At 51.2% G+C, this 70,811-nt stretch overlaps 5 protein-coding genes and 1 long non-coding RNA gene across 8 annotated transcripts in view; 3 read left to right on the forward strand and 3 right to left on the reverse strand.

Moving 5' to 3' along the window:
• The first annotated feature begins 3,784 nt into the window (after positions 1-3,784).
• On the forward strand, positions 3,785-15,403 carry LOC144949270 (uncharacterized). 3 transcript variants are annotated; one of them, XR_013640261.1, is made up of 10 exons: positions 3,786-4,179; positions 5,089-5,160; positions 6,403-6,528; positions 8,703-8,936; positions 10,431-10,595; positions 10,990-11,049; positions 12,320-12,436; positions 12,944-13,007; positions 14,192-14,542; positions 14,601-15,403. XR_013640261.1 is itself a non-coding variant. In XM_078879189.1 (10 exons), exons 1-8 carry the CDS (start codon positions 4,138-4,140, stop codon positions 12,998-13,000), a joined length of 873 nt encoding a protein of 290 aa, XP_078735315.1. In that variant the 5' UTR covers positions 3,786-4,137; the 3' UTR covers positions 13,001-13,007; positions 14,192-14,226; positions 14,834-15,403. The 3 variants fall into 3 exon arrangements, 2 of the variants coding, with proteins under 2 accessions (XP_078735316.1, XP_078735315.1); XM_078879189.1 differs by having other exon boundaries at positions 14,192-14,226; positions 14,834-15,403; XM_078879190.1 differs by lacking the exon at positions 14,192-14,542 and having other exon boundaries at positions 3,785-4,179; positions 14,834-15,403.
• A 315-nt stretch (positions 15,404-15,718) lies between these two features.
• On the reverse strand, positions 15,719-32,034 carry LOC144949268 (general transcription factor IIH subunit 2-like). The gene is made up of 15 exons (XM_078879187.1): positions 31,863-32,034; positions 30,501-30,578; positions 29,458-29,494; positions 28,081-28,167; positions 27,435-27,485; positions 27,267-27,321; positions 26,098-26,203; positions 25,505-25,595; positions 24,779-24,866; positions 23,969-24,076; positions 22,835-22,898; positions 21,460-21,569; positions 20,505-20,607; positions 19,740-19,779; positions 15,719-18,832 (listed from the first exon to the last, which is right to left on the reverse strand). The coding sequence occupies exons 1-15, from the start codon at positions 31,916-31,918 to the stop codon at positions 18,719-18,721; spliced, it is 1,188 nt and encodes a 395-aa protein (XP_078735313.1). The 5' UTR covers positions 31,919-32,034; the 3' UTR covers positions 15,719-18,718.
• A 13,361-nt stretch (positions 32,035-45,395) lies between these two features.
• On the forward strand, positions 45,396-47,451 carry LOC144949202 (uncharacterized). Its single transcript, XM_078879091.1, has 3 exons — positions 45,396-45,471; positions 46,602-46,786; positions 47,298-47,451. The coding sequence occupies exons 1-3, from the start codon at positions 45,396-45,398 to the stop codon at positions 47,412-47,414; spliced, it is 378 nt and encodes a 125-aa protein (XP_078735217.1). The 3' UTR covers positions 47,415-47,451.
• A 1,942-nt stretch (positions 47,452-49,393) lies between these two features.
• Positions 49,394-53,368, reverse strand: LOC144949272 (uncharacterized). The gene is made up of 3 exons (XR_013640262.1): positions 53,305-53,368; positions 50,847-50,929; positions 49,394-49,557 (listed from the first exon to the last, which is right to left on the reverse strand). It is a non-coding gene; the product is annotated as an uncharacterized LOC144949272 (long non-coding RNA).
• Positions 53,369-55,666: 2,298 nt separating this feature from the next.
• LOC144949271 (uncharacterized) lies at positions 55,667-60,599 on the forward strand. Its single transcript, XM_078879191.1, has 5 exons — positions 55,667-55,784; positions 56,471-56,704; positions 57,899-57,994; positions 59,089-59,177; positions 60,468-60,599. Exons 1-5 carry the CDS (start codon positions 55,677-55,679, stop codon positions 60,592-60,594), a joined length of 654 nt encoding a protein of 217 aa, XP_078735317.1. The 5' UTR covers positions 55,667-55,676; the 3' UTR covers positions 60,595-60,599.
• A 4,915-nt stretch (positions 60,600-65,514) lies between these two features.
• LOC144949273 (DNA-binding protein RFX7-like) overlaps positions 65,515-70,811 on the reverse strand; it is a 107,255-nt gene continuing 101,958 nt past the window's right edge. The window contains 1 exon segment of the mRNA XM_078879193.1: positions 65,515-70,811. This exon segment is cut by the window's right edge and continues 1,698 nt beyond it. Coding sequence (XP_078735319.1) covers positions 70,362-70,811 — 450 coding nt within the window. The 3' untranslated portion in view covers positions 65,515-70,361.

Genomic DNA, 70,811 nt, shown 5'->3' on the forward strand with positions numbered 1-70,811 from the left:
ACAACGAGCGGAGCGCCGGGTGGCTAAAGCACAGCAAGTTGGCACAGTAGGGGGCACAGGTGGTGCATCAGCCAGTCATCTCGGTCATCTCAGTCGACCCGTGACCTCTCCTGGGTCTGCCCCGTGACCTCCTGCCAGCGGGCGTTCGATACTTCACGTGGCCTCAAGGTGCACATGGCCTGGCACAAGCGTCGTTGTGACGTCACCGCCACTTAGTGGCGAATGGCGGTTGCGGTTGTTGTGTTTGTGCAGCTTCTAGCGGCGGCTCGTGACATGTCCACGAGGTGGGGCTGTTGTGAGTGACGTCTGTCACGGTGGCGTTCTCATGAAGAAAACCTCGTCGTGTTATTGGCCTTGCCGTGAAAGTGATATAACTGTCCTGTCCCCCAACGGTGGGCATTTATAAACAATACGAAACAAAACAACAAAGCACTCAAATGCTGTCCCCATGACCCTCAAGTCCACACTACACAACCCCTTTGACACTGTCAAAAGCCGTGACCTGCTGCTATATTTGCACAGTGCAACCAAGTGTTGTGACATCGTCTCATTGCACTGATTACAGCCACGGGCGTCTTTTTCACCGCCCTGAATGGGTGTCAAACGGAGTGGCTAAAATAAGAAGTGAATGGCAACGACTGAAGGGAAATCTCTCACTCGGACGCCTTCACAGCCGCCCCGACACCTCCCCGAGGCACAAATCACACTGTGGTGTTGCAGCGGTTTCAAATGCGAACAACTTAAAATGTTATCTTCACTAAGCACGTTGAAAGAATCATATTTTTAAACACAACAAAAGGATTTATATAAAAGTATTTTTTATTTCAGAAATAATTTTATCTTCTCCAGCTAGTTGGTGGGGCAGCGCCCCAACGCCCCTAGGGGACGAACCGCGCCTGGCAGCTCCGTGTCTGTGTGTCTCTGTCGAAATGTCTCACTTCGTGTATCTGTACCTCCTGGCCAAAGCAAGTGCACGGGTGGCTGAACCTACAGGGTTACCACGAAGAGTTGTGGCATTGCCATCACTCTGCCCACCAAAAGAAATTACCTGCCTGGCCATTATATAGTGGCTGTTGTTGTCGTATACAGGCAGTCCCCAAATTACGAACACCCGACTTACGAACCTCCACATTTACGACCGTTTCCATAAGATATTTATCTTTCAACCATCGACTTGCGATCGTGCACTCGCAAGTGAGAACCAAACCACGGAACTATTTGGTTTGGTGCAGCGATCCTTGGAGAGATGGAATGAGTCGCAGCATCCCGCGTAATGCACGACAGTCAACTGGTCGGCGAGATTTTGCTTGCTTAACATCGTGTGCTGTTTATTCTACGGAGTAAGTTTAGATACCGTAGTGAACCTCACCATGTCTGAGAAACGGAAGACTGAATTTATTTAATCTTCGTGCGTCGAGGAAAAGCTGCAGCATTACTATGGAGATGAAGCTGGACATAATCAAGCAGTCTGAGAAAGGTGAAACTCCTACGACCATACGACGTACATTCGGCCTTCACCAGTCAACGATAGGAACAATAATACAAGACAAAGATCGAATTGTCGAACATGAGAAGGGATTGGTGCCTATGAAGTCAACCACAATTACAAATAAAAGGGGTGCCGTGATTTGCAAATTGGAAACCAAAAAATGCTTTTATGGCTTGAGGTCCAGAATCAGCGTCATGTGCCACGAAGCCGTATGTTGATCCAGGATGAAGCAAAATGTTCCTCCGAAAATTTAAAGGCGAAGCTAGAAAAGTTTCCTGAAAGGTGCCCTTCACCACACTCGCTTGCGTCACTATCTTTTAATGAACCATTCAATTCGCCTACACAACCAAGTCAGCATCAGGACTCAAGGTAACGAAAACAAAACGGATTTATTTCTTTATGTTTCTTTTTTAAAGTTGTATTTACTATACAGAGTGTTACATGCAAATGTACAATAATTCTTATTTATAAGCTGAACAATACTGCCCTTTTCAACGGGTTTAATTAACTTGATTCCTCAATTTGTCATGGTCAAATCTTGTAATCAAAATTTCTTCCACTTCCCGTTGTCCAATCAATTTCACATTTTGCACACGTACTCAGATCCGGTGACTCTGCATGCTAGTATCAAAATCGGCATCAATTAATTCGCTAATTTAAATTAATGAACATTTTGTATGGACGCCTTATTATTTATATATATATATTTGTGTAGGTACAAACGCCGCGGTCCCTAAACTGTGGAATCGGCTCGCACACAAAGCAGGCGCCGCGTGTCTCAGGCGCCATTGACGTACACTTTTTTAAACGAGTTTATTTGTTTAACCATAACACATTTTATAACACTGATGGGTATGTGCATTTAAATACAGTTCACTATTGTATCCCGACTTACGAACCATTCGACTTACGAAGGGTCCTCAGGAACGGAGACCTTTAGGAAGTCAGGCACTTGCGTGAGTGTGCGTCCATTTGTGTGTGCATGTGTGTGTGAGGAGCGTTCGTGTAGGTCATACGTCCTTGCTAACAGCCCTTGTCCAAACAGTCTGTTAAGGATATACAGGGGTTCTTTGTCTTTTGCCTTTTTGTATGTGACGTTTTATTTCGGGTTCTTTAACTTTTAAAATTAAATCGTTTTATGAAAGTGGTTTTTGAGTCGTAAAAATGTCCGTTTTTTCGTCTTGGTGGTGGCATTAGTGGCGGCGGTGTTGGCATCGTGTAAGCGGCGGTGGTGGCGGTCACGTCGTTATCGTTGGCATTCGCAGCGTTGGGAGCATCGGTGACATTAGTGGAGCTGCTGACATTGGCAGCTGCAGCACGAATCAGCTTCTCGTTCTCGTGACGCAGCCGTTGATTATCCTTCTCTACGAGGCGGATCTCCTCATGCAGCATCTGTGGATGCAGCACCATCGCCCTCTCATGAAGCAGCATCTCTCGACGCAACGCATCATTGTCCTGACGCGTCGCTGCCTCCCTCACCCTCAGGACTGCGTTGTCGTCTTCCACCGAGCTTTTTATTTGACGCAGCTTCACGTTTTCCTCGCACAGCATGGCGTTGTAACGCTCGGCGTCGGATAGGTCACAGCTCCAATGACGCCACAGGTTTATCTGGATCACAGCCATCATCACTATCGCAATGCCCATCAGCCGTGACACAACGCATGGTAAGGGGTCTATGTTGGGCTTTGTGCACAATAGAGTCGGGATCGGGTAGTTGGCACCGTCTCCTTTATAAACGACCAATCCGGTCGCGTGAATCAAGGGGAACATGACAAACGCCTTGACCCCAAGCAGGAGCAACATCTTGACACGGATGTTGCCAACGAGAAGCCAGTTCGAGTGTGAGCGTCACGTGCGAGCGTCACGTGTATTTAGCCTGTGACGATCTGTGACGTCATCGCCGGATGCGACGCGCTTAGAATCCGATACCTGCCGGTGACGTCAGCTGACACCGCCCCCAACAAATTTTTTTGATACGTCACACAAGGTCTGTGACGTAACGAGATGCGCCCTCATTAATTATTAATTTATTTCTCAGGCGGCGTCTCGCGCAGCGCCCCCAGCGGTAGCGGGGAGGATGACGGCGGGGGGGGGGAGAGACGGGGGGGGGAGACGGGGAGGGGGCGTGGTCTGTAGCGCTGCCGCGGTGTACGCGTTCCTGTCGGCCATCTTACACAGGGAAAACTTTCCTGCTTTGGCCAATCCCCGCGTCCCGTTTCGGCGTGGGGGGGGAGGGGGGAGGTGTGAAGTGGTGACGTGTTGATGACGCCATCGCCGGCTTGCCCATTCACAGCAGCGGGCGACGCTTTCCTTGCGTAAGATGGCCGCCGGCGGCGGCGATTCGCGGGTTGCGGTGGCGGCGGCGGCGTTCAGGGCGCACATGGGGCGCGCGTTCCCTTCTCTCCGAGGCAGCGAGAGAGGCGGCCTTCGATAAGCTCCGATAAACAACACCCTGCTAACCAGCGTGTCTCCTTGCTGCTGCTGCTGCTGTTGTTGTGTTTGTTACGTAAGGGAACCGGCCGGCTTGGCTTCACAACCACCACCACCGCCAACAACCACCACCACAACCACCACCTTCCCCTACGAGGTTTCAGCTCTGCGGGGACCTCTTTGCGGGCTCTCTCGCTCGCTCGCTCGCCCCATCGTTCATGGCCGTGTCGCGGGGAGACGTCGTCTACCAGAAGGGGCAGGTGATGGAGAAGCCTCGCCCGCACCTCATCTCCCATACCCCCCCTCCTCCTCCTTTGTGTTACACGCGCGCCACGCATCCACTCTGGATGAGGGCCTCTGCACACGCCGTGGGGTTTATTCACTTGACCATACTTCACCTCGCCTGGTCTGTGCGGGTTGGTGGGAGTGGTGGGGGGTAGAAAGTCAGTCGAGTGGTGGCTTGCGGATGTACTTCTGTTTGCTGTGCACCGCGAAGCAGAATTAACCCGTTACTTTACTATCGTTACTTTAGCGACGTTACTTTACTATCGTTACTTTATTCATGTTACTTTATTGACGAATCAACAGCGGTGGTCATATGCGAGTCACCCACTCGCCGCCCTAGAAATGAGGAATTCCCACCACTGGCTCGGTATATAATGTCCCCTTGCTGGCATGACCATGCAATCAGTTTTCGACGCGTACTACATTCAATTAGCCTGCAAATTGCGTGTGTCAGCACTGTATGGAACTCGAGCTTTCACTCGCCCGCATTCACAGACCCGCTCTGACCAGCGTGGTGAAGTATGGTCAAAACACGCGCCGCAATGCGCCGCCCCCTGGTCCAGCAGTGGACGTCGTCACCTCTCTCACACAGCGCTCCGGGGACGCCGTGGGTCTCTGTGCGTGGCACGTGCGGCCGATGTCGACTCAAAGGGGTCGTGGTGAGGGTCGTGGTGATGGTGGTGGTGGTGATGGTGGTAATGGTGGTGGTGGTGATGGTCGTGGTGATGGTGATGGTGGTGGTCGTGGTGATGGTGGTGGTGATGGTGGTGATGGTGGTGGTGATGTTCGTGGTGATGATGGTGATGGTCGTGGTGATGGTCGTGGTGGTGATGATGGTGGTGGTGATGGTGGTGGTGATGGTGGTGGTTGTGTGCCCTTTGTAGAGTGACGATTCTGACATTTGGGACGACACGGCGCTCATCAAGGCGTATGACAAAGCCGTCACGTCCTTCAAGGTGAGCGAGTGTCTCCGACTGGCTGCGAGCTCAACTTTCTGTATTTGCGCGGTCAGGATTACCCTGAAGTGGTGACGGTAGTTTTTGTATTAAAGTATCACTCGTGGGGAGCGGTAGTGCAGCGGTTAGCGCACTGCGTGACGAACCTGGCTACACGGGTTCGATTCCCGCTCGCGGCCAACACCGGTGACGATGATCTGAATTGGTTGTGGGCCTCCCCTAGGTCGACTCAGCCAAAGTGGGTACCTGGTGTGGTGTGTAAACATGGCCACTGGGGAGACAAAGGCGGCCGGGCGTGGTGCTGGCCACCCACCCCCTCGTGTGCTGTGCCGGCCTTTATAGGTGCTCGCTAACAGCACTTGCCCCATATGCGGGGGGTCTTTGTCTTTGTATCGCTTGTCTGCGTATACTTGTACGCTTCGTATCTCTGTGTGCGTGTACATTATTATATTTACACCTTGAGACACAGCACACCCTGTTGCAAGGGATACTCGGGAAAGCCCGACAACATGACACACTTCGTGTGTCACGTGCACCACCAGTGGTTAGAAAACTAATTTCTTTAGAACTACATTCTAGTTCTCCTTCCCCCGCACCTCTGATGAGCACGGTTGGCTACGTACGATGCGAAAGAAATTCAACATACGTACACCTTCGAGTACTGTGTTATCATTCGATGGTAAGCGCCTTGCTCAAGCTGATATGACTGTTTTTGTCTAAACGAACTTTCTTACCAGTGGGCAGTAAACGTGCACAGTGATGCGGCCACAAATATGAATGGGGAAAATGGGCACAGTGGTTTGACAGTTTTGTTGCTAACTCAATAAGTCGGGATATGCCTAGACTAGTTATAAGAAATGACACTGGACGTTGTGCCATAGCAAAGTGACATAGGATTTCTAAGAAACGCTTTTTGAGTCTATGAACCATTTAAATGTCATGTAAATACGTACATTCATACGCAGCTGGAATTGCTTCTAAATCCTCAAAATTAACCTAGAAAGTCACTCAAATTTGACCGCTTGGGAAACCCCCAAAAATGCCTCTAAATCGAGCAACAAAATTGCCGAGTTGGCAACACTCTTCGATCCGTTCCAAAGTAGTACGTGTATGTACAGACGCAGATCAAGACACCGTATTAGAGCAGGGGTGGGTTACCTACAGCCCGTGACTTCATCACTGTATATGGCCGTGGCCACACGAAGCCCAACCAACCTCAACTCACCGACCGTGCTCTTTCAGACGGCGCTCAAAAATGGCACGGCCACTTGCGAGAGCCCCAAGATCTGCCGGGAGACGAAGTCTGTGAACAAGCGGGCGAAGACACGGAGACGGCACAAGAGGAACAGCGTGTCGCCCTCCGACAAGGTAAATATCCTGAAGCAGAAGATTAGTGGTGCTCTGGATGTGGCTGTCACGTGTATTTGCAAATGTGATTTATAACTTTGATCATTACCTACGTGATGTTAATAGTTGTCTTCTTTGTCGTGTCTGCTGTCAAACCTATTTTGGTCTTTTCCCAATCTTCTCCACAGGCCACTGCTTCTGGTATTTAGCATTGTCAAATCTTTGTAGAGCTGCAGGGCAATCTCAGGGAGAAGATCCATGAGGTTTGCTTCTCCTGACAAGCATTCCACAAGTAGTGACTAATCCCATATCTGCATTTCCCATAAATATGCTAAATTCCTCTTGATATGCAAATTCCTTTGTCAAGGCGCCCCTTCCCCCGCCAACCCAGCTTAAATATACGCTCCCAAGCCTGGTGGTGCCCATTCAGACGCTGTCTTTCCGACAGACCTGTTCTTCACCTGAGGACGGCTGCTTGCGTTGTGGCCGAAACATCGTGAGAATTATTGTATTATATTGTATTTTTATTATTTTATTATTTCCCTTCTACATGAATTTACCGAAAGAACCAAGAAGAAAAACATTTGAGACCTGCTTTGCCAATATTAAATTATGATAATCGGGTTTTCCCCTTTCTGGTTTATTGCCTGAAAGGGGAAAGCCCTATTATCATAAGCAAATTATTATTTTGTGCAGAAGCCCCCCCATGATTTCGTGAGAGAGTTGCTTCTGCCAAAATCCACTCTCAGTCTGTTTAGGCTCCACCGTGTGAGCCATTTGGAGTTGTAGCCAGATGCGAGCTCCGTGTTAATGTGCCATTTTATTGAGGGACTACTGTGCGGTGTTATCTCCGTGTGGTCTGGGACTGTTTTGTTGTTTTTGCTGCCTTGCCCAAGCTTGATAAATCGGACTCCCGTAATTAATAAATTCCTTATTTATATTTAGTGACTTGCTAACCATTTTCTCTATTTTTCACTGCTATCGTTTCATTTGTATTGTTTGCTGTTGTACCTTGCTGACCTCCCCATTCTGGACCATCTGTGAAAAGGAGCTTCATAGCTCATCGAATTCCTCCAGTCTAAATAAAGATTCTCATGTATTTTTTTATAATTCAGTGGGGTCATATGACATTGATTTCTCCAAGACAGAGGTTCTTTGCAAGCCATCTGGCTACCATGAGAGGTTAGTTCATGAGGCTATTCACATATACAAACACAGAGACAATTTCAACCGAGAAGATGGATTCTGGCTTAGCAATCATTGGAAGGATTTGATAAACCATTTCGGGTCTTAATTGATTGTGTTCACGCTTACGGTGACTTTCAGACCGCATTCTATTTTCTTCTCCCCCCTCCTCTTTTCCGAACATAGATGGACTCGTCCATGTGGCCAACTGCCAAATCGCTGTCTGTGGTGCTGACGTCAGGACAAACCGCCACTTTTTTCAAATTTTCTTGCCGTTGATTTCACACCTGATGACGATTGCTTGTGTTGCAGTCGAAACGTCATGAGAATTTTTCTTGTTTTATATTTATATTATTTTATTATTTCCCTTCTACGTGACTTTACCGAAAGAACCAGGAATATTCTCATGCATGTTTGTTGAACTGCTTTCGCACTGTACATAGCCAACCGCGCTAGTCAGAGGTGCGGAGGAAGTACAATAAACTAAACACAAAAAGCAGTTCTAAAGAACTTAGTTTTCACTCTAGATGTAAAAGTGCAGTTCCAGTGGCTTCCTAATATCGGAAAGGAAGAGCGTTCCAGATGGCCGCAGAAGCGCATCTGAAAGTGCACGGTGAAAAATCTAGCCAAAAGTTTGATGGTTAGCCAAACGGTCCCTTTCAGTGTTCCCTGCTGCGATGACACTGAGAACAAGGAACACAAATGATACGTAAGCATACACAGTCCTGCGGATTGCAATTTTCCTCAGCTAAATGCCAATGTCGAGGTCTTCCCGCCACGAGAGCGCTTCAGGAGAGAGTTCATGTAGTTTTTTTTCTTCCGTTGGTGGAGCGCAGACTACAGCGGTTTACTACGTGGAGACTTAAGGCAGCCAGGCGTGGTGCTGGCCGCATCGCCGCCTTGTGCGCCATGCCGTCCTTCATAGGTGCCAACAGCGCTTGCTCCAGTGGCACGCGTCGGCTGCACGGGGGAATCGTTGCCCGTCTTTGTGCCAACCTCTCGTTTGCCAGTGGAGGCCGGGCGACCTGTGCCAGGCTGTCTGGTCCGAGGACGGCGTAGTCTACGACGCCACCATCAAGTCGGTGGACGCCGGCGCCGGCACGTGCGTCGTGGTCTTCACGGGCTACGGCAACGAGGATGAGATGGAGCTCGCCGATCTCCTGCCGCCAGCAGCGGAGTCCGCCGGCGGGGAGAGCGACACGGCCGCGAGCTGCGACGCCGACGCGGCGTCCCGGGGCGGCAAGGTGAGCCGGGGCGGCGGCGGTGCTGTGATGGATTCGGATTAATAGATTCGTTGAGAGTTGAGCTGCCTTTACCGCTCAAAACATGCAATGCGGCAAATGTTCATTTGCTCTGAGCCAGTGGTGGAAAAACCCGACCCCCCCCTCCCCCAAGGCTTAAACTTGTAACTTTTCAAGAACAGTCCTGGGACCACATTGACCATCTTGCACAAACCAAAATGGCGATGTATGGTCAAACAACTCCCATGACCCAATACGGCATGGTGAGACCTTCATCTGTCAATAGGGTTGTAAATGATAGCATAATTCATTCATTGTGGTGGAAAGGAAGTTTTTGATACATTTGGGAAGAAAAGCAGCCTAACCCCTAAACGTTGGCAGCGACGTGGTTCTCGCCAGGACGTGGACTCAGCCCTACGTTTTATACAGCCGTGTTACCGAGGGTGGAGGTGAGGAGGTGCCTTTCTGTCGGAGCGTAACAATACGAGTCGGTTGATCGGCAAGACGAAGATTTGTTTTCTGCGTGGGGAATTAAAGTTGTGGAGCGTCGTTGAACCAAATGCATTGCATTTCAAGAGAAGTAAAAACATAAAGAAAACCCGCTCCATGAAGGCAATTTTGATCGATTTTTAAGTCAGATTACAAACTCGTCTGCCACATGGTTTAGCATTCTAGCAGATCTTTGTATTTTACGTGTGCCAGTGGAAGTACAGTGGTGGTGTGGTTGCGTGCACTACGCCCCGAAGCCGGCGACTTGAGTTCCACCAATACAAGTGGCTAATATTTAATCCTTTCCTGTGCCTCCCCTAGGTTGCCTCAGACTTAAATAATCACCTGGTGCGGTGTGTAAATATCCACATTTGGGGAAACAAGGGCAGCATTGTGCTGGCCAACCATCTCCATCGCGTGCCGTGCCGGCCTTAATAGATGCTCTCAAACAGCATTTGCCCCAACAGTCTGTTAAAGGCTATGCGGGGGATCTCTGTTATTGTGGAAGTACATGCCGTATCAACAATGCAGTGCGTTGTTTCAAGGCCCATATGTAATGTTATGTAAATACAGATATTACCTCTTCATAAGGAACCACTTGCGAACCTGGAATGAACTTAAACTGGACCTTGAGGAAACGCGTGACAACGTTAATGTATCGCTGTGTATATATCATGGTTTATTTGAACAGGCATCCTAATCAAATGCTAATTTAATACATGACGTACAGGCAGGTACATGTGTACATTATTAATAGAATACAAGAGAAAAACCCATCAATGATTGGATATTTGTCAGCGAGCACGATCGTTATATATGTAGGGTGGTTAAGGTAACCCGAACGCTGCGTGGAAGTATATACGCTACTGCAGCTATGCTCGTAATAAACGGGCTGTCGTTATGAGCATGGTCCGTTACAGGAGCTGAAGCCGCAGTCATTTAAGCAATGCAGAATCGCGCGAAAGCGCCTCTCTGATGTGCGTCCCCGTGTGTGCGCCGACTCCGCAGGAAAGTGCCCCCTCCGCCGACGACTACGAGATGCCAGGCAGACCCAAGGGTGGGCACGGAGCACGGAAGAAGGGGGGGCACAAGCAGAAGCACAGCGTCCCACCGTGGGACTACCCGTCGCCACCCTTATCCCATCCTCCCCCCTTCCCTGGCTTTCCACCTTACGTGAGCACCTTCACCCGGTGGGACACTTGAGCTTTGCCGCGCGTGTCGTACGGAGACGCGAGTGTTGTTAGACGAAGAATTAAAAGTGATTGTTACATGCCGACGAGAGCGGTTAATCGATCGGCAGGTCGCATATCGTGGGGGAAAGCGTGTAGACTCCCACTTTTTTTTCCCGTCTGGCCAGCGTGAAAGAGTAGGCCAAATACCCCCTAAAGGGGCTCTCTAGAGAGCTCCTTCTCGTGGAGACCCGGATGCCAGCAGTGGCTTGGCAAAACATTGCAGGGGCTGCATCTTTGCCCGAGTAGAGCTCCCGCTCAGCAGTTCGTATTAATTCAATCTGCTGGTGCCTCGTTTTGTTGCGTTTGATTTGACATTTTTTCATTTTGTTTTTCAGTCGAACGCGTGGGGAGGATTCCCACCGCCTCCTCCACATCTCTCTGCAGCAGCTCTTCCGGTAGTTGACACACACATGGTCGCTCCAGTCTATACGCTGAGAATACGCACAAGTGTGGAAATGTTGTTACTTGGCTACATCACGAGAAAGCCCTTACACCAGGAAGGCCATCAGACTCTCATTCAGAAAGTTTGCGACGTTGGGGTGTTTGTCGCTCATTGAGTGTTTTTGTGTGTAGGGGAATCCCAAAGGCCCCATGGAGAAAACTATTTTTACGAGACGAAAGCACCACAAAGTTTTTCTCAGATTGATTCAACAATTAATTTTCTGTACTGCCATTCCCCGAGTATCTCACAGCCCACTGGATTTGGGAGTTGTCGTGAATTTCGTGTCACCCACCAACCAATCCAGTCAGTGCTGGATTAGATGCGTGCCCAATAATTAATATTGCGAGATTATTTGGCCGGTATAAATACCCACGTAAGCCACTTCGTTTGAGTGGGAAATCAAGAGGAGGACCTCAATCCAGATTGTTGGATACTGTGGAAGCAGACCTCGGAGGTAATTTGTCAATTTGTAACAACTGTAGAATCTTTCGATTTAAAGCTTTCGTGACTGCAGGGATTCATCTTCTTGGTTCTTTCGGTAAAGTCACGTAGAAGGGAAGTAATAAAATAATAAAACATAATAAAATCATTGTCACGACGTTTCGGCCACAACGCAAGCAGCCGTCCTCAGGTGAAACCAGGTCTGTCATTCAGACGCTGTCGCCTCGACAGACCTGGTTTCACCTGAGGACAGCTGCTTGCGTTGTGGCCGAAACGTCGTGAGAATTATTTTATTGTTTTATTTGTATTATTTTATTACTTCCCTTCTACGTGACTTTACCGAAAGAACCAAGAAGATGAACTGTAGAATCAAAGGGAAGTGGCGATGAGGCATGACGGCATCAGCCGTGCTGGTTGTGACGAAGTCCGACTTGACTCTGGCCGTGTGGATTTGTCTTCACGGGACGGCACCGACCGATCTTGGGTTTATACTTTTAGTTTTTTTCGGTAAAGTCACGTAGGTAAAAAATAAAATAAATAAAAAATAAATTAAATCACGACGTTTCGGAAGCAACACAAGCCTCCGTCTTCAGGTGGAACTGCCACAGCGAAATTACACCTGAAGACGGAGGCTTGTGTTGCTTCCGAAACGTCGTGATTTAATTTGTTTTAATTTTATTTTATACCTACGTGACTTTACCGAAAAACACAAAAAGTATGGATCCTTGCAGTCACGAAAACTTCAAATCTTGGATCTTGGGTTTGTTTCTGCCGGCTCCCAGATGATTCCACCTCCCCCTCTGCCTCCGAGTGCCGCCTTCCCGGATGACGATGACGAGGCTCTGGGCAGCATGCTGATGGCGTGGTACATGAGTGGATACCACACCGGATACTACCAGGTAAACACTGCACGGCATTTCAATACCGCATCGCACCACTCGGTGTCCTTTATTCCATCGTGGGCGGGCGCAAAAGAACGACCAACCGTGAGAAACTTCAACAATCGGCTCGCTAATGAAGTGGTGGGTACGACCTGTAATTGGGGCATGGCGCTTATTGAAAATGTGAAGATTGTTTCATTTAACAGCTTGTTTGATTTTACACTGCCACTCAATCAATTGGGGATAAGATGTCAACGATTCCCTTCTAAAATGAGTGCAGGACTTGGCTCCGTCTTCATTGGTGGCCCTGATCCATTCATCACGATTACACGGAACAAACACCCGTTCAGTTACACGGTGCTTCAGACGGAGAAACGTAATTCTCGCGTATCTCTCCCGTGGCCTCTCAGCTGGTTATTAAAGCGTGTACGTGCGCCGTGCCGCACTTGATAGAAAGTCAAATTAAATACTTCTCAGACACCGCTACACAAGTGTTGATGGTCGATCGTGTGGCTTTGGTTCTAGGGTCTGAAACAGGGAAAGAAGGATGCGATGGCCGGGCGGGGCCCACGCTACAAGTAACAGCAAGGTGAGCTCTCCTCAACTCAGTGGTGGCTCAGTGCTGATTTTGGTGGCGAAATGTTAACACCTTCGCGTGGTGTGCAGGAGGTTGTGGGCTCCATCCCGATGCCTAAATATTTGGAGTTTGCATGTTCTCCCCGTGGTCACGTGGATTTTTTTTCCCGCGTCCCTCCACATTTAGAAACACGCCCTTAAGAGTGTTTGGCTGCTATAAATGTCCACGTGATGAGCCGCGTCGTTGAGCTATCATTAGTGGCCAGGTCGCTTCTGAAAAAGAGCTACGTAGCTCAGTGGGCCTTGCCCGGTAAAATATAAAAAGTTGATAGTTTTATGGGTCTGTACTTAATGTAGGACATGAGTTTAAAGCTCTGCACGATTTTTTCCAGACTCGTTAACAGAGCTTATACATAAATTATTTTTACTCGTTGTAGTAAAGCACAGCACGTCGTCTTACAGCGGTGATGTCACCGTAGCGCTTGGTCAGTCGGTGTGCCTGAAAGTCACTTGAAAGTCTCTTAATGCACTCCAATTACGGTTGAAAGCATGAATGGTTTGTCTCTATCCATCTGTAAAGGATGGGGGGGGGGGGCACGGTAAGTCGCGTAATGATGATCCAATATGAACGAAAAGTTATCCAAGTTGTGATGTTATTGGGGACTAACCCTTTAGACAACCGCAAAACATCATTAAAGTGTTGGCCAAATCTTGGTGAATAGGATCTCGGGATAGAGATTTTCAAGATTTTCCTTGTCTGCCTTCCATAATTGCCCTATGTTTACATCCTCTGTTATGTTTGGCAGTTGTATTCAGTATATACGATAAAACACAGTATCACTAAGGACGGAGTCATTCATGAATAATACCTTGTACACTTAAAACGAAATGATCCCGATGACAAACGCGTGTTGCAAAAACACGTGTCGGAATCCGTGGGTTTGAATGATTTTACTTTTTTCCCCTTCCCATAATGCTTGGTGAACATATTTCACCGCCTTGGACACACGATCGTGTTTTTATTGTTGTTGTTATGTTCTTACCCGCCCTACTGGACATATGTGAGAAAGAGCTTTATAGCTCACCGGATTCTGAGGAATATATCTACGAAGGAAAGTTGTTTTAGAGCAGCATCTTGTATTGTTTCCTAAAAGCATAAACAGCTTCCCGCCTAAGTGATTGTGTTTTGTGTTGTAGGGTCACGGAGCTGGGATCACGATATTTACACGACGGTGAGAGCACTGGGTGCAAGGCCCCATTAGAAAATACGATTTCTACTCTTTTGTGCACAATAAAAGTCTCGATCATCTGCGAGTGGCAATCGTTAATTCCAAACGGCACCGCACGGAGATCAGCTGGGGTGCATGGCTGTCTTGATCAGCTCAAGCCGATTGTAAACCCACGTGACTTTTGTGTGACCCCCACCCCGTCAAAACACTCTGCTCCGTCTACCCGGCTTTTGCTCGCAACTTCCTCCTCTCCCATTGGTGTTTGTTTAGTTTGTTGTCCTTCACCGACACCTCCGATTAGCGTGGTTGGCTACGTAAGGTGCGAAAGAAGTTAAACGTACCCTACATACTCTCATTAGCGTGGTTGGCTACGTAAGGTGCGAAAGAAGTTAAACGTACCCTACATACTCTCATCATCTCCGACATATTTGCCCAAGTCATTCCCCGCCCCCCCTCCTCCTCTTCCCCCTCCCGCCCGGCGCTCCTTCCTGCTGCTCATTGAGAGCCGTGCCCTCTTTGTCCGTCTTGGGGACTTGCGTCTGAACATCCCTTCCCGGGCGTCTTGCCCCCGTCTGCCTATCGCGCAACTGACTCGACACCCCTTCCCCAGTGTGCCGATGCGTAAAGAGTCTTCATCTGAAGAAACTTCATGCAGTGAAGAAACTTCCCATTTTCCTTCAAGCGGAGCCATTGCACCGTCATGGAACTGCCCTGGGAGATGACATCACTGAGCTGCCTTTGTGTCTTTTCACTCGATGGTTTAATGCCGTTAATGAGCGGTTCAGATATGCGAATGTTATAATTACACACTTTATTGCTCAGAGGTTGGCTGAATCCAATGAAACAAAGCATCTATTTCACACACGGGTGTTGTTTTACTGTTCATTGATGGCCTTTGCCGAGGTCACGTATTCTATATATATTTGAACCTCGTTGACTTGTGGGTTGGCTGTGCCTGTTCAAAAGCAGCATCGCGGCAGTGCTGGCTCAAGGCTCGGCCAAGCCCAAAAGCCACGGGGCGTCCCCCCCCCCCCCCGTGGTCCCCCCCCCCCCCCTCTCCTTTAGTCGGGCCGAGTGGTGGTCAAAATGTCACGTTCCTATCGTGGGGGAGTTATTGACGACATGAGGCATGTAACAATTCCTTGATTCATTAAAGTGAACTCATGCGCACAACACATGCGAAGACATAATTGACTTTTCCTTGTTTGCTTTTACCCATAATGCTCTGCAGCAACGCACGAGTTTGTTGTGGCTGTCGTTGCTTTTTTTCCCTTGAACAGGTTCCCATAATTTACATGGGGTGCTCTTGCCAAAACCACGTCGTAATCCAGCACCATTTCATTCAACAAGCCGAACTTCTGGTGAGACCCAGGTTGAAATTACTTCAAATTTGTGCATGTTGAACTTACACAAATATGTTGAACTCATTTTGCACCGTACGTAACCAACCGTGCTTATCAGAGGGGTCCCGGTTTTGCTTTGCTAAAAAGCTGTTTGACTGGTGGACGCAAGTTATTTTTGCTATTTATTTGTGGAGATAAGAGCTGTTTATTTGCTTTTATCATACATGTATTACGTTTGCGCTTATAGGAATTGCGGTTTATGGAAATTACGTTGTTACATTTAGGTAAATGGATCATACAAAAACTGTCCGAATGTTAAACTTCTTTCACACAGTACGTAGCCAACCAAACGAGAACAAAAGGAGAAAATAATACACGAGTTGGTACACGCGCCTATATTCTAGAATGACTCAATCTTAATTATTAAATCTGGGGCGTGGTGTTCTGTAATTAAGAGGCCTCGCGTGAAGCAAGCACTGCCTGTTGCGATGACGATGGCAGACTGATGATTATATCACCGATCTGCACCGTACAAGCACGTTTTTTCCCGGTTGAGGTTTCGGCCGTGCACGAGTGCAAAATTTTACGCGACGTGGAAGCAACGTAGGCAAACCTCAGTCCTTATAAAACACCAGCGCACTCCCGAGCAGATAAAACCACACGCTTATTAAAATGAGCAGTCACTACCCAACCCCACTCGGGGGTTGTTATATAAAACATTTATTGTATATAAAGTGAAGATTTGGCAGCTTGAAGCAACGTTTTCCTGTTCACCGCACGAGGCTACGCGGACATGACGCCGCATGTTTGAGAAAATGCCCACGCGTGCAAATCGTGCGTTAGGAACACTGTTAGCCAATGTACAAAACGGCAGTTGTACTGCCCCCTCCCCAATAACAAGAACCTCTGCTACGTTGTGCACTTCCGCTTTACGAGGTAAACGACCGTTGAGAGACAAAGTCCCTTTGGTGTGGAAGACTTGGGACACGTGACCATTATTGCAGAGAATTTTTCAAATTGGGGTTTGGGCTACAAACGTTGAGGAATTCCAAAATAAGAAATTGGTAAATGTACATAATAATAATAATAGTTCAATTTGTAACGCGCGCAAATTTGCAGACGTAGTGGCCGCAACTCAGAGGCGTGGAGCCAAGCTCAGTCGCTCAAAAGCATGATTGTAGAGGTGAGTTTTTAAGTCTCTCTTGAAGGAGGCGATTGAGGTGATGCTGCGAATGTGCAGAGGGATATTGTTCCAGACTGTTGGGGCTGCCACCGAGAAGCAGTGCATAGACACGACGACCTTCCTGGATCTTGGTATCAAGAGGAGGTCGTGAGTCGCGCTGCGCAGGCATCTGCCGTGTGCTGAGCTGCAAGTTGTCAATAATGAAGAAAGGTACGGCGGGCAGGCGGATATGAAGGCATTGTGACAGAGGCAGGCGGTCTTGTATGTGACCCTACTGGCGATGGGGAGCCAGTTGAGAGCACGGAGACAAGCGAGTGAGTCGAGACGGGGATGAGTGTGGGCAATGACGACGCGTGCTAGGTTATTTTGTAGTCTTTGAAGTTTCTTTAGGTTGCCAGCGGAGGTCCGGACTAGGACGGAGTTGCAATAGTCAAGGCGAGACCCAACTATGCAACATGCCAACGTGTTGGCAATTTCAGTAGAGATGAGAGGATGTATGTGTCTAAGAGCCCTCAGGTGAAAGTTACATGAGCTGATGATATGGTTGGTTTGACGGCCGAAGGATAAAGTTGAATCTAGGACGACACCGAGGTAGCTGAAGTGGTCGGTGAACTTGATGCTGTGACCGAAGATGTGTCTGTGTGTGGGGAGTGCTGCTGAATTGAGACGTTGCTTGGTACCTAACATGATGGCCACTGACTTTCGGATTAAGGGCTAGGTTGTGTGCAGTGAACCATTGTTGCACGGCGGTGGTACATTCCAAGAGCCTCTCGAATCCAGATGCATTGCTAGAATCGATGGCGGTGAATAGAATCGTGTCATCCGCGTATGAGTGATGCTTAACACCAAAGCTTGCGATGAGCCGGCCGATCGGGGAAGTGTAGGCTGTGAAGAGCAGGGGACCTAGTACAGAGCCCTGGGGAACCCCGCATAATGCTGTTGTCTCAGGCGATGTGGACATGCCCACCCTGACTGAAGATTGCCGGTCAGAAAGGTACGAAACTATCCACTTGAGTGCTGAGCCGCATATACCGAAGTCGGATTTCAGGAGGGAAGTAAGGAGCGAGTGGTTGATGGTGTCGAAGGCTGACGAAATGTCCAGACTTACAAGTGCAACAGTTGAGCCGGAATCAATGATCGTTAAAATGTCATCAAGCACTCTAGTGAGTGCTGTTTCTGTGGAATAGTTTTGACGGTAAGCTGACTGGAAGCAGCAGTAGTTTGCGCAGGAGGTGATGTGTGGTTTTAGCTGGGCGAGGGCTAGTCGTTCAAGGAGTTTAGAGAGGTTCGAGAGGTTAGTGATAGGACGATAACTAGATGGGCCATCCGGATCTAGACTTGGAATTTTCTTGCAGCAGTTTGGCACTGGCAATTTTTTGTTTTCTTCCTATGCCTCGTTGCAAAAAGAGCCGTATTACCCGTAAGCATTCCGTAAGGGTTCCTTGCCATCATTTTTTTTACAGGTTTCATCCAGGTTGCGTTCTTGGCAACTCGGAACATTCAATCCGAATTCCAATACCCCAATTCTCATAGATCCACACGTCACGTTGTGGAGAGAATCAGGATGTTGACGATGTTTACCTGTCCACCAATGGTGGATCTTCCACAACCAAAACTTCACCACCGTTAATGATGCACAAGAGCTGTGCACTCTGTGGCAGCCTGCCAAAAATAAGCCTCCAATAACCAAATTAAGCACAAAACCCACATTTTAAATGATGGGATTTTTGTGCATTTATTGACAACCAGAATAAGACCATCGAATGGGCTGAACTACGTCGTGCGTTACCGTTCGCCCAAGCGCAGGACGAGCCTGGGATTCAATGCCAGGCTTTTTTGTCGTCAGCAATTGCGACCTCTGGGGGCTCGAGCAGTTTCATCTGCCACCGCCGCCGCGAGCTCCAGTGCCAACCACTCAACGCCGTGCTGGAACAGCGTCGCCGCCCAGCGTGTGTCCGTCGCCGCCCTCTTAGGTGTTCTGCTTGTCGGAGTGCACGCAGCCAGGGCAGCAGTGCAGGGTCTCGTGAATGAAGAGATCGCAGTCGAGGCAGAACGGTCTCGCGCACAAAGAGCACATGAACACCTGCGGGGGACACGCGATTTGAGCTTCAAAAAAACGCACGATTGAGCTTCGGAGATAAAGAGGTCCCCATGTAAATGTTACAGACCACTAAATAAAAAGTCGCCTTTGCCCAGCTGTACAGCAGCGGCCACACACGGACATACCTCTGCGTTGATTAGGTCACGCGTGCCCACAGAGCCAAGCACAAGTGTCACGCGTGTCTAGGCTGTCACTCAAGAAGTGGTTCAGGTGGCATCACTGGATGAAGTCACGTGACACCGTGTAAAGAGTCGCAGGGACCAGCTCGGTTCACAGGGCAAAAACCCAAGTGGGCAGAACCTAAAGCAGGGTTCAACTTTTGTGGCCTGCAAGCCACACTTGCCAATATATACACGTCACCAACACATATTGCTCACTTAATACACAACTAGCCTAAAGCCCGTCCAAGGACGGGTGTATTCCAGTAAATCTGAAATATTCAAACGAAAGAAAATGTTCCGCTCATGATTATTAATGATAGCGTTAAGGAGTTAATGTGACATCAGGGTTATCGTTTTTTATATATTAAAAATATTACAGATTTGTGAAATTAAAGGGATGAACAACAACACGAGTGAAATGAAACCTGAGATAAACGAGAGAAGCGTAGAGGATGGCTTCACGCGAATAGTTGCGTGCACGGAGAGTATGGGGTCACGACCCCACGCAACGTGGTTCACATGACTAGGTGGCGTCTGGGTATCACGTGACGTCACATGACGTCACGTGACGTCACCGCCGCCACACATTCGTTTTATTTTGGCCCAACGAGTCGTGTCCAATTCGTGAAGTACTTGAACATGTCATCAATAAGAATATTTTTTAGATGCTGATCGAGTTAAATCGCCCAAGCATCAGCATTGATGCGTTTGCAGTAAAAAAACATTACACTGTTTTCTTTCAGCTGTACTTGACATCCTTCGCACACCCTGAAACACACACGCACACACAGTCGACGCTGATGAGACGCTGTTAAAGAAACATGTTGACAATGTAATAAAAACACTTTGTGCTTATCCTAAAATCGCGCACGAACGTAGAGGACTGACACACGGCTCACACGAGGTGGAAGGGTGAATGACCCAGTCGGTACTAAACTAAACGTTTTATTTATTTTACCAGGTAAGGCCCCACTGAGCCATGTGGTTCTTTTCAGAAGTGACCTCGCTATCACAAACATTAAATCAGCAAAGTGGCTTATCAAGTGTACATTTATGATGGTCAAATACTCTCTCAACGCATGATGTTGATTCTAAATGTGGAGGGAAAAACCGGAGGACCAGGAGAAAAATCTACACGACCACGGGGATAAAGAGACATCCAAACTCCAAATATACAGCAGCAGGTGTTGGGGGTCGGGATCGAACCCACGACTTCCTGCATCCTAGGCGAGGTATTCGGAAGGCACTGGAGCAATGCACTTAAGTCATCTATATTGAAATCTCATTACTTAGAACTGATGTTTGTGTTTGGTTTGTTGTCCTTCCCCCGCAGCTCCGATCAGCACGTTTGGATACATACAGTACGAAAGAAGTTCAACACACATACGTACAAACTAATGACTAATTTGCGACACGAGCAGGAACCGCCTGTCGCACAGATTCAGCTGCGCACACACGGCACGTACCGCACACACGGCACACACGGCACGTACCGCTGTCCCGTAAACTTGTCAAGCGGCTGCTCCTGGAAGGCGTCGAGCGGGAACAGGTGGTGGTAGGAGCGTGCCAGGTGCGGTGCCGACACCAGTGTGAGGCCTGGTACGGCGGACATGCGGACGAGAAAAGCGCAGCACGTCAAGGGCGATGACAGCGCATGCCCACGGTCCGGCGCTCCAGAGACGAGGGGTCGGCGGGTCACAGAGAATCTCCCAATCCCACTGGGATGCAAACGTGTCCAGGAGGTGGCAGTGAAGCGAATGGATTTGCGAGTGTTACCCAGTGTGAGCTTAAGGGTTTCTCCAGGTACTCTGGTTTTCCTCCTACAAATATCGCAGAAGCATCCAGCAGCATCCCAATGCCTTGTGCGATGCTACACCAAGGTAGCCGTAGAAGCCTCTTGTTCCGACTCGCGTTGTGACGTAGTTCCGTTCACTCGATCGCATTATATCCAATTCGCATCGGCGTTATAAAAAAACGCGTTCCCTAATACATTCAACTTGTGTTATGAAAGCACGCACCGTTCTCGGAGTACAGACTATTTGGGTGCTGTCCACGCGTGCCAGTGAGGTTGCGTCAGTGCCGGATTAAGCTAGTGCAGGGCCTGTAGCATATGTTATAAAGGGGCTCTAAATTAAAAAAAACATAATTAAAACACACATTTTTTACTTGCATAGTAAAGTAATTGTATTTTTTCATTTGCGATACATCCACATAATACGACAAATCGCTAACTTTAAACACCCAGTCGTTCATAAAAGTTGAAGGCAGTATAGTACTATAGTAATAGAGCAAGTGCAAATTCACTGAACTGGAATTCATAGCTTGAAAGCATTTAGCGCGGTGCCCTTGAAAGTACGGGGCCCGTAGGAAATGTAGCTACTGTTGCTACTGGGATGAGGGGTTGCGTGCACACACGCCGCTTGCTGGGCGGCCAGTAACAGTACGCACCGCACACTTTGCACTCCACGGGCAGCTCGCAATACTTGGCCCGGCACTGAGGGCAGAAGAAGCCTCCTACGGACAGCACCGGCTTCTTCTCCTTCTGACTCTCCAGCTGCCTGCACGCCGGCGGCACATGACGATCGTCAAACACACAACCCGTCCGTCGTCATCGACAGCGGCGGTCGCCGTGAGCGGTGGCATTGGCAAAAGGGATTGACAGCGGAGTAATTCAACGTCCTTGATTTTACCAGGCAAGAGCCAGACATGGGGTCAATTACAATTGTGTTTGTGGCTCCCTGTACCCAGTCCCGTTGTCGGTCCCTCTCCCTCGCACCCCTCCACTGGAATCAACTTCCCCTGTACATTGAGCAACACTGCCCATAGACACAACACTGCCCATAGACTCAACACTGCACCATAGACACAACACTGCCCATAGACTCAACACTGCCCATAGACTCAACACTGCACCATAGACTCAACACTGCCCATAGACTCAACACTGCCCATAGACTCAACACTGCCCATAGACTCAACACTGCACCATAGACTCAACACTGCCCATAGACTCAACACTGCCTTTGCACATTAAGCAGTCCCCCTCATTAACCTCCTTCCATTCCTCTCTCAAAGCTTCACCGCCTCTTCTCCATCGCCCATTTTCTTCCCTCACCTCGCCCCTCCACTCCTTCCCATCCCTCCCCTACCCTTTAGTGATCCCCAAGCACCCCTCTAATGCTGTCACTCGTTCATCAATCTTTACACTCGTCTGCCATCTAAATCATTCTACTCCGTCACCGTTTTTCTAAACTGTGTCAAGCACTTTGATTGAAGGCGTTCTAAAAATATCATATAAAATTATATTACATTGTAGTCATGCGATCTGACCCAATTATTTTTCAAATTATTAATCAAATCCGATTTTCCCGCACCTCCAATTAGCAAGGTTGGCTACGTACGGTGCGAAAGAAGTTCAATGTACAAAGGTCAAAGATCCCCAGTGTAGCCTTAACAAACTATTGGGGCAAGTGCTGTTAGCGAGCACCTCTGAAGGTCGCACGGCACACGAGGGGGTGGGTGGCCAGCACCACGCCCGGCCACCTTTGTCTCCCCAGTGGCGGTGTGGTTTACACACCGCACCAGGTACTCATTTGAGGCTGAGTCGACCTAGGGGAGGCCCATAACTGGTTCAGATAATCGTCACTGGTGTTGGGCGTGAGGGGGAATTGAACTCGGGCCGCCAGGTTCATAGCACAGCTCGCGCTAACCGCTACACCACCGCTCCCCAAAACACAGACAGACACACACACACGTTGACTGCAACAGCCTATGTGTAAGAGTTAAAGACATTGGCCCCGAGTTTGTGGTGTGCAGGGCTCACGCCATGCTGAAGGAGGGCTTGGCGTCGCTCTCCGTCGCCGAGCCCAACGTGTGCTGGGGGAAGCCTGGGAAACGATGACGCAACACGGGGGGGGGGGGGGGGCGGACGACGACCGGCACGGAAAAGCCATCGGTGACTTCAGGCTAAAGCGGGGGAGGGGTGGGGGGAGCTTTCCTTTACCGAGGGATGAAAAAGGGGACTTTCAAATACCCGAATTAACACACAGACAGCGGCTTCTGGCTTGGCCATCAAAACAAAGACGGTAACCGCATCGCCACGCTTTCAGACGTGCTTCTGCGGCCGTCTGGAATGCTCTTCCGATATTAGGAAGCCACTGGAACTATGCACTTCTGAATAATCTAAATTGCAAAACGCCTTTATTTAGAACAGCTCTTTCTATTCAGTTTGTTGTCCTTCCCCTGCACCTCCGATTAGCGTGGTTGACTACGTACGGTGCTGAAAGAAATTCAACGTACGGCACATACAATAAACATCGGGGCTCTCCCGAGGCCTGTGCATGCTCACAACGCCCGCTGGAGCCTTCATGATCACAGAACGGCGAACAGAACGTGCGTGTCGGCCGAGTGTAAGAATGACCCTTGCACCGATGGACGTGACCCGACAACGCTACAATTGTGTTGAAAATATGACACTCTAATACCCAATTAGTGTGCCTAGGATGCTAGTACGGTATTCCCTCGTTATTCACGAACTTTCTGCGATTTTGGCTGTCAGCGAATTGCATCCGCAACTCTCCACGTCTGCATCGAGAGAGAGTGATGAGATATAACTTCTCGAAGATTTAGAGGCATCTTCAGACACAAGAGGCAATATCATTATCCACGAAATTTGCTATTCGCGAGCATCTCCGGAACGTTTCCCTTGCAAATAAGGAGGCAATACCGTGGCGAGGGATTGATGTCGTGTTCTGGCTATTGTTGATGTGATGGGCTTCATGTGGCTGCAGGCCGTGTGGATTAAAGTGGAGGAATGTATCCAGCCCATGGGCCTTAGGTTCCCTAACCCTGGTTCTAAAGGGTTGTGTCCATTTCTCCACTGTAAGGCATTGTGAAGTACATTATTGTTGTTGTTGTATGTTTCATGACAATGTAACACCGGTGAAAACCGACTCACCCATGCGGATTAAGGAAGAGTCCATGTTGGCGCTGACAGGAGGGGGCGTCACGTGGTATAGCAGCAGCTCCTTGAAGTGGGACTCGTCCAAAATGACGTGGTATGACCCTGCACGACAGGGGACAGTGGTGCATATGGTCGAGAGACAAAAAAAAGAGGTAACATTTGTGAACAAAAGCAAAATAAATGCAACAGGTAAGAGGTTGTAAATGTCTAAACAGTAATGCAGCGTGTTAGGGATACGTTTTGCATTTCAAATATCCGATGTCAGATTTTTAAGGACAATTTCAGAAAACTTTCAGTTATAAGTCATTTACTTTACATAATAATAATAAAATCGCGTCTTTTCATGCGAACAAAAGCGACGTGACCCGATGCCACAAGCCTCCATTATGTGGGAAAAGCGATGGAAGTGATGTCGTATTTTCGGATCAATACCGATTAAAATGTTTTTATTTTTTTCCCCCGGATGATCCAAAAGTTCCTATGAAAACCTTGATTTTCAGATTGTTTTGAGAAAATCGGGAACACATCCCCTACGGTGTTATAGGCCTCGATAAAAGTCAGAGAAGGAAGTGGTTCAGTGTAATGATAATCGGGTTTTTCCCCTTTCTGCCAATAAAACAGGAGGTGTTAAGATATCATTGGTTCTTTTTGTAAAGTCACGTAGAAGGGAAATAATAAAAATATAAAACAATTAAATTCTCACGACGTTTCGACTGCAACACAAGCAATCATCACCAGGTGTGAAATACACAGCAAGAAAATTGTGAAATCCACAGACCTGGAATCAAGAGAGTTGTTTTTTACCTCCGGTCTCTTTCGTAAGAGCCGTGCAGACGTGCACTTCCGCAGAGAGTCCGATGATGGACACACGCACCTTCCCCGCCTTTAAGGTCTGAAACAACGCAGCACAAAACGGCGGTAGCCGTTATGAAGGTGTGTCCCCCTCCCCCCCCCCTGTTATTTGTTCACCGTTACAGTTTTATTATTCTTACACTCATGATGCAGGAATCAACTATTTATCCTTTGCTTCATGGCACGTGTAGAGTCATGTAAGCGATGCTTGAGGACAAAATGATAACAGACAATGCGAGTGGAAAAGTGTCAACAAGATTTTTGAATAAAATAACAAACACACGAGTTGTAAAAATAAACTCTTTATGAGGGGATGGGGATGGATCGCCAAGGAATTATTGACATCTGAAAGTCCGTCTGCCGAGGACAGGGGGACGGGGCAACCAAAATAACGAGAGCCATTTTTTTCCGACTTTGGTCAAAAAAAAAAAGCCTCAATATTTCAAGAATCGCAATGCACCATGGGTGAATACGAGACGGTGGCGGTCCTCAATAAATAAGGTCACCAAGAGCTGCACGCGAGGCTGCGGAAATACGGGTTGCCGGTCCCCCTGGCCGACGAGATGGAGGGATGACATCGGCTCGTGTGCAACTGCCGGTTGGATTGGCGCACCGAGGGACGGAGAGAGGAGGTGGTGGCGGCGGTGGCGGCGGCGGCGGTAAAATGACCCAACGCACCTGAATGAGGTCGTAGATGTTGGCCGGATCGCATGTGGTGAGGCTGCCGAACACCACCAGGATTTCGCGACTCGTGTGGCTGGGCATATGTCTGCAAAGTAGGTGGCGCGCACTGCCGTTGCGGGTCCACTCTCCTCTCTTAAGCACAATCCACACCTCCCCAACGTCCCGTCTCACACTGTCTGCAATTCTCTCCCTTTTGTACAATCCGCGACCACCAACAAGAGATCAGAGCATAAGCGCACTGGTGCGACGCACATGCAGCCAGCGGCCAGTGCCACAGAACTTGCTACACATTGTAAATGTGGTTTAAGCTTTGATGGGAGACCAACATTTTAATACAGGATTTAAGAAGTGCTGATTCAGGACTCCAATATATATAAAAGTTGATTATTCAGAAAAGCCTGAATAAACAACTGTAGGTAGTGATGATTGGTATACGTTTTCCCAATAGAGTAATTTTCCAGGAATGTTTCAAATTTGGCAAATTTCATTGTACTCTTTTTAGAAGAATGTAACGGAGACCAATTCCCACCAAGTCCCACCCGGTCCCACCTGGTCCCACCCAGTGTCCCCTCTAGCCCAGCACTCACTTCAGGGTCTCCATAGCCAGCTGCAGCGAGTTGTAGAGGGACGGTTCTCCAAGGCATGTTGACTGGGTGGCTTTCTTAAGAGCCGTAATGTGCTTCTTGGGTGTACCTGTTCAGAAAACTTGGCGTCAGTTTTTGTTATAGGACATTATTATTGGTTTTTTTTTATTAACTAAGAGCCCGGCACAGAGCACGAGCGATGGGGAGAGGGGGTAGAGGTGTTCCGCAGACGACAATCTTGAGGCCGGGTGCCCACATGTCAGGGCAAAGGGACGGTGGCCAGGTGCCCACATTTAAAGAACGGAAATTTGGGGTTCATGTTACGGCTGCTACAGCAGTTCGTGTGCTTTGTATGATGCGGCGGCTTCGTTTTCGAAATCCTGTTTTAACTACATCGCTGCAAAGCATCGGTCCTGAACGCCTACTTGGCCCAATAGATCACAACCGTATTTCATGTTTTTGCCGACGGAGAAAAACAAAGCCTTGTATGTTTAATTATGCATTGTTTTATAAATGACTATCCAGTTTTTGAAGCCGGCAGGGTGGCTCAGCGGCCGAGCTTTGCAATCGGAAGCTTGAGAGCCCATTTCCTCAGTCCATCATTCCTCCAGGGTCAATACAAATAAAATTACCACTTTGTGGTAATTATTTTATTATTATTTGTTGGTCCTATGGAGAGACTTGCCCCCCACCATTGCAATGTGGAATTTCCAGCAGGGCTGTACACGGGAGATGAGAACCAATGCCTCAAAGCTCGTTTGAGCAGAAATTGTAACCATGTTGCCGTTGAAGATTTGTAGGAAATTCATTTTCCAACATACGGATCAAGCCCCGTGTGTCTTTTTTGGTGTGCAACACTTAGTGACTGTGCTAAGGTATCAAACTCACTTCGCTATGTAAGGTGGCTTAGTTCAACACAAGGCTGGTTTTATTTCCCAGAACCTGACATCAGAAGTTCAACTTTGCTGGCTTGTTTGCTCTGAGAGGAGCACAGGATCAGTCATATGCACCTCCTTGCCACTAGCAAAATGTTACGAATCAAAGAGTCTCTATGAGAATCAGAATCTTTATTTAGACTGCAGGAGGAATCCGATGAGCTGTGAAGCTCTGTTTAAACAGATTTCCAGTGTGGGTGAGAGTCAGCAAGTTACGCAACAAATGAAAAACGATACCTCCAAGTTCGGTCAACTTCTCCGCCCTTTTATTTTTTGTCGTAATCAATCCGATCTGCGGAACGCAAAAAAAAAGGAGACGTTATATTTACTTGAAACTTAAAAAAGGCCACGCTTGCGTTGAACAGCAAGAGCTTTATCCGACACGATATGGTTCCATTTTCTCACCTGGCTGATGGGATTCTGATAGAAGTACTCCTCCACAAAGTGCTCCAGCAGCTGTTTAAAAGACAGGAAGTAAACTTTGGTGAAGTAAATACAACGCAGGGTAATGCATCACGCCGCATGCCATGGCCAGTGATCCCATGGAGGCAAAATAAAGATGTGAGCAGTGATTAAACAAAAACATATTTCTTTAATTAAGCTAAGCGCTTATACAAATGAAAATGCTCATTCCTATAAGCACATTATATCGATTGACTGCAAACCTCATTCTCAAAATACATGTCACTGACATGACCTATAACTGAATTTTAGATATCGTCACAACAATTACGATTCATGGCGTCTATGTATTATTTTTGCAGGAGAAAGATGGGAGTTGAGATTTGATCAAAGCGATGTCTTGCTCAAATGAACGTTTGGAGTGCTGCTCATCTCCTATTCATAGCCCAGAGTTGGTGCTGGAAATTCCCTATTGCTACCGCAGGGCGAGTACATAAAAAATGACCGTTGTTGACTGCCCCACAAAAGTGGTATTAATTTTTTGTTATGAACCCCGACCAGGATATTAAATTTCGCAACCTTCCCCGAAACCCTAAGGTGGGTTGAGAATGGCAAAAAAAAAAGCTTGGGCACAAACAAACTGCCTTGCCTTGAGAGAACAGGTGAGACGATTGGGCTTCAGGTCTTGGTCTTCCATGCCCCGCGACATATCCACCACCACGAACAGATGCCGCATCTAAAGAATGAGAAATCCCTTCTTCATCCAGACCCTCGGTTGTTGCTGCTGCTCACACAGTGTTAATCGCCGGGCTGAGCTGACGATCGGTGCCCATTTTTAAGATGTATATACTCCCACGTATGGGCTCCGATTGAGCCGCAGTTGGCTACGTACGGTGTGAAAGAAGTTCAACGTACATACAGTAGACTCTCGATTATACACGATAATTATGGGCAGCACGGCCGCGGATAATTCACAATCGCTGATAATCCAAAAAAATGAATTTTCCGCGGACCTCTATGCCAAAAAACGAATTTGCCCACGCAGAAGAGTCCGCCCACTACGTGGTGAGCAGAGCCACGCCAATCAACATCAATCAAACTCCGCCCACTGTTGTAAAGATATGCAACTACTGTACTGTAGAGGCGATCTTGTGGATTTCGGATTAACCGGAGCAATATATTTGGACGGTTTAAGCATGTGACTTGCAATAAACATTTCCAAGAATAACAATGTATAGCTGTTTTTAGATTATTTATTTGGGTTTAAGGAAAAATTCACGAGTTATTAATTTATGTCAAAATCTCAGGCGCACGGTTAATCCACAAAGCAAATAAACCGCACACGGATAAGTAATCGAGAGTCTACTGTACATACAGAACAAATGAACAAAGTTGCTTGTTGCGCTTTTCGTCATGTCACTCATGAAATTTGCCTGGCTTGACCATAAGTGAGCGTTCCAATGTTTTAATCAAAAGTCCACTGTCAGACCGATCCGATAACGAACACATGCTTCTGTGGTACGCTGTGGAGAATCAATGGATTTTATTAAATACTCGAATGAGGTTGGCTGGGTGGTTCGGGGGAGATGATTTTTGTGACGAGTGGCGTTCACCCGAGATGAAGCCAAGGCATTCCTTACAACACATCTCTCAATCTAAGTCGGGGTCACCAATGACTCCATACAAATAAAATAAATGTTCACTTCCAGCATCCTGGCTTACTGGAATGACATTTCAAGTAATGTATCAAAACCTAAATAAATACTGTGTTCCCACAGTAAATAATTGTTGACTTATCCAAAAAGCATTACTTAGGCGTTAAGACTTTTTCAGGAGGCCTGTGCATTGCGATGTTTGACCGATTATCTCGCATTTTGGAGAAAACCAAGTATCAGGAGAAATCCCATGTATTGGAGATAACTTTAAAAAAAAAATCTACAACATACCAAATGTTTCACCTACTACAGGCTATCCCATAGCCATAAAAAGTACGTCTCGCACACACGCAGCGATGTTCTACACTTACCATCCCAAGCCGCACTTGTCCATGAAATTCAGAGACTCTGAAAGTAAATAAGCACAAGTACAGCGAGTCCTCGCTTAACGCGTGTTCGCACAACGCGTTTTCGCGACAGCGGTTTTTCAATCAGGGAACACTTTTCGCACGACACGGAATGCGCAACCATTATAACGCGACCTCTGAGTGGTCGACGAAGAACTACTTTCTTGAGCTGGGGCGGCTGGACGATGGGAATTCTGTGTACATGCGTGGAGTGATACGGTACATGGCGGCGTACCCTCACCTCAGTTTTTTGTCCCACCATGAGATAGCGAAAGGCCGATTTTATAGTGCAAATGTGATTAAAATTGGCAGTTTTATTTATTCATTCCCTATAATGCGATTCCTTGCTGAACGCGTTTTTGCTTAAAGCGACACTCTTCAAGAACGCATCTACCACGTTAAACGAGGCATTACTATAGTATGCAGGGCTTTGTTAAAACGCAAAGAGGCAGAGTTGACTTTAAAAAACAATAGTTTTGTTTAACATGACACGTAGGATGACCAACTCTCAATTGCAAAACATTGACGAATAATTACTTCCATTAATCTTACAGCTGCTATGATTAGAACTTGATGAAATAACATTGGGCATCAAATTCTGAAGTCAAAAATAGAGTTTGAGGGAAAATAGTCACTGATCTGCAAAGAACAGGAATGTAGCCAACGACTCTAAACAGAACCCTTGCCCCATTAAAGGACATTAATTGGGTTCAGTGTTGAAAAAAATTCCACCGAATAATCATAACAAGAGCCAAAATAATGTATCAACTACTGTATATCTGTGCTTTACTTAGCTATTACTTCTATGTATGCGTGTAGAACTTTATCTTGCACCGTACATAGCCAACCGTGCTATACGTGTGTATGTACGTATGTATGTTGACCTTTCGCACTGTACGTAGCCAACTATGCCATGTGTGTAACTTCTTTCGCACCTTACCTAGCCAACCTTCCTAATCGGAGGTGTGGGGGAAGGCCAAACAGTGGCATATGAAGCGGGGTCTTACTTGCGGCGCTTGGCTTGGAAGATGAGATCGTCCACGCTCGCCTTGAGGGACCCCGACTCATCCTCTTTGAGCACCTCCCTGCACCACGAAAGCAGATCGGCAGCACGTCAATGTCAGAATTAGAAACTAAACTAAAAACACTTTATTATTTTACCAGGTAAGGCCCCATTGACCTATTCTATAGCTCTTTTTCAAACCTGGACATCACAATTTATCGCTCACCGAAGTGGCTTATGATGTGGACATTTATAGCGGCCAAATACTCGGAGAAAAATCCACGCGACCACAGGGAGAAAATGCAAACTTCAAATGTAGTACAGGCGTCGAGATTGAACCCATGACCTCCTATATGCCAGGCGAGGGAGTTTACTGTTTCTATTGAGACCCTGGCTTATAATGAGTTTTAATCCGAGGAGGATGAATCCACTGCGTCGTTATCATCAAGTACCATTTGACGAGGGTGAACTATTCGGTGAGGCGTTAACAGTGGTAGCTGTCTTAACAAAGGCCCCACCGATAACGTCCAAATTTCCACGACCAACTTGACGTGCTCCAAGTACACGGTTGTTGTTGTTGTGTTAAGGAAAGAACGTCGTTCATTTTTCCAGGGAAGCTTCACGAAAAAGCGCCAAAAACTCTTCTTCCAAAGGGTCGTGCCATGGGGATGTCTGGACATCCGAGGGCTTTTTGTGCGTGCGAAGAGCCCAGATCCTTTGAAGGGATAACATCTCCAGGGTCCAGAGGGCCTCACGAACCAAATTGCATGCATTGTCACATCCTGGCCACAGTTGGCATCCCCAACGGGATGGCAGATTCACAAATCTGCCGTCCACAAAACAGCCCCCTGCCACGCAAGTGGATCACGTCGCCGTCACCACGCCGCTTGGTGCCCGGCTAGGTGCACTTTAGAGGCCACTTGAAGTGTGGAAGGCGACCACCTGGCACGAAGGGGCACGGAGACAGTCCCACGTGGAATTACAGGTTGGCCGAGATGACTGGCAGACGCACCACCTGTGCCCACCATTGTGCCAAATTGCCTGCCCCCCCTCGAAGGCAGATTTTGCTTAGTTAACTCTCTACGATTTTGATTTAAAGCTTTCGTGACTGCAGGGATTCATATTCTTGGTTCTTTCGGTAAAGTCACGTAGAAGGGAAATAATAAAATATAAAACATAAATCAATAAAAATTATCACGACGTTTCGACTGCATCACAAGCAATCATCATCATATAATTTTATTATCGAAAGAACCAAGAATGTAACTCTCTATGCTGAACTTCTTTCGCGCCGTACGTAGCCACCCGTGCTAATCGCAGCACGTGATAGTCGTCGTTGCCGCGGCGAGCGAAAGGAAGTTCTCACCAAGTTCTTTCATAATCTCCCTCCCAGCGTTTGGCCCGTTCCGGCTCCTCTTCCATCCTTTAGCTCTATGTTGTTGTTGTAGCTGCTGTTGTTGCTGCTGTTGTTGATCGTTGGTGTGGCTCGTGTCGTCTCGCTTTGTTTGCTGTGGGTGTCAGAAGGGGGGGACACTTGTATTTCATTTCATAACACAGATACGCCAGCACGCCCCAAGCCGATTGGCTGACGCTGCCGCGAAGCCGATTGGACGGGCAGCCGCTGAAGGCCGCAGCCAATCAGAAGCCGTGGGCTGAGACCGTCGACGCTTGTGCGCTTTACGAAATCTAAAGGGCGTGAATGTTGAGGTTCCTTAGGGTTCTGTGGGGCCACGTGGGTTACCCCGTGTCTGTTGCAATAAATCCGATGAGCTGTAAAGCTCTCATACTTCACCCCCCCCAGTAGGGGCGGGTGAGAACGTTAGAACAACACACGATTAAAAAAAAACACGGAGTGCAAAGTATAGGAAAAGTAAGCAGATAACTCAAACAAAACTATATTACTGGTAGGAACCTCCTGGTTACACCAGCCCACAGGAGGTTATTGTGTCCGTCCGTCGTGCAGGGAGGGGCTGGGTGGGGAGGGAGGGGCTGGGTGGGGAGGGGCTGGGTCGGAAGGGTGGGGAGGGGCTGGGTGGGGAGGGTGGGAGGGGTGGGGCTGGGTGGGGAGGGGAGGATGGGGCTGGGTAGGGTGGCGCTGGGTGGGACTTGGTGGGGAGGGGCTGGTCACCCCGTGGTGCCCTTATAAAACTCAACGTTTAACCTACTCACGCCGGCTTGTGCTCGCCCTCACAGTCGGGCATATTTGCGGAATTCACCACGCCGCCGTTGACCCTGCAGGCCATTGACCGAGCACCCCAACGTTCCTACACTGGTGCTCCGACCTCGAAGCCACTTGACCTCCTCCCTCACGATATATACAGCAGCACGATTGATTAATTGGCCTTACGACCACAAGACTAGCGAGGGTAATTGTGATGCGTTGGTTTTCCAGATTCATTTAGAGGTGACATTTGCTCACCCGTAAGGGGCCGTCCATAAATGACGTCACGCGATTTTGGACGATTTTTGACCCCCCCCCTCGTCACACGGCGTATCAAAAAGTCAGACCTCCCCCCCCAAAAATATAACATGCTTCAAATCGCTTTGAACTATTGACATTGTAGTGCTTATTTAATGTGGCGCTGCACTCTGATATAGGATAGAACATTTATTTAAAAAGTATATTTATTAAGTAGAAAGTGTTGTCGATATTTATTTAAAGTTGTGCATTTGGATGTGACGTCACATTTCTCAATCCACCCTCCCCCTAGGTGCGTGACGTCATTTATGGACGGCCCCTAAGAAGGAAAGCCATGGAAATAAACTGCAGCGATGAGGAAATCTATTGACGAAGGTACCGAGGGAGTGTCAAGTAACGGAGGCAGTTTCTCATTACCAATAAGCCGCATTTTGTGAAGCTGAATCCTGGCCCGCATGGCAGGAGTCGTGTTCGTGGGCCACCTCACCAGAATTGGCAACATTGCCTGCACGCTAACATGTGGCTGCATGGGATAGTGGTAGTAGCAAAGTGGTTTGTGCACTAGGCGTTGAAAGTTGTTTAAACAGGATCATACAATTGCGCCTTCTGTTCAGAAACTCGTGGAGAAGTATTGATGACGGTAATTATAACATCTAATTACTGGAAATGTATGTTCAACTTCTTTCGCGCCGTACGTAGCCAAATGTGCTAATTGGAGGTGCGTGGTAAGAACAACAAACTAAACACAAACAGCAGTTCTGAAGAAATTAATTTTTCAATCTATATTATTTAAAAATGCAGAGCTCCAGTGGCTTCCTAATAACAGAAGGAAGAGCGTTCCAGATGGCCGCAGAAGCGCATCTGAAAGCGCTCGCGATGTACTCCAGAAAATACAATGTACTCCAGAAAACGATTGAAAATGTTTAACTGTAAAAGACCTTGATACTTGAATGTGGCTACAAAGTGAGGCTCAAGATATTTATGTGAGAAAAGTCGCGTACAACATGTTGGCAAACCGATTCAAGACGCCGGGAGGGGGGTCACAACTGCAAGACACATGCGAGTAGTGAAATGCGTGTTCATTGAGGGCAGTCGTTGGACGTGGAACCGGGATAGCAACAAAGAGTGATATTCTTGGTTCTTTCGGTAAAGTCACGTAGAAGGTGTGGATTTCACACCTGATGATGATAATTGTGGATTTCACACCTGAGTATGATTGCTTGTGTCGCAGTAGAAACGTCGTGAGAATTTTTATTGTTTTATATTATTTTATTATTTCTCTTCTACGTGACTTTACCGAAAGAACCAATAATATGAATCCCTGCAGTCACGAAAGCTTTAAATCAAAACAAATAGTGAATTAGGTGGTCGAGAGCTGTCAGAAAAGCTGAACATCAACACGTGGTCTAAAGAGCAATGCATGCAGTGGTCCTTGCATGGGTCTACAACTTGATTGACAACATGCAAACTGCGCCTCGTGTCCATGGGAACGTGCGGCGAGTCCAATGGCAATGTTTGTTTGTGTTCGTCGTGTGAAGGCGATGTGGGACTCCGTTTAAGTGTTCGCTCACGGGGGTCGGGCTTTTAGGACGCATCAATAAGTCGACGCACACAAAAGGAGACACCATTCCCGTGCCCTTGCCACCTGCAGACGCAGCACAAATTCATCCTGAGGACTGTTTGGGGGCCCTCTTAGTGAGCACCTTTTTAGGCCACGTGATGTGCATTGAGATTGCATTGAGATTTCGTACGTTTATTTATGTACGTATACAATACAAAGATTAAAGATCTCCCCCGTGTAGCCTTAAGAGACTGTTGGGGCAAGTGCTGTTAGCGAGCAGCACTTATGAAGGCCGGCACGGAAACACGAGGGGGGTGGGTGGCCAGCACCACGCCCGGCCGCCTTTGTCTCCCCAGTGTCGATGTTTACACATCGGCACTAGGTACTCATGAGGCCGAGTCGACCTAGGGGAGGCCCAGAACCGGTTCAGATAATAATCGGTGTTGGCTGTGAGCGGGAATCGAACTCGGAATCGCCGGGTTCGTAGCGCAGCAGCGCTAAACGCGACACCACCGCTCCCCCACAACAACACCACCACCACAACACCACCACTCCTCCACAACACCAGCACCACTCCCCACCCCACCACTCCCCACACCACCACCACAACACCACCACCACCACCACTCCTCCACAACACCACCACAACACCACCACCACTCCCCACAACAACACCACCCCCACAACAACACCACCCCCACCACAACACCACCACTACAACACCACCACCACTCCCCACCACCAGCACCTCCACTCCCCACACCACCACTCCCCAGACCACCACCACCACACCCCACCACCACAACACCACCACTACAACACCACCACCACTCCCCACCACAACACCACCACCACTACAACACCACCACCACTCCCCACCACCAGCACCTCTACTCCCCCACACCACCACTCCCCACACCACCACCACCACACCCCACCACCACAACACCACCACTACAACACCACCACCACTCCCCACCACAACACCACCACCACTCCCCACCACCAGCACCTCCACTCCCCACACCACCACTCCCCACCACCACAACACCACCACTACAACACCACCACCACTCCCCACCACCAGCACCTCCATTCCCCCACACCACCACTCCCCACACCACCACCACCACTCCCCACCACCAGCACCTCCACTCCCCCACACCACCACTCCCAACACCACCACCACCACTCCCCACCACCAGCACCTCCACTCCCCCACACCACCACTCCCCACACCACCACCACCACTACAACACCACCACCACTCCCCACCACAACACCACCACCACTCCCCACCACCACAACACCACCACCACAACACCACCACCACTCCCCACCACCACAACACCACCACCACAACACCACCACCACTCCCCACCACCTGCACATCCACTCCCCCACACCACCACTCCCCACACCACCACCACCACCACTCCCCCACCACCAGCACCTCCACTCCCCACACCACCACTCCCCACACCACCACCACAACACCAACACCACCACAACCACCACAACACCACCACAACACCACCACCACTCCCCACAACAACACCACCCCCACAACAACACCACCCCCACCACAACACCACCACTACAACACCACCACCACTCCCCACCACCAGCACCTCCACTCCCCACACCACCACTCCCCAGACCACCACCACCACACCCCACCACCACAACACCACCACTACAACACCACCACCACTCCCCACCACAACACCACCACCACTACAACACCACCACCACTCCCCACCACCAGCACCTCTACTCCCCCACACCACCACTCCCCACACCACCACCACCACACCCCACCACCACAACACCACCACTACAACACCACCACCACTCCCCACCACAACACCACCACCACTCCCCACCACCAGCACCTCCACTCCCCACACCACCACTCCCCACCACCACAACACCACCACTACAACACCACCACCACTCCCCACCACCAGCACCTCCATTCCCCCACACCACCACTCCCCACACCACCACCACCACTCCCCACCACCAGCACCTCCACTCCCCCACACCACCACTCCCAACACCACCACCACCACTCCCCACCACCAGCACCTCCACTCCCCCACACCACCACTCCCCACACCACCACCACCACTACAACACCACCACCACTCCCCACCACAACACCACCACCACTCCCCACCACCACAACACCACCACCACAACACCACCACCACTCCCCACCACCACAACACCACCACCACAACACCACCACCACTCCCCACCACCTGCACATCCACTCCCCCACACCACCACTCCCCACACCACCACCACCACCACTCCCCCACCACCAGCACCTCCACTCCCCACACCACCACTCCCCACACCACCACCACAACACCAACACCACCACAACCACCACAACACCACCACAACACCACCACCACTCCCCACAACAACACCACCCCCACAACAACACCACCCCCACCACAACACCACCACTACAACACCACCACCACTCCCCACCACCAGCACCTCCACTCCCCACACCACCACTCCCCAGACCACCACCACCACACCCCACCACCACAACACCACCACTACAACACCACCACCACTCCCCACCACAACACCACCACCACTCCCCACCACCAGCACCTCCACTCCCCACACCACCACTCCCCACCACCACAACACCACCACTACAACACCACCACCACTCCCCACCACCAGCACCTCCACTCCCCCACCCCACCACTCCCCACACCACCACCACCACTCCCCACCACCAGCACCTCCACTCCCCCACACCACCACTCCCCACCACCACAACACCACTCCCCACACCACCACCACCACTCCCCACCACCAGCACCTCCACTCCCCACACCACCACTCCCCACACCACCACCACCACTCCCCACCACCAGCACCTCCACTCCCCACACCACCACTCCCCACACCACCACTCCCCACACCACCACCACCACTCCCCACCACCAGCACCTCCACTCCCCACACCACCACTCCCCACACCACCACCACCACTCCCCACCACCAGCACCTCCACTCCCCACACCACCACTCCCCACACCACCACTCCCCACACCACCACCACCACTCCCCACCACCAGCACCTCCACTCCCCACACCACCACTCCCCACACCACCACCACCACTCCCCACCACCAGCACCTCCACTCCCCACACCACCACTCCCCACACCACCACCACCACTCCCCACACCACCACCACCACTCCCCACCACCAGCACCTCCACTCCCCACACCACCACTCCCCACACCACCACCACCACTCCCCACCACCAGCACCTCCACTCCCCACACCACCACTCCCCACACCACCACCACCACCACTCCCCACCACCAGCACCTCCACTCCCCACACCACCACTCCCCACACCACCACCACCACCACCACTCCCCACCACCAGCACCTCCACTCCCCCACACCACCACTCCCCACACCACCACCACCACTCCCCACCACCAGCACCTCCACTCCCCACACCACCACTCCCCACACACCACCACCACCACCACTCCCCACCACCAGCACCTCCACTCCCCACACCACCACTCCCCACACCACCACCACCACCACTCCCCACCACCAGCACCTCCACTCCCCACACCACCACTCCCCACACCACCACCACCACTCCCCACCACCAGCACCTCCACTCCCCACACCACCACTCCCCACACCACCACTCCCCACACCACCACCACCACTCCCCACCACCAGCACCTCCACTCCCCACACCACCACTCCCCACACCACCACCACCACTCCCCACCACCAGCACCTCCACTCCCCACACCACCACTCCCCACACCACCACCACCACTCCCCACACCACCACCACCACTCCCCACCACCAGCACCTCCACTCCCCACACCACCACTCCCCACACCACCACCACCACTCCCCACCACCAGCACCTCCACTCCCCACACCACCACTCCCCACACCACCACCACCACCACTCCCCACCACCAGCACCTCCACTCCCCACACCACCACTCCCCACACCACCACCACCACTCCCCACCACCAGCACCTCCACTCCCCACACCACCACTCCCCACACCACCACCACCACCACTCCCCACCACCAGCACCTCCACTCCCCACACCACCACTCCCCACACCACCACCACCACTCCCCACCACCAGCACCTCCACTCCCCACACCACCACTCCCCACACCACCACCACCACCACTCCCCACCACCAGCACCTCCACTCCCCACACCACCACTCCCCACACCACCACCACCACTCCCCACCACCAGCACCTCCACTCCCCCACACCACCACTCCCCACACCACCACCACTCCCCACCACCAGCACCTCCACTCCCCCACACCACCACTCCCCACACCACCACCACCACTCCCCACCACCAGCACCTCCACTCCCCACACCACCACTCCCCACACCACCACCACCACTCCCCACCACCAGCACCTCCACTCCCCACACCACCACTCCCCACACCACCACCACCACTCCCCACACCACCACCACCACTCCCCACCACCAGCACCTCCACTCCCCACACCACCACTCCCCACACCACCACCACCACTCCCCACCACCAGCACCTCCACTCCCCACACCACCACTCCCCACACCACCACCACCACCACTCCCCACCACCAGCACCTCCACTCCCCACACCACCACTCCCCACACCACCACCACCACTCCCCACCACCAGCACCTCCACTCCCCACACCACCACTCCCCACACCACCACCACCACCACTCCCCACCACCAGCACCTCCACTCCCCACACCACCACTCCCCACACCACCACCACCACTCCCCACCACCAGCACCTCCACTCCCCCACACCACCACTCCCCACACCACCACCACTCCCCACCACCAGCACCTCCACTCCCCCACACCACCACTCCCCACACCACCACCACCACTCCCCACCACCAGCACCTCCACTCCCCACACCACCACTCCCCACACCACCACCACCACTCCCCACCACCAGCACCTCCACTCCCCACACCACCACTCCCCACACCACCACCACCACTCCCCACACCACCACCACCACTCCCCACCACCAGCACCTCCACTCCCCACACCACCACTCCCCACACCACCACCACCACTCCCCACCACCAGCACCTCCACTCCCCACACCACCACTCCCCACACCACCACCACCACCACTCCCCACCACCAGCACCTCCACTCCCCACACCACCACTCCCCACACCACCACCACCACTCCCCACCACCAGCACCTCCACTCCCCACACCACCACTCCCCACACCACCACCACCACCACTCCCCACCACCAGCACCTCCACTCCCCACACCACCACTCCCCACACCACCACCACCACTCCCCACCACCAGCACCTCCACTCCCCCACACCACCACTCCCCACACCACCACCACTCCCCACCACCAGCACCTCCACTCCCCCACACCACCACTCCCCACACCACCACCACCACTCCCCACCACCAGCACCTCCACTCCCCACACCACCACTCCCCACACCACCACCACCACTCCCCACCACCAGCACCTCCACTCCCCACACCACCACTCCCCACACCACCACCACCACTCCCCACACCACCACCACCACTCCCCACCACCAGCACCTCCACTCCCCACACCACCACTCCCCACACCACCACCACCACTCCCCACCACCAGCACCTCCACTCCCCACACCACCACTCCCCACACCACCACCACCACCACTCCCCACCACCAGCACCTCCACTCCCCACACCACCACTCCCCACACCACCACCACCACTCCCCACCACCAGCACCTCCACTCCCCACACCACCACTCCCCACACCACCACCACCACCACTCCCCACCACCAGCACCTCCACTCCCCACACCACCACTCCCCACACCACCACCACCACCACTCCCCACCACCAGCACCTCCACTCCCCACACCACCACTCCCCACACCACCACCACCACTCCCCACCACCAGCACCTCCACTCCCCACACCACCACTCCCCACACCACCACCACCACTCCCCACACCACCACCACCACTCCCCACCACCAGCACCTCCACTCCCCACACCACCACTCCCCACACCACCACCACCACTCCCCACCACCAGCACCTCCACTCCCCACACCACCACTCCCCACACCACCACCACCACCACTCCCCACCACCAGCACCTCCACTCCCCACACCACCACTCCCCACACCACCACCACCACTCCCCACCACCAGCACCTCCACTCCCCACACCACCACTCCCCACACCACCACCACCACCACTCCCCACCACCAGCACCTCCACTCCCCACACCACCACTCCCCACACCACCACCACCACTCCCCACCACCAGCACCTCCACTCCCCACACCACCACTCCCCACACCACCACCACCACTCCCCACCACCAGCACCTCCACTCCCAGGTTATATTCATCCACGGCGCCGTGTCCCCCCGCCCCTCCCCCCGCCCCTCCCCCCGCCCCCTCCAACCCCCCCGGAGGTGGAGGTGGTGGCGACTCCTCCTCACCCAACGAGCCCCCCCACCCCCCACCACCATCCGCCTTGCGTGGCTGCCATGGCAAAGCCGGGCGAGCGTCTGGGTCGTTGTTGTTGTCGTTGTTGAGCGCCGCGTGGCGAGACGCGCCCCGGCGTGGAGGAGCTGTCTGTGTGGAGGAGCTGAGGAGCTGTCTGTGTGGAGGAGCTGTCGGTGTGGAGGAGCTGTCTGTGTGGAGGAGCTGAGGAGCTGTCTGTGTGGAGGAGCTGTCGGCGTGGAGGAGCTGTCTGTGTGGAGGAGCTGTCTGTGTGGAGGAGCTGAGGAGCTGTCGGCGTGGAGGAGCTGTCGGCGTGGAGGAGCTGTCTGTGTGGAGGAGCTGTCGGTGTGGAGGAGCTGTCTGTGTGGAGGAGCTGAGGAGCTGTCTGTGTGGAGGAGCTGTCGGCGTGGAGGAGCTGTCTGTGTGGAGGAGCTGAGGAGCTGTCTGTGTGGAGGAGCTGAGGAGCTGTCTGTGTGGAGGAGCTGTCGGCGTGGAGGAGCTGTCTGTGTGGAGGAGCTGAGGAGCTGTCTGTGTGGAGGAGCTGTCTGTGTGGAGGAGCTGAGGAGCTGTCTGTGTGGAGGAGCTGTCTGTGTGGAGGAGCTGTCGGCGTGGAGGAGCTGTCGGCGTGGAGGAGCTGTCTGTGTGGAGGAGCTGTCGGTGTGGAGGAGCTGTCTGTGTGGAGGAGCTGAGGAGCTGTCTGTGTGGAGGAGCTGTCTGTGTGGAGGAGCTGTCGGCGTGGAGGAGCTGTCTGTGTGGAGGAGCTGAGGAGCTGTCTGTGTGGAGGAGCTGTCTGTGTGGAGGAGCTGTCTGCGTGGAGGAGCTGAGGAGCTGTCTGTGTGGAGGAGCTGTCGGCGTGGAGGAGCTGTCTGTGTGGAGGAGCTGAGGAGCTGTCTGCGTGGAGGAGCTGTCTGTGTGGAGGAGCTGAGGAGCTGTCTGTGTGGAGGAGCTGTCTGTGTGGAGGAGCTGTCTGCGTGGAGGAGCTGAGGAGCTGTCTGTGTGGAGGAGCTGTCTGTGTGGAGGAGCTGTCTGTGTGGAGGAGCTGAGGAGCTGTCTGTGTGGAGGAGCTGTCTGCGTGGAGGAGCTGTCGGCGTGGAGGAGTTGTCGGCGTGGAGCGCCATGGGTGGAGGGGCGTCTTGGAGAAAGTCGCCGGTGGAGGAGGTGGAGGAGGTGGTGGGGCGGGCGCCGGCGGCGACGTCCCCGAGACGAGGCCAGGGCGGCAGCAGCAGCAGCAGCCAGGAGCGGCTGGAAGAGGTGATTGTTATCACGAGGTGATCGATTGTTATTACGAGGTGATCGATATTATGAGGTGATCGATTGCTATTACGAGGTGATTGATTGTTATTACGAGGTGATTGTTATTACGAGGTGATTGATTGATTGTTATTACGAGGTGATTGTTATTACGAGGTGATTGATCGATATTACTAAGTGATTGATCGTTATTACGAGGTGATTAATCGCTATTACGAGGTGATTGATTGATCGTTGTTACGAGGTGATTGATTGATCGTTATTACGAGGTGATTGATCGATCGTTATTACGAGGTGATTGATCGTTATTACGAGGTGATTGATCGTTATTACGAGGTGATTGATCGTTATTACGAGGTGATTGATTGATCGTTATTATGAGGTGATTGATTATTACGAGGTGAGCAGACGTCCTCCGGACGTCGTGAGAATTTAATTGTTTTATTTGTATTATTTTATTATTTCCCTTCTACGTGACTTTACCGAAAGAACCAAGAATATGAATCGCAAGAGACTCGTCTGCAGATGGACATCGAGACACAGTGAAGAGATTCACGTAAAACGATGATGACAGAGCGGAGAGACGTTCCAGACGTGGTGGTTGTTCTTTTTGGGTGTTTATTTAACAGGCCAACGCGGGCGTGCAGAGTCGCCCGGCAAATCCTCCGATCCCACGTCGCACTTTTCGTTTTAAATGCCATCGCCCACCGTTGTGTTAGAAGCTGGATCCAAACCACACCTCCTGCTACCGCACCTCCGATTAGGACGGTTGGCAACGTACGGCGCGAAAGAAATTCAACATACAAGCCGATCTGAAGATGCCATGCCAGATTTTTCCCACTAATAAAGATTTTATGTAACTGCTGTCACTGCGCAAATGCTTTACATTTTATTGTTCTTGTTGTTTTTCAGACGTTTAGTTTACGGCGCTGCATTAAATGTCTTTGCAGCAAAACACATCACGCGGAGAAATTCACCGCCGAGTAAAAGTTGACTTTCAGGGCAGTCGAGCAATGAATGGCGGCAGCTGAACGGCGACGGCTTTGCCGTGTGACAGAACTACAGGGCCTTGTGGCGGCGAGAGAGCCAGGCCGCTCGGCACGTGCAGGGGAGCGACGGCGTCCAGGAGGTGGGAGGCTGGAGGATCGTCCGAGTCTTCGTGTCGTCCACCTTTGCCGACTTCCATGCCGAGCGGGAGGCCCTCGTGAAGCAGGTGACGTGGCGCGGGTCTCGTTCGACACGGGTCGAGGCGCACCCCCCCCCCCCCCCGTCCCGAATAGCCGATGAATGTGTGTGTTCATTATGAAGGTTTTTTTTGGGTTAGATCGCGTGAGTATAAATGCGTCGTTAAAAATCCGCCACCACCCGACACAGCCAACTGGTGAGGTTCAACACGTAAACGACTTCAGACCACCGGTGTGTTGGAGAATCAATCGACAACATTTACAATTTGAGTACCTTGACGTTTTGCCGGAATTGTCAAAATAGCTTTATTATGAATAATATTGGTCAAGAAAGCCTACGTGGCAAACTGAATGTGTGTATGTTGCACTTCTTTCGCACCGTACGTAGCCAACCGTGCTAATCGATGGGTTGGTGTTCATATCCATTGCTGTTGGAGCTGTCAAAAGCGAACGGTGAAGAAACACTGACAGAGGGGCCTGATAAACCAATCTAATTTCATTTTAATTTTACCAGGTAAGGCCCACTGAGCTATACGGCTCTTTTTCAGAAGTGACCTGGCCACAAATGATAGTGCAACAAAGTGCCCTATCATGTGGAAATGTATTGCAGCCAAATACTCTAAAAGCACGTTTCTAAATGTGGAGGGAAAAACCAGAGGACCTGGAGAAAAATCCACGCGACCGCGGGGAGAGAGACACGCAAACTTCAAATATACAGCCGAGCCAAAGCCCGAGATCGGCGCCGTGGCAATGGCTTGGTGAGGTGGGGCGGATTGGGCTCACTGTCCCACCCAGGTGGGGACCTCTATGTGCTATGTGTGTTGAACTTCTTTCGCACTGTACGGAGCCAACTGTGCTCTAGCAGAGAAGTGACAGTTTACACAGGGACTCCTCTACGTGCGAACGAGTTGGGTTCCAGAGGTCTGTGTTCGTAAGTCGATTTGTTCGTAAGTCGATTTGTTCGTAAGTCGATTTGTTCGTAAGTCCAACTTTACTCCTGTCGATTCCAAACACGTTGTACGGCGTGTACACTAAACACGGGCAATGGCTTTAAAAGTTGTGTAATCTCCTGTAGATGCCACTGGTGCTTCACGCTCTGCAGATGTAGATGCCACCGCCGCTATCTATTGCGGGGCGGTTGAACCCACGACTCTTTTTCCGAACAGGCAACTTGACATACGTGGACATGTTTGCTCGTATCTCTGAAAGTTCGTAAGTCGAATTTTCGTAAGTGGAGGAGTCCGTGTACAGGGGGAAGGAGGCAATCGGTAACCTCCTGCGTGTTATTAATGCACACCGACGGCGACACGACCCTCCCCCCCGCAGGTGTTCCCGTGCCTTCGCGAGTGGTGCGAGAGTCGCCGCTTGCGCCTCTGCGAGTGCGACCTGCGCTGGGGCGTCCCCGCCGGCTCCAGCTCGGCGAGCGTGCTCCAGACGTGCCTCGGGGAGCTCGACCGCTGCCACGGCGACACGCAGGGCCGCCCATTCTTCCTGGGGCTCGTCGGGCATCGGTGGGGCGCGCAAAGAGAGAGAGAGAGACGCCGCGGCACGCGCTCGTTTTTGCCACCCCCTGAGGTGTAACAAAACCTCTGGAGGGCCTCCCTCCGGCGAAGGCCCTTCGTACGTGTGTCGTCGAACTTCTCTCGCAACGTACGTAGCCAACCGTGCGGTGGCACGAGCAAGAAAATGCGGAGCTGCGTGTTATTAACCAGGGTGGCCGCCGGGCTCGAACCGCGAAGACCTCTTCAAGCCGGCGGGAGAAACGCGCCGCCGCTTGGCCACGTTGGCGAACTCTCGCCTGGCCGATGGCGTTGATTGCCCGACGGCGTTTGTGCCCAGGTGCGGGTGGATCCCCTCGCCGGAGGAGGTGCCGGAGGAGATGGCCTCCCTGTACGCCTGGGTGCCGGGCTTCTCCGTCACGGCCATGGAGATAGCGCACGGCGCCTACCGGAGCCGCAACCCGAACGCCGTCTTCTACGTACGCCGCAGCAACCTCACGGGTAAGGGGGGGCTCACACGATTGCAGGGACTGTATACAAGGTCGTGGCCTGCACGCGAATATTCAGTTTTATTTTTTTCCTATAATTTAAATGTCAGGGTAGAGAGAGACGCAGAGAAACCCGGCTGCGATCGCAATCGCACCGATCTCCGGAACTGCACAACATTGAGAGACGCCACTCGAGTGTTTGGAGCAGAGATGCACCGTCATTCAAACATCGGCGTTGATTGTGTTGCAGTGGCTTGTGCCAAAGCCTCATATGTGCCGACAGGCACGGGCCTGCTTCCTGCTTCTCAGCCAAGAGATGGTTTTCATCTTTGTTGGCTGGTGAGTCAAAGCGATTTCATGCTTACATTAGCATTAGGAGTTTGGATTTTAAAAAAATGATTATTTATCCAGGAGAGCCACACTGCGTCGTACGACTCTTGCATCGGAGGGTCCTGCTGCTGCTACATTGGGTTTTTATTTGAAGATATGTTCAGCCAATTAATGAATGTTTGTACACGTGGGAGGAAACTCGCAGCACCCGGAGAAAACACGAGGGGGCAACAACCCTTTCTGCTTACTGCCCTCTGCTGGCGAGCCACGGTATGGCACCTCGACGTCCGTGGGAAAGGAGTTTCACAAAATCTCTGTATGGTCCTAGTCTCCACATCTAATTCCACGCTGTAATCAGCGTGGAATTAGTGGTTGGAAATTCCACATTATTATGGCCAGGAGAACGTATCTGTAGGACAACCACTGTTGACTTCCCCATAAAGTGGTACCTATTTTATCGTCCCCTTAGGAATGATGGATTGAGTCAACCCCCAACCAGTAATGAACACCTTGAAAACTAATATCTTTAGAACCGCTTTTTGTGTGTAGTTTGTTGTCCTTCCCCCGCATAGCATGGTTGGCTTCGTACTGGGTGAAAGAACTTCAACATACATGTATATGTGAACTCATGCTTTCACAATACGGGAGGCTCCTAATATACAGCGTACAAACTGAGATATATTGCGGCAGATATACAACAGTACATCGCGGACGCATTTTCCTGACGATTCCGGTGGAGTCCTTGCCCACGGTTGGCTCCTTCACTTCCACGCGGCTCTGGTTTTTGTTGCGCGCTGCGCTCGGCGCGTGCAGGCAGCCTGCCGGAGTGGGCGCGGGCCGACTTCGCGGAGACGGAGGCACGGCGCGCTGCGCACGTCGCCGGCATGCGCTCCGCCGTGCTCGAGCGTTTCGCGCCGTCGGGGCAGGCGCGGGAGTACGACTGCCACTACGCCGGCGACGACTCCGACACCAACGACTCCGGCACCGACGCCAGCAAGGTGAGGGAGGCTCGGCTGTTGCGAGCGACGGCGTCGCACGCCGGGCTCGCTGTAAGCTAGAATACGGGGTAAGCCGGAAGGCTACCTGCGATAAATATTTGTAATAATGTAAGAAATATTTAGGAAAGAAAAAAATAACCCCAACCGGAGCGCTATTACTGTGCTAATTAAGTTGTGCGTACGGCATGATTTTTTTTTTATGTAAAAAAAATATATTAATGATGAAACTCGAGATTCAAATGTTGTGAAAGTCCCTTCCTGTGGGCATTGAGGAGGAGCCATTCCCTGGGCTGTCAGGTGAAGGCGGTACAGCGCATGGACTATTCTCCATCTGTGTCTATCCGTATGGGTTTCTTCAGTGTGCTCGGGTTTCCACCCACACATACAAACACTCATTCAGTGGCTGAAAACATCTCAGACATATCGAGGACCAGAGAGGTTGAGCAACTGTTAGCACCTCCCTGGCCACCGCAAATGCCCTTGTGCTCGTCTGTGCATTCTCTCGTGCAAGCGGATCCTTGTGTCAGGCCTGGAGGAATTCAGTGTGGGTGTCCTCAGCTTCTTCCAGGAGGCCATTCAGCGTCAATTCCCCGACCGCACGCCTGGCACGGAGGGCCTTTCCTGGTGAGGCCTCTTCGAGGCAACAAAAACGTATTTCCAATGTGCCCCCCTCCCCCATTTTTAAACCGTGTTTTCCTTTAAACGCTATCAACGGGCAATATCGTGAATGTGGATCGTCGTAAATGGTACATTGAAAAGCTTCCGTAACATTTGGTTCATAGACATCAGGCAATTTCCACTAAACTAAAGAAACAATGTTTTGATTTAAAGCTTTCGTGATTGCAGGGATTCATATTCTTGGTTCTTTTCCTTCGACGTGACTTTACCGAAAGAACCAAGAATATAAAGAAACAACGTTTTTATTTGACCAGGTAAGGCCCATTGAGCTAAGTAGCTCTCTTTTAGAAGCGACCTGGCCACAAATGATAGCTCAACGAAGTGGCTGCCAACTCCCTGCGGACGTTACAGGGCGGCCGGCCGGCGATGGGAAATGGGCCATCACGTCCTGCCATCCAATATTGTGTTCCTGACATCACGTGTCATCGCCAGGGGAACCCATTTAGGTTGTTCCATCATGCAGGAGCCCCACAAAAGCACTACAATAACAAGCCCGGTGCATCAGACAACGACCGAGTTTGACTTTACGATTCTCCAGTTGTGACAAGGCGTTAGGCTGTAATGAGGGCTTTGACGTGCCAGCGACGTGCTGTCAACACCGGACGTTTTTTTTTGGGCTTCTTGTCGCTGGTGTTTATTTTTATTTTGTTGTACCCGCAGGGAGCGAGCGGAACACGAGCAGCACCGCGATTTCCTGGAAACGCGAAGGGAGCTCGTTTTGGGTCGAGATCGAGAAATGCGGAAGATGCTGTCCCACATCTGCAGGCCTCAGAGTCAAGGTGAGGCGCGTGAAACTTCAGAACACTGGCGCAAGCAAAACGAAGCGGAAATTGGAGCAGCCGCCGGGTTTCCCTGCAGCAAGACAGCGGGCTGAGGCTTTAGCGTTGAATACAGCCGGCGGAAGAAGCGGACGTGAGGCTCCATCAGAGCAGCAAGTTGGCCTATCGAATGGCCCAGCGTGATGTCTGCCTAGTGTTGTTTGCACCGCGGCCAACTACGAACAGCCCTCAGGAAAATTGCGCGGGCAAAGTTTACTTGGAGTGGAATTACAACAATGCGATTATTTTACCACGACAGCGCATGACTTGGTAATGATTGTGATGTTAACTACCTAGTCTGGTATGCAGGAGGTCATGGGTTTGATCCCGACCCTGATGCCTAAATATTTGGAATTTGCATGTTCTCCCCGTGGTCCTGTGGATTTTTCTCCGAGTTTCTCCGCTTTTTACGTCTACATTTAGAATCAACGTGAGTTTATAGTGTTTGGCAGCCACTTCGTTGAGCGATCATTTGTGATAGCCAGGTGGCTTCCGAAAAAGAGCTACAAGAGCTCAATGGTGGGATTTACCCAGTAAAATAAAGCGTTTTAATAACTTTTAATTATTGCGGCAATCTGCACACGGGTTTCATCTCCCTTTCAGAAGCCGAAGCGCCGGACTCGGACGAGGAATTACCGTCGGCGCCTGGTGTCCCGCTACTCGTTCGGGCCGAGCCAGGCATGGGGAAGTCATCGCTCATGGCGAGATGCGTGGCAGAGACGTTAAAGGTATTCGCGCCGACCCAGCTACTCCACAAAAAGCTGTGAGCATCAACAACCCTGGGCAGCGCAGGGTCACGTAAAGCGTAAACCGTATATATTTTAAATGTAATATCACCTCCACTCAAGCGGGTATCAAAACATTGTAAACTGAAATCATATGCAAGCACAATGAAATAATGCTTAAGTAAAAGCCATAAGAAAATAGTGAGTCTTCGACTCCCTCCTGAACACACACGGAGGCTCTGAGCGTGCCGGGTCACCGCCGGCAAGGCGTGCAGATCCTTGGGGCAACACTTGAGAAGGCCCGACCCTCCAGCGTCGAGCGCAAGAGCCCAGGCTGGGAGAGCAGTAGGTCCCTGCTCTGAAGAGCGTAGAGTATAAACCCCAGTCGTGCGTGCGTCACGGCCAGCCGCAGGATTTGTTAGTCGGCGGGTCTACCGCTCACGCTGTCCACCAGCTCGCCAACCTCAGCGTGTTGCTGATCGGCTCCCCCACGCAGGCAGCGGCTGTCGCAGGCTGCTGCCGCTGCGCTGTTGGAGAAGCCCTTGTGAAGCTGCGGGTTGACAAAATGTGCAATCGTGTCGTAGTGATCGGGCTGCGCGCGCGCGCCATCGTGCTACGGCTGTCTTGTGCTGTGCATTTTGTGCCCCAAAGATGCCAGGCCTCTCGGTGTTCTACCACTTCATTGGCTGCTGCCCAAGCTCCACAGAACTGATCAACTTACTTAAGCGTCTCTGTTGCCACGTGAACCCCCCTTCGAAAGGTATGCCAGTGCCCAGGTTACTACACACCACAATATTCAAACAATCGCGCTGCATTTTCTGGCCTTTTATAGACTGTATCCATTACTTTGCAGATAAGGTTGGTGGATCACGGACGTTTCATTGGGACTTGCACCTGCCTACCTCTTCTCTATCAACTCTCTCTCTCTCCTCCTCCAACAACAACCGCCGTTTGCCACGAAGTGGCAGTGACGTCACCACGGCGCTTGTGCCAAGCTATGTGCACTTTAAGGCCACGTGAAGTGCCGAACGCCCGCTGACAGGAGGTGTACGGGACAGACTCAGGTGCCACGGGTTGAGTGACTGAGATGACTGGCAGCTGCAACACCTGTGCCCCATAAAAATATCTACACACACACTCTTCCACTGTGATCTCCCTCTACTCCCCCTCCGCGCTCTCTCCAAGCTCCCCCATCTCATCTTGCTCTACTCTCCTCCACGCACTTTCCTACCACTCCCCTCTCATCTCACTCTACTCACCCTCCACGCTCTCTCCTACCTCCCCCTCTCATCTCACTCTACTCCCCTCCACACACTCTCCTACCACTCCCCTCTCATCTCACTCCACTCCCCTCGACGCACTCTCCTACCTCTCCCCTCTCATCTCACTCCACTCCCCTCCACGCACTCTCCTACCTCTCCCCACTCATCTCACCCTACTCCACTTCCCGGGCTCTCCCACCCCTTTGCTGAATTGTGCGGCTGAAATAATTTAATCCTAGCACGTAATATTTGATAGTAATGTGAATAATTAACTGTGCTCTGAATCTGGCGACCTGAGTTCGATTCTCAAGGACTACTAATGTTGTTGTCCTTCCCCGCACCTCCGATTAGCACGATTGGCTACGTACTGAACAAAAGAAGTTCAACATACATACATCTGGGCCAATCTTGGGCCCCCTCGATTTGCCAATCTATACTCAATCAGCGTGGTGAAGTATAGTCAAATCAACTTCCACGGCACAGGCAGACCTTTTTCCAGCAGTTGTTTGACAATTGGCTGTAAATTACCATTCATAATTTACTCTCAAGATGTATGTATGTTGAACTTCTTTCACACCTTACGTAGCGAACCGTGCACATCGAAGACGGTCGGATACTGTGAGAGTGGACCTTGGAGGTTGGTGGTCCGTTGTGTAGCATCTGGCAGAGGGGAAGAGAGGAAGTACAGCGAGGTGTGGCGTGCGGTGACGTGGCCGAGCGGTGCCGCGTCTGCCGCTGCCTGCAGATGTTTTTGCGGTTCGAGCCCCACGGCTGCCCTGGTTAATACTGCGGGTGAATTAATCGTGGAATACACGCCGCCCGCTTCACAGTGGCCGTTAAAAGATCCCCGCCGCGATGTCGTCCGAAAAGAAGAAGGTTGTGCGTGTGCCGCCGTCATGTTTCAAAGTTGAAGGAAAAACAACATTTATCCGCTAATCACTTGATTGGGAAGTAACACACGGCGACGTTTGCCCACCCCCAGTGTGAAACTGGCAGGACCCTCCTGAGAAGAGTACCGAGACTCGGTCAGGCTTCTGTGGGTCAACAAATATTAACCATAATGAGTAACTTCATTCAGCCAAAGGTTTATGTGGATGTCGGTCGAGCGGCTTCACGGGACAGCTCAACTTTCAGGACCAGCTGAACTGGACAATCTCTTTGATGTCCCTGTAACCACAGAGACGTTGTTGGAGACCCTGGAAAACTGCACGGACGAAGAGGCGTGCTCCCAGCCACTGCAGGAGATCCTGGAGGCTGCTGGCGAAGGGGAGCTGCCGTTAGTCATCTTCGTAGATGCCCTGGACCAGGTGATACTAACGGTCGCTTTTGTGCAGGAGCTTCGTTCGTGTAACCGAATGAAGATACTCTGGCGGGGTGCTTCCGGAAAAGCGGGGCCAAGCTGGTGCACTGTCGGAAGGTTTTGGATTCTCATGCGAGTTGGGGGGGGGGGCGGGGGGGGGGACGATAAAATTGAGATCCACTTTGTGGGAAGTTTGTTTGTTTCTTTCTTAGGTTTACGAGTCAGCTGGCCAGGATTAGGCTAAACTTGGCCCACTTTGCAACCCAGGCAACTGCAGAGCACCGACTTAAGTGTTTCTGACATAACATTAATACTAACAATGACATATTTAAGAATCGCAGTTAAGAGGGAAGCATCATATATACTATTAAAAAGGAATAATTTAAAAATATATGTTTTAAACGTAAGTCAACAGTAACTGCACTATGGGTGCACTCATCCTCAACAAAGACATGTGGAGTTTCCACATTGTGCTGCAAGCAGGAGGCGAGCTGCCCAGCATGTTCATTTGAACAGCGACCACTGCTGCTCCCATCCCCAGTGTTGATCAGACAGGCCTTGTCCAAGCAAAGTCCTTGAGGCACAAGGCCGCACGGGGGGCTATTATTCTACGTTGGTTCCTGACAGGGATGGAAGCGGCATTATATGTAGAAACTTGTCTCTGTTGTCCTGCTGCTCAACTATAACACAGCCGTGGTTTTCACTTTTTTTTTATGACGGTGGTCTAACCATGGCAGTGTGCGGGGGTGTCCACGCAGTGTATGACGCAGTGTCACGTGAACGTGCAGGGCGTGATGGGAGGACCGATACAATGGCCACAATTGTGCCTTCGCTGTCTAGAAATGAAGTGATGCACTCTTGTTTGTTAACAGCCTGCTAGAAATATTTCTCATAAATTTACGAAGAGTGTTACAATTGCAGGAAACAAGGGGGGGGGGGAATGCGGTGCTATGGGGGAACCATCTTACAGAGAGATTTTTAATGAATACGCGGCTTTAACTTCTGGAATGTTATTCTGAACAGATGGCGGTGCCTTCTGTCCCCTGGGCGGTCGTGTAACAGTTTGGCTACGGGCGGTACCATCTTCCGCAAGATGGATTTTTAACAACTCGATTGAAACACGCCCTTTGTAACACTGTTGCTGCATCCATTGGTTGATAAGGTGCAGCGCCAACTTCGGCTTTAACATTCATGGGGAAAAAGGTGTGCCTTATAGTCTTAAAAGTACGTTATACAGTAGTCCCTCGATTAACGTTTGTAATCCGTTCCACGAAATATACCGTTAATTTAAATAACTGTTAATCGAATTCACTTGTAATTTTTAAAGTTAAAAAAAATAATCACCGAGTCTGCAAGAGAGAGCTGTTTCCACTGCCAGAACAGACAACGTGATGTAAACAAAGCCGGTAGAGATCTCAGCGCTCAAATGGGCAACCCTGATTGGCTGAGGGCATGGCTCAATCCGCGAAGGAGCGCTTGGATTGGCCGACATTAGCGTCCACGTGCATACCGTTAGTCAACATTTTAACGTTGTCGAAACCATGGGGTCCTATTGGGAGACGAAACGTGAACCGAAAAACATTTAACCCATGTCACTGTTCACCGGGGGACTAATGTTGTACTTGATTTGATCAATTGTCGCTTCCTATCAGTTCTCAAGTCACGCGTCGGCCAGCCACCTCTGCAGTGCCCTCCTCCGGGCTGCGGAAGCCGGAGGGCCCCACGGCGGAGCTACCTGGGTGCTGAGCTCCGCCGTGGGGCATGGCTGGCAGCAGGAGGCCCTCTCGTGGAGCGGCCCCCTCGTGGAGCTGGGCCCCCTGGCGGAGGACGAGGCCCGGGATGTCGCGACCGCCTTTCTGCAGAGGTTCAACAAGGTGGGGATCGAATGCCTTTCACCGCTCAGGATCCTTTACCACGTGTACTCGACGGACTTGGTACCGATTTGCTGTCTTTGCATTATATGAACTGTTCTGTCCCCACCCCCAGCACCACACCACACCACCCCTCACCAACCTGCACTGACCAGTGTGGTGAAGTATGGTCAATAAAAGCTCCATACAACAGCTGACAAAGGGTTGTAAAAGGCGAAGGTGCAAGCCTGCAATTACTTTTAACACCACGGCAAAGAGCTAAAACTGAAAATGCTATTTAACAGAGGATAGCGTTGAGCTAATGCTAGGGTTTGACGCTACTGCCTGCATTCTGTGGATTTTAAGGTGCTCTGGAAAGTAATACGCACACCAACTTGTACTCCACGTCAAATCTGGTCTCACACACACACACACACGGCTATCGGATTCTAAGACACACCCTTAACGTTCCCTTTAAAATAAAGGGGGAGGGGGTTGGGGGAACGGTGCGTGGTACTCCGGAGAATACGGTAAGTGTTATGCACTTTTAAATCATCTTGATTGAAAACAAATTTCTTTAGAACTGATTGTTGTGTTTAGTTTGTTGTCCCTCCCCCCGCACCTCTGATTAGCGCGGTTGGCTACGGTAAGGTGCGAACGAAGTTCAACATAACGGGTGCGCACACACAACCACCCCACACACCTCTCGGCACGCAGAGGCTGGACCTGGCCCAGATGAGCTCTCTCACGACCAACCCTGGAGCTCGTCTGCCGCTGTGGCTGGCCCTGGCGTGCGAGGAGCTGCGAGTGTTCGGCTCCTTCGAGGGCCTCTCGCACTACGTGGCATCGCTCCCCGCCGACCTGCCCGCCCTCCTCGCCCAAATCCTGGGGCGGGTCACGGCGGAGGACCTGAGCGAGCTGCTCGGCAAGGTCAGGAAGGAATCCGCTCAACGGCAGAGTCTTCGAATCCATGAAACATTTTTATGGGGCCAAGAACCCGCTGAGGGAAACTTACTGTGATGCCCTTGTACGTGTGTTGAACTTCTTTCGCACCATACGTAGCCAATCGTGCTAATCGTAGGTTAGTTTCGTACTGTTAAATTTTGTATTGCGCTGACCGCTATCCAAATTTTAAAAAAACCCATCAAGTTCCAACCTACACAGCTCCCAAGTCATTTTACGTGAAAGAAATACACAGTGCATCCCTCGGCCCCATGTGTGACTGTGAAACGAGGTTTTAAGAATACGTTTCGGTAAAGTCACGTAGAGATAAAAAATAAAATAAAATAAATCACGACGTTTCGGGCACAACACAAGCGTCCATCAGGTGGGAAAGCATGGTCTGCTGCTGAGGCAGACTGCTTTAATAGGTTTGAAATGGGAGTAGCTCAAGGGTTATAAAGAAGTGGCCAGGGCTAGTCTAGGAGGCCGCTCTCCTAGCACACTTTTACATGCTCATCTCTCACATTAACATCATGATAGTTTCTGACATTAACATCATGCTAATCTCTCACATTAACATCATGCTAATCCCTCACATTAATATCGCCACTTCCGTGCCCTCGTTTAGGAGGCTGCTGTCCTATCTAACAGTTACATGCTAACCCTTGAGGGGGATAACACTCAAAATACAACGCTCGCCTCCCGCACACAAAACACCTACCAAGGAATTGTTCCAGCTACGTCACGCCGGGCTGGGCTTCTTGGGGCGACACAGTGGCAAGATGTTAACTACCTCGCCTTGTATGCAGGAAGTCGTGGGTTAGATCCCGACTCTGACGCTTGCTGTATATTTGGATTTTTCTCCGGGTCCTCCGGTTTTTCCCTCGACATTTAGAATCAATATGCGTTTGGAGTATTTGGCTGCTATTAATGTCCACATGGTAAGCCACTTCTTTATCATGTGGATCAGACTGCTTCTGAAAAAAGCTATATTGCTCAGTGGGCCTTACCTGGTAAATTTTAAAGTTTAGTTTTAGTTTTTCTCACCTTCAGGAGACAGCATTATCAGGACGACCACCATTTTTAAATGGGCTGGAGTAATTGACCACAATAAACGTAGTTGATGACAATTGTGAGTCCATTAATTAATTGACTTAATCAACACGTCCCCGCTCAAGTTTCACGTTAATCACGATTCAACTTTCCTTTTGCCCGCGCGTAGATGCTGTGCTTGCTCGAGTGTGCCCCTCACGCCCTGGCAGAGGTGGACCTGCGGTGCATCCTGGGTGGCTGTACGGAGGGAGGCAGCCTTCCCATGATGCAGTGGGCCCAGACGAGGCGTGGGGCCCGCGGTCTGCTGAGGGGGAGTCTCGACGACGGAGGGCTGGAGACGATTGGATTCTGCCACAACGCTGTGGGGGAGGTGACGACAACAACTCCCTCGCTTAGTCCAATGGCACGGGTTCTCAACCTCTTGAAACAATAAAAAAACAAATCATTTTATTTCACCAGGTAAGGCCCACTGAGCTATGTAGCTCTTTTTCAGAAGCGACCTGGCTGTCACAAAGGATATCTCAACGCAGTGGCTTATCATGTGGAAATTTATAGCAGCCAAATACTCTGAACGCACGTACAATTCTATATGTGGAGGAAAAAACCGGAGGACCCGGAGAAAAATCCACGCCACCACGGGGAGAGAGACACGCAAACTCCAAATGTACAGGCGTCAGGGTCGGGATCGAACCCACGACCTCCTGTATACCAAGCAGGGTAGTTAACATCTCGCCACCGTATGGCGGTCCCCCAATCTAAACCACCAGTCTCCATACCCTACCCCAGCTACTGTCTCCTCCGCATTATAAGACGCACTTTTTCCCCCGCTGTATTTTAAAACGCAACTTCAGGGTGCGCTTTTTCCTTTCCGGAGCGCCTTACAACCTGGAGAATGCAGAAGCGCATGTTTACTCTTCGGCAGCGTGCCGCCGACATTTCCGCGGTGTCCGTGCCCGTAGCCCGCGGGTTTGGAACCCTCGCTGCCTCGGGGTCAAACGCTGCTCGTGAGCGCCTTGACCTTTTAAAGTGGCGCTCGTGACGCCGTGTCTGTTGCAGGCGGTGCAGTCCTGCCTGCTCTCGCACGAGGGCGGCCGCCACGGCTGCCTGATCGCCCTGGCCGACCACTTTGAGGGCTGTTGCCGTGGCGACGAGGGCCGCTGGGTCGCCGTGGCGACCGTGCTGCCGCGGCTGCTGCGGGAGGCCGGACTGGACGCGCGGCTCGTTGCGTTCCTGCGCAGGGACCCCCGCGGAGTGCGCGTCAACTTCATCGCTCGCCAGCAGTTCCTGAAGGTCCGACCAATCGTGTCCAACCACCTCGCCATCCCACCATCTGTGCTGTATCATCATCATCACGATCCATGGGCAAGATAGCCCGTAGTTGTGCACTGCATATATCGTCATTTGTTTCCACTTTCCTCTGTCTCATGCCAATATGCTCACAAGTCGTGCCACATCTTTCTGGCACCAATCTCTTATGTTGTCATGAAGCTATTCTCTGTTAGGTCTTCCTTTCTTTCCGGTTCGTTCCATTTGTTACGAACAACACGCCTTGAATTTTCTAGTGTAGCCGTTCAGATTGTTCTATTTTATGGTAGAAATAAATTGATAGGCTGCACTTTCACCCGGTTCAACAAGTATGTTTCAGACCATATCTGTACAGTTAGAATGTTCTGCTTTTGTATGACTGGGTCTCATCAGGTCCTCCTCTTCCCTCTCGCGCACACTTAAAACCTCCTCCAGACGTGGCATACGTCCCAAGCGTGACCGTCTGGAAAAGTCTCTTGAAGACTCGGCGAAGCTTCTCCGCGTCAATATTTACGAACAAAAAAAATGGGAAAAAAAAACCAAATTAATAACAAGTGGTCCACACATGTCATGACCACAATACGTGATGCTGCGCTGGTGGTTCGATCCCTGCCGATCGACGTGTGGTGGGGTAAAGTGTGAGCACTTCCACCTCTTATAAGACGTCTGGCCAGTGTGAAAGAGTAGACCAAGTACCCCCTAGGAGAGCAACTCTCCAGAGCTTCCTTGAGTGGATTTAATTTTGCCAGCAGTAGTGTCAGAGCAAGCTATCACAGGGCCTGCATATTTACCTTACTTCTGCAGCGTTATTATCCACAATTCATGTTGCTGATGAATACAGTTCAGAAAATGTGGTCATTAACAACAAAAAAAGGAAGATAAAGTGATCATTGCGCAAAGCAGCTTGGAGAGACGCGAACTTGCAATAACACTGAGAGACAGGAGGAGGAACACACGGATTAGAGAACGTACCAGCTTTATGACATAATTCACACTCATAAGAAATGTGAGGCTTGGGCAGGACATGTTTGATAACATGAAAATCAATTACTCAATAATCCGATTGGCCCACCATAAATTCTCACTATCGGCACTCACCCCACGCGTGCGCCCGTGCGTCACCCCGCGCGGCGGCGCGACGGGCACATGCTGCTCATTGTCGTCCGTGTCGTCGAGCAGGATCTGCGCTGCAAGATGATCGTCTGCAACGGATTCTCAAGGAAGGCTGCCATCATGTGCCAGACCTGCGCCTTCAGCGTGCGAGCCTTTGGACAGGTGCGTCGCTGCACGCACACACATGCACATACACAACGCGCGCGCACGCACGCACGCACGCACGCACGCACAAAAAACATACTCGAGCACCGATGTATGCCGACATGGCACACGAATGGGTGGGTGGCCAGCACTACACTCAGCTGTCTTTATCACCATGGTGGAGATATTTACACCAGGTGCTCTATTTTGAGCAGAGTCAACCTAGGAGAGCGCTAAGCACTCCACCGCCATTCCCAATACATGCACGCACACACGCACACACTGCACACACGCACACACTGCACGCACACACACCTGTTCACTCACTCTCAGTGTCAGCAGAGCGTAGGTCTGAGTGCATTATGGTTTACACAAAGTAGGATGGTCGTTCATGGCACATTCTAACACTTCGGCATGTTACAATTCATTGACTCAAATAGATTATTTACACTTAAAATACTTGTATAGATATTTATAGCAACATTAATGAAAATTGAAACTCGCGCACAGATTTTTTCACAGGGGCGCAGGTAACCACAGACAAGCGGGAAGGCAGCCAGAATCGCTGCCGACTATTTCCCAAGCTCTGTGGACCTATAATTGGGATGTCTCAGCACTCCATTAACCACGAGTGTTTATACATTCGAGTGGAAGCCAGAGTACCTCAAGACATCCCACGCATGCCAGGGTGGTAGCACTCGATCCCCATGCAGGTGGAAATGGCAGTGAACCCGCTTGTGCTATACTGCCATCATTCCCTGGTGAGCCAGGAGATCGCGACATCGGCGGGTCGGAGGTTTCACGAAATTTCTTGTGATCCACCAACCCTCGCCTCCAAAGTGCTCGACTACAGGCCACGTGGAGCGTAGTCACCAGTGCAATTCTGAGCTGTATCTACTATACGTGCGTTGAACTTCTTTCGCACCGTATGTAGCCAGCCGTGGTAATTGACGGTGCGGGATCAGGACGGCAAACTAAAAAGGCTTTGGGATTGAAGAGAATCCCAATACGTGCGTTGAAACAAAATAGTTGAATCGGTTGCTTACACTGATGCCAGTTTACTTGCAATTGTTCCATTGGCTAGCACCAGTTGATGCACCGTCTCTTTGCAGATGTTCTTAAACAAGGACAGCTGTGCGATCTGTGGGACCGCTGCGCACACCGCCTCGAAGGAGGCCTACTTGTGTCACATTCACCAGCGGTGAGCACTTCTCTCATCGAACACAACAACCGCCACAAAGTGCGGTGATGTCACCACGACGCTTGTGCCAGGCCACGTGCACCTTGAGGCCACGTGAAGTGTCGAACGCCCGCTGGCAGGAGGTCACGGGGCAGACCCAGGTGCCACGGGTCGACTGAGATGACCGAACACACACACACACTCTCAGCCTCCCGGTGCACCAGGTTTAAATAACGGGGCCAAGTTTCTTATTAAATCCTCCGGCCTCCGCCACACCCAGCAGTAGAAATGGCTGCACCACAGCGAGTCCATCGACAGGTCACGTGTGGTGGGGTAAAGTGCGGGCACTCGCAACTCTTCGAAGAGTCTTGGCCACTGTCGAGTAGTTAGGCTCCATAACCTCGAGCTTGAGGGGTTCTCTAGAGCTTCTAGTGGAAGCCATTTTGCCAGCAGTAGCGAGTAATTGCAGGGTTGCACCTTTATCTTTTTAAACAACTTATCTGGAAAGCCCATTGGCCGATGGACTAACGAGACACGAGAGGTGTGGGATTAGTGGGAGGTGCTCGTCCCATATGGCTCCGTGCTCCGGTGGTGAAATACCACCTGTAATATAAAGCCGTGCATGGTCTTGGATCTACATACCCGCGGGCCTGGTTTGTCCCTCATGCGACCTCAGTGCAGGGCCGACTCTCCCAGCCACGATTCTTGCACCTGACGCTAGGTTGCCTTCTTGAGTGCCACTCATAGGATCTGGGATGCCTCGCCAACAGTACTAATCGGAGGTGCGGGACAGATATGCAAAGGCATCCGGGCGTGGTGCTGGCCACCTACCCCCTCGTGTGCCGTGCTGGCCTTCATAGGTGCTCGCTAACAGCACCACTTCCCCAACAGCTTGTTAAAACGAAAAGTTGGATATTTGTATGTCTCTACATGTACGTATGTTAAACTGCTTTCGCACCGTACATAGCCAACCATGCTAATTGGAGGTGCGGGGGAAGGACAACTGTGCGCAAAAAGCAGTTCTCAAGAAATTAGTTTTCAATCTAGATGATTTAAAAGTGCATAGTGGCTTCCTAATATCGAAAGGAAGAGCGTTCCAGACGGCCGCAGAAGCGCATCTGAATGCACCGCGTGACGCGGTGACCACCGTCTTCATTCGACTGCGAGCAGCCAAAAGCCGCCGCCTTCTCGGATGCCCAGAGTTCGCGTGATGAAGGTTTATTCACTCCTTGGATGCCCGGAGTTCGCGTGATGATGGTTTAGTCGCTCCCCGAGTTCTCACCTGGCCAAACACCTGTACCCTGTGCACAGGCTGCCGAATCACGAGGACTGCTTCCTGTGCGGCCGGGCCCTGATGGGAACGGGGAGTCGGGCGGCGGTGCGGCTGTGCCACATGTGTGGCTTCCGCGAGGCGTGCGTGCACCTCGCCGGCACGTGACGCCCGCGAACGCCTGGCTCGCTCCCCCTCATCAACCGCGGGGTTCTGCACGCTCGCCCAACTCGCCCTGCATTCGCGTCTCGTGATCTGTCTGGTATCCCATCTACCAGTATGTCTGTCTGTCTGTCCGTTCTGGTCTGTCTGGTTTCCCATCTCACTTATTCTTTGTCTGCAAGTTCCTCTGTTTTCCATGGTGCCGTCCATTTGTTCGTCAGCCTAACGTGCAATCCGGAGGTCGCCGTCCGATCTCTCGGCGAGGCAGTTGAAACAATTAACAGGTTGCCCTTTAATCCCTTTCCCTGCCCCCACATCCACACCACCTCTCGTCCACCCAGCAGCATAAATGTGTAACAACCACAATTAGAGTCCAACGTGTGTTCGGCAGGTCAAGTGTGGCGAGGTAAAGCGGCGTGGGTTTACGCTCACCGCTTGCAAGACGTTTGGCCAGTGTGGTAGAACTAAAACACAAACATCCCTCTTCTTGGTTCTTTCGGTAAAGTCACGTAGAAGGGAAGTAATATATATACAAACATCCCTTGTGCAATGGGTTCTCAACCGTCGTTTGGCGACGGATAAAACCCCACTTTTTAATTTTGTTTCAACCGAGTGAACCCCCCTTTGCCTGACCCCAACACGGTTCTGAGAAAACACATTCCTGCAGGGGGAGCTAGTAGGAACGTTGGGTTGCTCGGTCAATGGCCAGGGTCAACAGCGGCGTGGTGTATTCCGCAAATATGCCCGACTGAGGGCGGGCACAAGCCGGCGTGAGTAGGTCAAACGTTGAGTTTTATGAGGGCACCACGGGGTGACCAGCCCCTCCCCACCCAGCCCCACCCCTCCCACCCCCCACCCAGCCCCTCCCCCCACACCCAGCCCCTCCCCCCCACCCAGCCCCTCCCCCCCCACCCAGCCCCTCCCCCCCCACCCAGCCCCTCCCCCCCCACCCAGCCCCTCCCCCCCCACCCAGCCCCTCCCCCCCCACCCAGCCCCTCCCCCCCCACCCAGCCCCTCCCCCCCCACCCAGCCCCTCCCCACCCAGCCTCACCCTCCCCACCCAGCCCCTCCCTCACTCACCCCCCCAGGGGTCCGCCTACACGAGTGGACGCCGTCTGGCAGCAGGGGAGTAAGCGAGCCGTGGCCGATGAATCGCTGCTGCTGCTGCCGCTGTCGCTGTGATCATCTCTCTCTCACACGCGCGCTGAGGCTTCCGGACAGGGAATTCGACTCTCTGGCGGAGTTTGTTCATAAACTCGCGAGGCTGCAAAATGTAATAAAAATAAATAACAAAGCTCCCAAGCCGGCTTTTAGCACCTCACTCTCCCATAACTGTACTTTCCCGCCAAAAACACCAATGCGCTGTTTTAACAACTTTGTCCTGTTTTCTAACATCCAAATAACACTCATGCAATTGCCTCAATGTACGCGCAAGATGCTGTTCTTATTGCCACGTGTTGGCAGGATTTAGTCACGAAACGTCGTAATTTATCATAAATCATCACAACTGTTAAGACACCTGCTGTCCGCAAGCCATCACTGCAGGAGACGGGTGGGCGGGGCTACACGACAGGGGGCGGGGCTACGGGGCAGTGGGCGGGGCTACATCACGGGGCGGGGCTACGCGGCAGTGGGCGGGGCGACAGGACAGGGGGCAGGGCTACGCCACAGTGGGCGGGGCTACGGGGTAGGGGGCCCTGCAGTGCCAAGGCACGAATTCCACATTGCTATGGTGGAATATTCCCTAAAGGGTGGCAGTGGTCTCCATCGCAAGGCCCGCGGGCCACTGGCGGCACCTGGTGGCCTTTAGTGCGTCCCCCGACAATACACAACATGTAAGAAGGGAGGTCCCATGAAATACGCATGTTAACACGCGTGATAAAACCCAACATCGTCCTGCCAAACCCTCCCCCCCCCCCCCCCAATGGTTCACGTGTGTGGCGGCCCTCACACTGATGATGTCTTATCGGCGAAAGTGCCCCCCCCCCACCAATTCTGAAAGCCAGTGACGAGCACTGCTAGAAGGAATGCAGGCCGAGTGGTGTTCCGACTGGCGCGTGAACTCGCAAACCGCCTTCAACTCGGGCCTCCGTGGGCCTCGTGTGACCCTAGAACCACAATCTGAGCCACGGACAAAAAATACCGCTTGCGTATTGTGCATCGGAGACATGAAAACGTGGCATTTGGGACAAAGAGGGCGGCGGCCTTGATACCAATGCAGACCGCGCAGCGGGCAGCACGGGAGGAAAATCAATCGGCACGTTTTATATTTAGAGCCAGGTGAGAGGCAGCGGAGATTCGATATCCCAAGCCAGGGGAAGGTCACGCATCCGGCAAATGGAAATGACAACAGCTGGGCGGATAGAGGAGGGTTTACGGCGAGCCACGGGAAAGATGATCGTGCGTGTTAAGTGTATTTTTATGGTATTTCCTGCAAGCACCTGACTTTGAGTGGCGCTGCGGTTATAGCGCGAGACGAACAGAATATTGCGAGTTCATGGGTTTGCTCGGGTACTGAATCAGCCCATCATATTTGCAGGGTTGATAAAGTCGGCAGTTGTCTTCCCAACGGAGAGACTGCCTCTGCAGTTTGGGGAATGTGAAATTGAAATCGGTGGCTCGGGGAGATGCCAACAAAAACATCGCATTGCTCGCTCGAGCGGAGACAATGGACGACTTATTCTTAGGTTTTTTCGGTAAAGTCACGTAGGTAAAAAATTTAAATTAATAAAAGTAAAATAAAATAAAAATCACGACGTTTCGGAGGCAACACAAGCTTCCGTCTTCAGGTGGAACCGTCACAGCACGATTGCTGTACAGCTATCGTGCTGTGACGGTCGTGATTTTTATTTTATTTTAATTTTACTTTTATTAATTTGAATTTTTTACCTACGTGACTTTACCGAAAAAACCTAAGACTATGAATCCTTGCAGTCACGAAAGCTTCAAATCGAGAATGAACGACTTCCCCGACTCGGTCATCTAAACGCACGATCGCTAAGAAGTGGAATCGCGCGGCACGGACACGTCCGCGATGACCTCCTGGTCCACGTCTCCTCCCCAAATCGGGTTCGTCCGCTTCTCTCTCTCCCGTCCCGCAGCGCGACCAACACCTCGAGCAGAGTCCGCCGGCAAACGACTTCTTCATCAAAGATCTTTATGACGGGGAAGGCTCCTATTAGTGCCGTCAGCTAAGCTTAACAAGGAGACCCGGTAAACTATGTCGCGTGTAAACACAATCAAGGATTTTTGCCCCTTTAATTTTATTTTCTTCTAAACTAGCCACACGTGGCAATGGAGCCGATTCGTAGCGGTGGTGGCGAGTGCGAGACGGGCCACGCGTGTAGGCTGAACACACACACACACACATCCGGTAACCTCTGCGTATATATTCCGCGTCTCAAACCTTTCAAAGTGTCCACCCTGCATTCACTTTAAGATGTTTTTTTGTTCATGTTTTTGTTTGTTGCGGTTGCACCCGATTCAAGAGCCGAATGGCTCACAGGGCTATAGCTAATAAATGAACTTGAACTTGAAATCACGTGGGTTCACCGACGGGGATTGTATACGTGTGTTTTAAATAAGGCTTTCGAGATTTGTATAGTTATAAGCAATAGAGAGTTGATTATAGTTAAGCCAAGTTTCAGCTTTCTCGCCCTTGTGGAAGGTGAGAAGTTACAACGCGTCATTCCTGGCCACCTCTTGGCTATTCGATGTCGACAAGGTTTTTTAGGGCGACATCAGAAACTGGTTTCCCACCCTCAGGACTGCGACTATAATATTACCAACAACATTCACAGACGCGTGGCCTCACGCAGGGTCGAGAGACGCTTTGCCACAGCGAGCTTGGCGCTTGAAGGGCAGCGAGCGGGTTTGGTGAGCAAACCGCCGTTGCAGGCGAGATGCCGCCTTATTTCAAACTTACGTGTAATTTTTATATTTTTTGCAAAAATATATATATATTTTAACTACCCTTATAGCATTGTTAACTTTAAAACAACACTGATAAACAGGCAGCCCTGTAATTACTTGCTTACGCCAATGCTGGATGGAAGAGCTTTTACTGGAGGGAACTTTTAAGAGGGTATTTTGGCCTACTCTTCCATGCTGGCCAGGTTTGTCGGAAAAGAGGTGGGGGGTTACCCGCACTTGACCCCACCACACGCGCCCTGCACACACGCGCCCTGCCCATCGACTCGCTGTGGTGCAGCCATCGGTATAATGTTGAGTGGACAAAGGTGACTCAGTTTAATTTGTGTTTGGATACAGTCCGAGAGCCAATTACTCACGCCGTCTTTAAACATTCTGCTATTAATTATTGTCACTATCCGAGTCCTGCTTCCCTACCCCCGACTTGACTGTGTGATAAAGCAAAAACTTTTTCAGGGTAACACTGTGGTCATGTGACTTGCAACTGTGGTCACGTGACTTACACGGCAGGTTTCGGAGATGAACCGCCACAGCTGAAACATCCCAATAAGGTTGGGGTGTGTCTTGAAATTTCTAACTTAACACATTTTTCCGTACTTTCTCTGCTCCACCCCCCGTTGGATCTGCCGCCGGTGGTCTTGTAAACTGGACATCTGTGGGGAAAGAGCTTTAGAGCTCACCGGATTCCTCCAGTGTAAATAAAGATTCTGAAGTGTGAGCACAAGACACAGCACGCGTGTCTCTCCATCCCGTGCAAGGGTGCCGAGCTCGTGGAGAGCGGTGGCCGAAATGCGTGGGGGAAACAGATAAAGTTTGCGTCTGCCAAACCTGTTTCCGTTCCACCCAGAATCTCAATGTCCACACGGTCACACGCCAAGTAATTTTCACCATTCTATTACACATCGGATGATAGACGTACACAGTGAAACCACTCCACACCGCGGATTCTCATTTATGAGCCTCTTAAACTGCCAATCTTGTTACCTGCATTGGCCAATGGATCTGTGTTTATTCCTTTCATCTGGAAACCGGGATATTGCGTACAGCAGGCCGGCTGCAAGCGGCAAATCCCTCAGCGTCGGCCGCGTCACTGCGGTTACATCTGTGGTGGCACGTGGTGACGTTCTCATGCCAAACAATAATGGACATTGTTTAAAATGAAGAAAAATGTCAAGAATGAGAATCTCCGCACAAGCGCAGAATGCAACCGAGAACCTTGCATGCACGGCACCTACGAGTCCGCCACACGAAATAACAAGCAGCTCGGCTTTGTGGAAAATGATGAACTGGAGGCTGTATACAAATCACTCCATGCAATGATGTACACGCGTGCGCACGTGTGTATGTGTGCGTGCTGTGTAAATCCCAAAAATTGCCGGGGCTCCCCTCTGGCCTGAGATATGACAAACAGGAAGTTTTAAAGCCCTTTCGGAAAAACCTCGCGAACAAATGGCTACGCGCGAGTGTGTGGGGAGGGGGGGGAGCGAACGCTCCCGCGGCGTTTGGTTGACGTCTCGCGCAGCGGTGGGATGGCCAGGGTCGGGGCTCGACGGGTCGGGGACGACGCCCCGTGGCAGGGCCCATCATGGACGTGGTGGCAGCTCGCACGCCGCTCCCGCCGCGGGTCAAACCCCCGTGACGTCACGTATAAAGCTGAACTCTTTTTTTATTTTACCAGGCAAGGCCCCATCTGAGCTACGTAGCTCTTTTTTAGAAGCGACCTGGGCCATCATGAATCACGGTTGAACAAAGTTGTGGCTTATCGTGTGGACATTTATAGCAGCAGCCAAACACTGTAAACGCGTGGTGATGTTGATTCTAAACGTGGAGGGAAAAACCGGAGGACCCGGAGAAATATCCATACGACCACGGGGAGAGAGCCACACAAACTATAAATATACAGCAGGCGTCACACGACCTCCTGTATATACAGCAGGCGCCACACGACCTCCAGTATACCAGGCGAGGTAGTTAGCATCTTCGCCACCGCAGCCATGAGAAACGGGAGTAGGCCATGCGTGCCAATGCCACGGTCCAAATTTGGCAGATTAGTAAATGTATTCTTTAAGTTACTTTAAATCGGGTAATAGCACGTGGCAACATCACCCACGATCAGCAGGTTCATGCCCATTTGCAGGCCGTTGCTGCGTATGCATTGTGCCGCGTAGAGGCAGCTGCCTCTGGGGAGGGGGGGTCCCCCTTTGGCTGGGCTGCAGCAGGACGCCGAAATGGTCGTGGCGCGATGCAACAGAAGGCTCCCCCCCCCCCCCGACCCCTACAATGCAAATTCTCGACGTTATTCAAGGATGTCCGCAAGTCATCCGCAAATAAGAGTTGTAGCACGCTGGGTTGTTGTTGCTTGACGAGCCTCATCTTCAGCAGCCCAACTGCCTTGAGTTCGGTCATATTTATACATAAATGAAGTTGATTTCAAACTTATTTATGCAGGATAAACCGTCTCGTTTATTGATTGAGTACAGCCGCTGTTACATTTTACGGGTCAAGGTTGCACTAATGACTCCAGGAAAGAAGACAACAACAACAACAACAAAAAAGAGAAAACCAGACTTGCAAATATTGCAACGGGGTCTTTTCTTTGTATCACTCACTCTGGAGCCCGTGGTGCATTTTGTACACGATGCCCTGTTAAAAATGACAGGGCATCCTTGGGACTTGGGGAACTGTGGCTTCCACGCCAAACTGCTCACGGCGATGAAAGTTCACGCACGATGCTGCTAAGTGGAACATGTGCGGGTCTATCACGAGATGTCCGTGTTTTATCAACCCAACTCTACACGACGGCTAACAATTGATATTCGTACGCCTGCAGCTTGCATCATTGACAATAACGTTTAACTTGTGCCGCTGCCACAAATGCCACTTAAAAAAGAAACCGCCTTGACAGTTTAGTATATATATTTTTTTTAATGTAAAAAAAATTGACTTCAAAGCGCTTGAAATCTGGACACAAGGTGTGCTGGTTTTGAGGAAAAGCGAATTTCTCAGCATGATATATCCACAGGGCCACCGTCAGAGCGACGTAAGTGGTCAGTCTCAGGCTGGAAAATTTCCCTCAAAATGTCTCCCGACTTTCTAAAAATGCGAATTAGAAACGGCTGCACTTGAATTCAAAGAGGTCAAATTAATAAAGCACCTGGAAATGCATTTTCTGCCCGTGAACGTGGCAGCGTTAGCGACCAGGTGTGTCCCGAGAACCAAGTGACACCTACGATCCAATGAGAGAAGTCGGTACACTGTGACCTAACAAAAAAATTCGATGGCAAAATTTTTCGTTTTGCAAATTACAAAGATGACTAGTGCAAAATAATGATTTTTTTGCCGTATGCAAATTTCACGTTTTACATGAAAAACAAAACAAGGTCACGATTATTAAACTCTAAAGAGATTAAAAAAAGTACTGAGACACTTTATATTATATAAAAGAAACAAAACATAAAAAATGTGTTTTCGTTGCCAGTAGCGACTGAGTTTTTTAAGCTGTGGGAGCATCAAGGTCAAACACGGTTGCAGGAGACGGGGGGGGGGGCTTTGGGCCACATCTGTGGACTGAAAGGAGGGTGGGGCCCAATGCTCTCTTCACTCGAGCCGCCACGAGATGTCTACCCGTGACGTATTGTCGCTCTTCTCGGGTGTAATCGCAGTTATTTTCCGTACAAGTGGCAGATAACAACACCGCTGTGTGGGGGGGGGGGAGGCCATCTTACACCGTCTCACCGACTGAAATGTACAAACGATTTAAGATGGACGCCTCAAGCATCAAATGCCAGTCGCCAGCTGCGGCCCCCGTGGGAACGTTTACTCGAAGGACGAACGGCTCAGCTTCCGATCAGCTGGTACGAAGGCTGCAATGGCGCCCCCTCCTCCTCCTCCTCCTTCGTCACTGCCCTCAACGTGGCCCAAAGCCCCGGAGGACTCCCGCAATAAACATCCAAGACACCAAGAGGCTCCGCGATCACGGGAAGGCCTCGTCACGCCAGGTCGCACGCAGTCACCGCCCACCCAGCGAACTCTCCGTTACCACCAGCAGTCGTGGCTGCTGCTGCCGCCGCTGCTGCCGTGCTTTTCCTGACAAATGATAATACACGTAATCCAAACCATAATTAAAAACCTACTCTATATAAAAGCTGTTTTATCAGTTGATGTGTACAACACAATCTCACCACGCATACGGGGGGGGGGGGGGGGGGCGGGAATGGGAGGGCAATGGACGTCTTAAAAATGGAAATGAACGGGGGAGTGTGTCGTTACGAGTTAAATCGGCTATAATTTTAATCGAATTCGGACAATGGGGGGGGGGGGGAGATTGGAGTCGAGGTCTGTGAATGGCCAGCCGAGTTACAAGAGTCAGTCGTGGACCTGTGGCCCCTGGTGGCTCCTGCAGGTTTTTCTCGCCGTTCCGTTCACTTCAGGAGGCGCTCGCGTCGTGCGGGAATGCAGTGCAGAGGTTCACCAACACCAACCCCACGTTGTTTGCGGCTTTACGGACAGCGATAACGACTGCTCGTCCGTTACCCCACCGGGTGAGATTCCCGTTACGAACGTCCCACTTAAGACGGGGCGAGGCCTGTGGCTACCCGACGTTAAACGGGCACCAATATTCGTTTTTTTTTGTAGCGCGTGATTCAAGATGTGGAATTCGATGCTAAACATCTGAAAGAACACGACGGGCCTTAATTTTAGAAAATGACGTCACACAACAGGGTTCACAACTTCCTCCCCCCCAAGAGTGGACAGCGCAAAACCCGGCCACGATCTCACCCCTCCCACATCGGCTACCCGGCCAGCCTGGTTGCAGGCCAAGCGCATCAGGTTAACGACGCGCAACGGGTGAGAGATGTGGAGTGCCCCTTCCACCAAATAATGACGCGTCCGAGGTTTGCGACGCGCAGAATCGTGCCTTGACCGTCCGGATGGCCGTCCACTATCCCGGAGGTCAGGTTGGTGGATCAGATTGGGATGGGAGCCAAGTTGAACGGGCATCTACACGCCATGGAGGGACAGTTATAGTGAGCACGTATCCGACAGCATTTCGTCCGTGCGGTTTGTTGTTTTCTCTCTCTCTCCCTCTTTGCACCGCAATTTCATTGGACATCAAAGAGTGTTCATAAAGATCGGTGAATCACTCTGAGATAGGACTCCCTCTCTCCTCAGAAGGTGCCTTGCACAAGGAGTGAAGTGAACGTGGGAAGCCTGCGTGTTAAACCGACTGACAAGGGAGAAGAGTTGCGGCAAATGGTGCCACAGACATTTAACATTAATCAAGAAATGCCAGATTGTTGCCTGCAACTAATGTTGAATTCATCGATATTCAAAGCTAACAGTTTAAAAAGTGCACCGCTCTCCGTGTAATTTGGATGCTAAACACCGTGTGACGTGGCCCACTGTGCGTACGGACATCAGCGATTCTCCGACCGTATGTGCGAGTTTTGTTTTTCGTTCTGGACCGGTCGACTTTCCTCTCAGACACAAGAAAAACCAAAACGTAAAAACAACTTCAACTGAATAAAAAAAGAAACCCTAAACTGACCAAAATCCCAATCGGTATTTCAACTCCTAAAAATTCAGCAAGTCTGTCTGTCCCCCTAGGTAAAATACAACAAATTACAGCAGTTAAACTGACAACACGAACGCTTAATGTGCAGTGTTGGCGCAACAAAGCCATCGGGGAGGGGGGCATTTAAAAACCCGTCTTGGACGGTGCCTCCCTCTCTTCCTGCGGAGGAGTCCCACCTCGCACCCCCCGCCGCCACAACCAACAACGATCAACGACAACACAACCTCCTCCTCCTGCTCCCGACGGCATCGCCGCACCCCCCCGTAAGTCACATGCTGCCGATGCTAGTCTGAGTCTTGCCGTCCATCCACTCGTAGGAGGAGGCGGCCACCGCCTGCGTCGTGCCGGGGCTCAGGGCGTCGCCGGGATCCAGGCACAGCTCCTGGAAGATCGGGTCGTTGATGTCCACCATCGTCGTCTCGCCGTCGGGCGCGTCCGCGCAGTTTGCCTTGCACTGCTCGAAGAACAGGTTCGAGTCCAGGTCGCCGATGCCGCCGAGGCCCGTCACGAAGTCGGCTCCGGCTTTGGCCGCGCCGCCGTCGTCGCTTCCTTCGCCGTTCCCGCCGCCGTCGGCGACGCCGCCGCGCTCCGGGTCGCCGCCGCTGTACATCTCGGCGCACGCCGCGGCCGGCTCCGCTTGCCCGTCCGGCGCGGCCTGAAGGGACGACACGAAGTCGGCGAACGCCGGGGCCGCGACGTGGTCGTCGTCGTCGGCGGC

Source organism: Lampetra fluviatilis, chromosome 53, assembly GCF_964198595.1.
Source record: "Lampetra fluviatilis chromosome 53, kcLamFluv1.1, whole genome shotgun sequence".
Lineage (NCBI taxonomy): Eukaryota > Metazoa > Chordata > Hyperoartia > Petromyzontiformes > Petromyzontidae > Lampetra > Lampetra fluviatilis.

Bases quoted from the DNA above. Each gene is read 5' to 3' on its own strand.
- LOC144949271 (XM_078879191.1), top strand. From the start codon at position 55,677: ATGATGCAGTGGGCCCAGACGAGGCGTGGGGCCCGCGGTCTGCTGAGG. The intron at 56,705-57,898 runs GTCCGACCAATC...GTCGTCGAGCAG, and splicing joins CTCGCCAGCAGTTCCTGAAG to GATCTGCGCTGCAAGATGAT. The intron at 59,178-60,467 runs GTGAGCACTTCT...CCCTGTGCACAG, and splicing joins TTGTGTCACATTCACCAGCG to GCTGCCGAATCACGAGGACT.
- LOC144949268 (XM_078879187.1), bottom strand. From the start codon at position 31,918: ATGGAAGAGGAGCCGGAACGGGCCAAACGCTGGGAGGGAGATTATGAA. The intron at 30,579-31,862 runs GTGAGAACTTCC...TTCGTGGTGCAG, and splicing joins GGAGATTATGAAAGAACTTG to GGAGGTGCTCAAAGAGGATG. The intron at 19,780-20,504 runs GTACGTGCCGTG...TGTGTGTTTCAG, and splicing joins GACAAGTTTACGGGACAGCG to GGTGTGCGAAGGATGTCAAG.
- LOC144949270 (XM_078879190.1), top strand. From the start codon at position 4,138: ATGGCCGTGTCGCGGGGAGACGTCGTCTACCAGAAGGGGCAG. The intron at 4,180-5,088 runs GTGATGGAGAAG...TGCCCTTTGTAG, and splicing joins TCGTCTACCAGAAGGGGCAG to AGTGACGATTCTGACATTTG. The intron at 6,529-8,702 runs GTAAATATCCTG...CTCGTTTGCCAG, and splicing joins GCGTGTCGCCCTCCGACAAG to TGGAGGCCGGGCGACCTGTG.
- LOC144949202 (XM_078879091.1), top strand. From the start codon at position 45,396: ATGGAGATAGCGCACGGCGCCTACCGGAGCCGCAACCCGAACGCCGTC. The intron at 45,472-46,601 runs GTAAGGGGGGGC...CGGCGCGTGCAG, and splicing joins ACGCCGCAGCAACCTCACGG to GCAGCCTGCCGGAGTGGGCG. The intron at 46,787-47,297 runs GTGAGGGAGGCT...CTCTCGTGCAAG, and splicing joins CCGGCACCGACGCCAGCAAG to CGGATCCTTGTGTCAGGCCT.